The following is a 72,089-nucleotide window of genomic DNA, read 5'->3' as shown; positions in this document are numbered from 1 at the left end:
TTCCTGTGGGCAACTCTAGGGGAGAATTTCTTTCCTTACCATTTTTGCCTTTAGAGTCTGCCTGCTTCCTTTGCTCTTGACCTCTTTCCCTACCTTCAGGGTCAGTCACATAGTATCTTTGAATCACTTTCTCTCTGGCTCTGACCTCCTGAATCCTTCTTATAAAGACTCTTCTGATTACATTGACCCCACTGAGATAATACAGAATAATCTTTCCATCTCAAGATCATTAATTTAATCTGCTCTAAAAAATTCTTTTTTGGCTACATAAATTAACATATTCATAGGTTTTGGGGGTTAAAATGTGGACATCTTTGCAGGGGTGGAGATAAGGGTGTTATTCAGCCTACCACACCTGTAACACATAGATTAAAAAAAATCCAAACATTTAACCAAGCCAAATAGGAGATCATTGCTTCACTATAAAGAAAAACACAGAGATTTGTGGCAGAAATTTAAAGAAGAAACAGATAAAAGAAGTATTGGTTAGAGAATTTATGAATTTATTCAATTTGATGCTTAAATATCAAATGAAAATAACAAATTGTTAAATTCTGTCCTAAGTACATAGTTATGGTTATTGTCTTTGGATTGTTTGTTCATGTCCCTAAAAACAGTAAATTTAGGGCTTATCTTACCCTTTGATATGTGTAGAGACCTGGTCAGAAATAATTAGTTTTCTCCTAATAGTCATAATCCTCATCTTCATTGGTGACAAAACAGATTCTGAAAGTAACACTTCCAATTTGAATAAAGCTTTCATTTCTCATCTTCAGTTAGAAGTAGGTGTGACTATACTATTAAGTTCTGAATGTAATGGATGCAAAGCAGCCTAATGAGTGGCTATGGAGTTATCTGTAGGAACAGGAAGGCTCTTCCTCCTTGCTCTTGCTAGAACTGGGTGTTATGATGACAGGACTTCCGAGGTGCCATCTTGGATCATGAGGCACTATCTTAAATTGTAGAGCAATGAGACAAAAGACCCTGAGCTAATTTTCCTTCCAAAATGTCAACTTTTTTATTACCATGTTATGAAAAAAAATCAACTTCTATCTTTTCAACAACTGTTGGTTGGGTTATACATGCTGTATGCAATCAATCTAAGTCTAACTGACACAGGCCTTATAACAGATCAAACGTCCAACACCAATAAGTAAAAAAACTTAGCCCATTAAAGTAATCTTTCTGCATCAAGCAAACAGTGAAACTTGGTGGGTGGTTGCTAAGATTATTGGACAGTGCTTTCAATTGAGAGGACAGATGAAGAAATGAGTTTCTCTGCAAAACAGAATAATAATCTGATAAATGAATTTGTGTTGTAGTAGCTGTATATGTTCCTTACACTCCTAAAACCCGTTAGGTAGTGTATAAGAACTATAATCTAGCATCACTGTTTTTCTTTTCTAATTTTACATTATCTAATTTTATTGATTTTTTCTGTCATCCTAGAAATGGATGGTATCAGGAGAAGTAATTTGGAGTGTCACCAAACAGAGAATAAAAAAAATTGGTAAAAAAAAAAAAACAAGAATAACAGCAAAGATGAGTAAGTTTTGTGTTTGTTGAGGCCTTAACCAAGCTTCTATAATAGTATGTAGCCCAGAGTAGAAGACCTCTATACAATGAAGGTGTGGTGAACTTAATTTACTGGAGATCCCAGCCTTATCAGAGATGTCCATCCCCTATCTAAATATGGAAGGAGTAGAGCCACTGCAGCCAATAGAGTTTTGTGGTCTGGGATGAAAGGATTTCTCATGGGTAACTAACCAGTGTTGCCTGGTGAATGCTAAGAGTAGGGCTCAATTGCCTGTGCTGTTGAATCCATAGGTTAGTATGCAATTCTCATTTTGATAAGGACAGCCTATTCATGTGTTTCTACTATGAGAGTCTGTTTTTTTTTGCCCCTAAAATGAGAAAAAAATGAAATATTCTACTTAAGTTTGGAGGGCTATAATTTTAATCATCCACTCAAGCATGACAACAGGCAATTTGTTATTGGAATTATTCAAATTATCTATATGTAAGGTTACATTACCATTCACAGTTTTCTCTGTACATAATCTGTAGGACTTTTTGCTGGACCTGTCTCTGTGATTCTCGGTGTGCCATGGCTCTCCTCATGCAGTAGAATTCATCATTCACCACTGCTCACGCAGTTAATCCTAGAACAACTCTCCTGTTCATCTTCACATAAACAGAATTATGCTAAAAATTCAAGGAATTAGGCAAATATTTTATGAATAACTTTGGTTGAGAATATTCTAAAGTCTCTGGGATTGTAGTAAAATAATCCTGCAGAGGTTACTGAGTAGCTTTCAGTTTTTATTACATACACATGCTGCTGTATAGTCTGAACATAAGTGAAACTTGTAAATTCTGGGTATTTTTAAATGAAAAACCATATTGTCACATCGCAAATGATCAAATTTCACTCCAGATAGAAAGTACATAAAATTTCATGTGACATCTTCATGGGCAAATTATCTATTACCTTGAATTCTGTCTGTCTATCAAGTTGTCTGTCTACATCTATCTATCATCATCTAAATTTGTGTTTACTTTTCTACATATCACCATTTTACATGTTTATGTTTATTGTTATTTTTATTAACCACACATACAATTTATATTAATTTATCAAATTTACTTATATTTATATCATGGTTTCTGGCATTTTGTCATACTAAGTTCTTTTTTTATCCCATTGGCTTTGCCTGCTCAGGCTGACATAACAAAACACCATAAACTGGAGAACTTACAGAAATTAATTTCCCCCTAGTTCCAGTGGCTGGGAGTGTGACAACAGGGTACCAGCATGGTTGGGTTTTGGTGAGGCTTCTCTTCCTAACTTGCAGTGCCTTCTGGCTGTGTCCTCATAAGGCTGAGTGTGCTCTCTATTGCCTATTCTTATTAGGACACTAATATCATCAGGAGGTCCCACCTTCCTGACTTTAGTAACCTAATTACTTCCCAAAGTTCCTACCTCCAAATTCCTTCATACTGGGTGTGAGTGCTCAACACATGAATTTTAGAGAACACAATTCAGCACCCAGAACTGATGTTTATATAATCAACATAACACATTGACCTTTTTCTAAAATAATTTTTTAAATTACTTATGTATCTAATTTTTCTAGAATAATTTTGATGCAGATGGAAAGTTATGTTTTTTGATAACACATATGGAGAAATTCATTTCTGAACAAGCCCCACAGTATCTATCAGAAGCTTCTACACTTTTACCATGATTTCAATTTTAAAAGAAATAGCCAGTACTTTGGGACAAAGGTAAATTTTCAAAATTCCTCAAAATTTATTGAGGAAGTTTTTGTTCTTCCTAAAAAGTTTTTCTGAGCTCATTTTACTCCTATTTAAAAAAATACATGTCTCATTCAATTCTGAAATGTGAATTTTTTCCAAAAATTGCAGTTTCAAACTACACATCATCACTGTAAATGCCTCTCTACTTTGTGGCTGTTAATTTCAAACCCATCAGCTTGGGTGAGAGGGAAACTTCTAATTCCTATAGTTTGTTAAATTCCAATCATTTCTGTTAAAAAGCGTGCTCTCAGCTGAAGTCTAAACAAAGGGAAAAAATGATCTTGACTAGAAGAATGTGTGAGTACAAAGACCTGGGTAAATCTATGAAGTATAACCGGAATAAACTTCCAGTCCCATGCAGACCCATCTTAGCATTCAATAGAAAAATTTATCAATCAAAAGCAACTTAAAGGAATTCTGAAGATTCTAGTTTAATAAAAAGCTATATAGCAAAGGCCTTTATGGAAAATAATTTAACTTAGAATACCAGACTCTCCTATTTTTAAAGTATTCCTGAGCCATGCCCAGGAGCAGAGGCTCTGGGCTGCCGCCATGGTCCTTGAATTCATAAACTTCTACGTTTGTACTCTTGCATTATGATCACATGTTTTATTATACCCTTCTAGACCATAAGCTCTTTGAAAGCCAGTATTTTTTATTACTTAACAATGTTTTCTACAATGTCTAGCATATGCTAGTCACTTAGTAAGCACTCCTTTCATGAATAATACATGTAAAAATGATAGTCTACAGAACAGGAGCAGGGAATGGTAAGAGAGAGAGAGAAGCTAGGCAGAGAACAAGGTGACCAGATGAGATATAACTCTACTCTTGAAAGGCTCAAGTAAAGCTTTTTGGAAGATATATTTTGAGATGAAATAAACATTTTAAGATTTTTTTTCCTAACTGGAGTTAACGTTCAGGGCAATTGTTTTGGTGGTACTATGTGTTTCAGACAGAATAAAGTACATACAAATAGTTCAAAAATGGTTTAGAACTTAGGAAACTAATATGAATTCAGTTTACATAGGTCATGGAGATCACAATTGGAAATGAAGCTAGAAGTGGAATTAGAAACTATCTAAATTTTTAAAAGATTTTATTTATTTTTAGAGAGAGAGGAGGGAAGGAGAAAGAGAGAAACATTAATGTGTATTTGCCTCTCTGGTGCCCCTTGCTGGGAACTTGCCTGCAACCCAGGCATGTGTCCTGACTGGGAATCGAACCAGTGACCCTTTGGTCATTCCACTGAGAGCTATACCAGCCAGGGTGAAATTATGTAAATTTTATTCAGTTAGATAATTAATCTTAGAAAATATAGGAGAAAGTGCCCTGTCTAATAATGGAAACAGAATTCCTCTTTCAGAAGAAGAAATCCAGCCCTTTTTTCTCTGCAAAGTACCATGGGAATGGGAGGTGGTGTCTCTACCACAGGACTTTTATGGCCTCTTTCAATTCTATAAAAAAAAAATAAAAGAATTGACAGGAAACTATTTTTAGGGGCAGCTTCCAAAACAGAAGTACTGCAGTGGGTCACGACACAAATATTATAGATTACCTGCTGCTCTTGCCCAGATTTAGTAGGTTTTTTTTTAATTGAATGTTTCTTGCTTTGCTGTATGCATCTAAGAAAATTCTCAGAGATTTTAAGTGACTGTTTTTGTTTTGTTTTGTTTTTCTTTATAATTTTTACCAGATAAATGGTTATTGTGCTGGGGAGAACATCTGTTGTGCCTTGTAGACAACCTTTCTGGAGCTCCTGTATAAACTATAGTTTTAATATTTTTAAAACTCTGATTGTTACAAATGTAATAAAATGTTGCTTTAATTTGCTGATTAAGAACTCAGCACTCTTAGTGATCAATTTATGAAATATAAACCTGAAAATAGGAATAAAATAATAGATCTTGATTCTGAAAGACCTTGCGTTTCTTAAATTAAATTGAAGTTATGTGCGACATTAACTTATAATTAAATGTTAAGTAGTTCAATTATATAGCTTAGTTTTATTCACTAATACATTTAATTAGTGGCAATTATTTATGACTCAAGAAACAAATTTCTGCATGTATGTAAAATGACAATTGGATCCCAAGTCAAAAAAGTTGTTTTATAACTGATAGATTGCCAATGTTAATTTAAAAGGAATGCTATATAATTAATTTCCTTGATAATAGAACTTACATTCCTGTACCATGCAAGCACTATCCAGTAAAGCAAAGTGATCTGCTACAACTGTTATCTGTTTAAATATACTCTCCTTTGACATGGACACTGCCTGCAGTGTCTGAAGTCTTATGGATGAGATGAGACATTCACACAGACTACCAAGTCCTGTGGAGGAAAAGGCACAGCACGGCTACCCTTTTAAGGGGAGAGCGCCTCGGAGTGGCCTGGCCACTCTCTCAAAGGAGAGCTCCCTGACCCTTGCCTTGACAAGTTTTTATTGGGTTTCAATTTGCACAGGAATACAGGTAAAGTTCATTGATCATTGTCAGGCAGTAAGGATCAAACAATAGATAGCATACAAAGAACTGAGAGGGCCTATTCTGAGTCAGGGTCTGGTAGCTAAAGGGCTACAAAATTTTGGGAAGCGAACTCATTTCCTGCTCGGACCCTTATCATTTAATTGAGAACATTCTAAACAAAGTGGTTTTCACAGGATTTAACATATTCTTTCTCATGCCTGATTGCCCTAGGGAACCCACCCTTTCTAGCACAGGGCTGCACCATCCTCTGTCATTGTTTCAGGCTTCAGTCAGGCAGAAGTAAGGTAGCCAAGAGATTAGGAGACTTCTCCCAGACAGAATGAGGACTCAGGCCAGGTCAAAGGCGAGGGGCGAGGGTCTGTCACCCCTTTTTACTATAGCCCCCCAAATCCTTCCTTGAGGCCTCAACGGGATCGTGCCTGTCTTAGGTCATTCCCCCCTTGGGGAATCTTGCCCATCATTGTCTAACAGATCAAGCAATGGGGACCAGTTATGAAAAGAGGAGCAGAAGCAGCGTTCCTGCCAGGGAGATAAGCTTAGTCTCCTTAGTGGCTTATGGTCCGAAGGTCACTCACTCAGCCTTAGCCATGGGTGTGTGTGGTGGGCGGGGGGGGGGTTACAGCTTCTGAAACCAGGCAGGGTGGTTCCCAACACTCCTTCATAGAATTTATCTCTCTTAAATGTTTGTATGTTTTTATGCTTACACAATTAATTTGAAGAACATTATTTTTATTTATGGGTTTTATTAATAAAGCAGCCTAGGCAAAATAAAATGAAATCAAAACTATACTATAATCTTCCTTTTTATTAAATATGATCTTTTCTTAAACCTAAGATTTAGTTTTATTTTAAAATTTGTAAAGAATGGACTTTACTCTTTCTGAAATAAAATTATCCTCTGAGGAGCTCAGTTGGAATAAATTTAAGTGAGATGAATATAAACAAGCATAGGAGATACAGAAGCTGGAGTTGTAGAAATAAGTTTGAGAATGCCTTTTCTAGATTTTATTAGGAGACTTTACTTTTCCTCTTCATGTCAGAAACAGATATTTATGAGTTTTTAATCATATGAAATTCTGCAGATGTAGACATATGAATATGTATACATATTTTCATACATGCACGCATAAACTATATACTACTTTAGTGTTTCCCTAACTAATGTAAAATGACAATTAATGTTTAACTTTATTGAAAATCAGTGTGTCACTATTTTTTCACATTTTCCAAGTGACTTTCATTCACTTGTACTTCGAAAATCAGTTGTTACAAAAGCAAATCAATGATAGGTTTGGAAATCCAGGTAAAATAAGAATAAACTGGCTTGCCTGTACTCCTATAATATATATAGCTTGTATGAAAGTTCTTGTGAGGATGCAGTACTGTCCTAGTAGCTTTCAGTGTTTTGATTGCATGTTTGTGTGTATATGTGTGTATGTATACATATAGCTGTAAAATATGCTCCTGTAGTGGCTTTAGCCTGCACAAAATGTCTTGTGATAATCTAATGTATTATCTTGGTAGCTTGAATGTGATTCACCTTGACTTAATATTTATCTTCAGGCTTTCTGTCACTTAAATTTGCCAAATAGCATCTCCCAAATTTAATGACTCCTAACAACAGGCATTCCTTTAGCTCATTGAAGACTGGCAATTTGGGTTGGGCTCAATTATGTGGTTCTTTTGGCAACCACCCCAGTGGTAAGCTGTCAAGTTATTGGCTGGGGACAGCTGGCGTATGAAAGGCTTGGCTGAAAGTGCTAGGGACTAGGACCCTTCTTCATGTAATTGCTTGTTGTGCAGCAGGCTAGCATGCATTTATTCGCCTGCTTATGGGTTACGAGTGCATTAAGAGAACACACTAACTTGCAAGGACTTCTCAAGTCACTACTTGTGCTATATTTGTCATTTTTCCATTGTTCTGGTCACATGACTATGCCTAAACTCAAGGGAAAAAGAAAACTTCTCCTCTTGTCAGCACAAGCTGCAGGTCATCCTGCAAGGGAATGAGAAGGAATGGAAATTTTGTCACTATGTTTGCAAATAATCCTCCTTACTTGTTGATTTATTGCATATGAATAATGCAGAGGTAAAATTTTTAGCTTATTGTTCAAAATAGCAAAAAAACCTCTCATTCTAATTTTGTGATTACAAGTGGTATTTTAAAACTAAACTAATGCCTGTAAAGTTAGTTTTATTTGTAGTTCTTTTTGTTTTCTCTCTTTTTTGAAAGACCTTAAAAATTGACAAGTTGAACCTCAATATTGTACAAACTGCACCTTGAATAAATGTTTTAGTAATTCCTATCACCTTAACTCTCTTTCTGTTTAGTTATATTGTTTCATTTATTTATTTATTTATTTATTTATCTATCAAGCATAGTTGTCTTCATTTCCCCACCACCACTATCCCCCCACCCCACCCCTCCCTGCCTCTCACACTGGATCCTATCCCCTTTGGCTTTGTCCATGGGTTCTTTATACATGTTCCTTGATGACCCTTCCCTTATTTTCCCCCATTATTCCTCTCCCTGCTTCCCTCTGGTTACTGTCAGTTTGTTCTTAATTTCAGTGTCTCTGGTTATGTTTTGCTTGTTTGCTTGTTTTGTTGATTATGTTCCACTTATAGGTGAGATCATATGACATTTGCCTTTCACCACCATTATTTCACTTAGCATAATGCTCTCCAGATCCATCCATGCAAACTGGGGCAGCCACTGTGGAAAACAGGATGGAATTTCCTCAGAAAACTGAACATGGAATTGCCTTTTGACCCGGCAGTTCCATTGCTGGGATTAAGAATCCTGAAACACTAATTCAAAAGAAATTATGCATCCCAATGTTCATAGCAGCACAATTTGCAATAGCCAACTGTTATAAACAACCTAAGTGCCCATCAGTAAATGAAAGGATCAAAAATCTAAAAAAAAAATCTACTTTTGCATAATGGAATACTATGCAGCAGAAAGAAAAAAGGATTGTATACCCTTCATATTGTTTTTTTCTTTGTGACTGATACAATTTAACTAAAATAAATATACAATTAAAATAGGGTATTTTAGAAGTTAATACCCTATTAATAACCTATAAAGTATTTCACAAGTTAATGTATTATTATATTATATTATATTTCAGTTCAAAAACCACTTGTATTAAAACAGCCAAATATATATATGTATGCATGTTTAACATGTATGCATTTATAAATATAGAGTATAAGTAATATAGATACATGATATATAACAACAATATATACATATAAATTTGTAGGGAAAAAATGAATGTAAATTTTTTAAATTTTCCTAAAGGTACAATAATCATAAAGTTTAAGGTGGTTGTAAAAAAAGTGACAGTGCAGAAACGCTCTTCTTCCAAGAATTACATAACATCATGTCCTGCCTTATTTTTTCTAGATGAGGAAAACCAGGAAAACAGGGATCTTAAGTCAATTACAATATGTTTATGGCTAATAACGGTAGTATTTTCTTGCCTTTATTGGATTTCAGCTCTCAAAACAGGATTTACTAAGAGTTAATTCTTTAATTCAGAGATTCTAAGCCTTGGAATTGAGAAAAACTGCTCCATTTGATTTTGAATTATGTCACAAATAATTTGTAGCAATATTCTCAAACATATGTATATAGAGCAATGCCAATTTTAGCCCAATAATACTGTCATTTTCACTTGGTGGCGAAGCTTCCTAGAACAGGTTAGAACGAGGCAGCACCTGGTCACAAGGAAACCCACGGAAGTGTGGCACCTGGGAATGCCACTCTTCCCATCTTTTACGATGATGAGAAAAACAAAAGAGAAAAAATGCTACAATCTTTGTTTTATGTGAACTTAACTCTTATGGAAACATGACAGTGAATGATGTAGTATGATGCTACACTAATGAAAAATGACGCAGCCGCTGAGCTTGTCAACAAATTTCTCCCCATGTATTTCCCACAAATATTGTGAGACCTGGATTTGTTGTTACAAGGAGCAGGTGTTTAGAATGAAAGCTTTATTCAAAGCATCAGTGGAAGGTTATGGAGAGAGCACAGGGTGATATTTAAGAAAAGAGAGAAGAAAACAAATCTCATAAGCAGCCGACAGATGATGCTTGTGACTCCTGTTCTCTCGGTTTCCACTCTGACGGGAATAGTTCAGTAGTTCTTGAGACAGGCCACTGAGCAGGGACACCATCAAAAGTGACATGAAGTCCTTTAATAAGTCTCATCTGTGATTGTGCCTCTCCTCCAGAAAGGCTTCCACTGATTCCTATTCTCAGTGCTTTTGGGATCACACTGTTTTACTCCTATAAATGCCAGGGGGAGGAGGGATACAAATGGCAACATTTCCGTGAACTTTCTATTTGTGCACAGATCTATGCATTCCAAACCCCTGCTTCTTATTTCAGATCAATATTCCTGTTTCCAAATCATATGTTAGAAAATGTTATAACATTGTACAAATTTTCTATGAATATTGTATTTAATATCATCTCTTTTTCAGAGTAAACTTTTAACTCATTTTCTCAGATACAATTTCAATCAGAATTCTGTTACTTTTCTTGTTGTGACTGGTTTTCTTGTTTTATTATCTGTGTTTCCTGTTCTTTTCTTTATTAATGGAAAAAATACATTTATATTTTAATTTCTGACAGACAGAAAATAAATCTCCCTGAAATAGATTTTTAAACTAACACTAGTGTCTGCAGAAAACATGATAAATTAAGTGTCAGACATAGACTGTGGTTTTAAATTATTAGATTTGAAAAGAAACTCTTCACCAATAAATCGTTTATAAGGGGTTGGATGCCTGGTGGATAAGAGTATTTCTTAGGAGGTAGATTGAGTAGGTTTAATTGCTGTTTCTGAAATGTTAATTTAGAAATGCCAATTAACCTGTTGATTTCTCACTTTCTTTAGATGCAAATAACAATATGTAAATAGTACTGTTTTGATAATTTAATGAGTTAATAAGTGAAAAGAATTCATGATAGAATCTTGGTTCATGGTAACTATTCACTAAAAAAATGTATATTTTATATATATATATATATTCTCATGTGGGTGTTTGTGTGTTACATGCACATAAATAAGTTCAGTGGAATACCATAACATTTTAATTAAGCCAGATAGTTTGGAAATGTGATATATTAAAATACATTCTATATTTGTATACATTATAGAAAACATGTACATTTTCTTATATAAAGAGTTCTTTTAGGGCTTTGTATATGTTAATTTAAAGTCACCATTTTTGTTCCAAATTGCTTCGATGCGTATTTTCTATTTACAATGTCCTAACTGAAAAAGCAATAAATCTAAATCAGTCCTTGCCTTCAATAAATTGTGAGACACATAGTCGAACAGAGTTAAGATGTGTGAGATATACTTATTTCAGCAAATGAGAAAATCTGCTCTAGTATTTCAAAAAGAATGCACTTACTACAGGGACTCAATGGCACAGCCCCTGGAAGGGCTGTGGAAGAGGGGAGGAGAGAGGCCTCTGCTGGCTCGCAGGAAACTTGGAGGAAAGCTACTCTGATGACCCCTGGGGGCTGGCTGCATGTCACAAAGTAGATGATTCTCAGGACAACAGGCAGAGCTTCTGGAAAATGCCTATGATGCCCTGCTACCCTCTCAAGGCTTAGGTAAGTAAACTTCACACCTGTAGCTCATTAGCTTTAGAACAAGTTTCTCTTTATTTTCATCATGATATTAAGGAAATTAGACAAGGTTTCCTTTAAATACCTGACCTCTGAGTCTATAACTCTGCAAAATTTCAAACCCCATTGAAAAGGCAGATCAAAATTCACAGAAGTGCCTCAGTGTGCCACCTTTATATTGTTGTGGTGTCATTTTTCAAAAATCTTCAATTTAGACTCAAGACAAAATCCACCGTTTTTCCTTAACACCTGTGAGCAACTTCTCTTAGGTCACTGACATACCTGTGTTCTGACATGTGATGTATCTTCATGTTTTGTAAGACATGTCATTGTCAGAAAGTTAAAAAAAAAAGGAGAATGTGACATCTCTGGTGCCGCCATTACAAAAAAACACAAGTAATTATAATCAAGAGATACTTCCAATTATTGAAAAACCATATCCAAATTTGACTGTTTCATTAGAATTATGATGATATATCATGTGTTCAAGTACCGAAAAGGCTGATAGAGTTTTGAAATCTTTTACTGAAAAAGCTATGCTACGTTTAAAACACTTGGCTTAGCTACTTCTGAGGGAAGACCAGAGAGCAAATAAAATGGAGGCTATAAAAATGCCAAGCAATTCCTATGATTAATAATGATATTGATATAGATAAAACCTTCGGTGATTAATAAACAACTAGGCTTAGAAAATACAACAAAAAGTAATTAGATTGAACTGAGTTATAAACAATGAGCATGTAAAAAATACCCAAAATAACAGATTTTGATATTATGGTTGTATTGCTGAAAACATAAATGGTTGCATAAATGGAGGCACTGGTATGATTTAAGTACTTTTGAAGCAGAAAACTCATTTAGTTATTTTATGAGATAAAGACACTCATTGTAAATCATTCTTACATTTGTATGAGGGCAAAATAAATTGCCTTGATAAAATCAAACTGATTTAAAGTATACTTCTTTAATAGCACTAGATGAATTTAAAGTGTCATATCTTGGATCAAGGCTAAACCAAATTTCTCTCTCACACAAAAATAGACACACACACACACACACACTGGCATAATACTAACAACATTTCAGTATGAGCTAAAAAACTTTTTGTAAAAAAGACTTTCTATATAGTCATCTTTTCTATTAAAAGATGACTATATATAACCTATAATATGTAGTATAAAATAGTTCTTTATTACCACGAGAAACAAAAATAATTTTCTAAAATATTCACTTGTTATGGAACAATCCAAAGGCCTAATTGTTAAACAATCCCAACATGAACAAGGTGATTCCTCCTTAAAGACAAATTTGCATCCCCAGTTGCTGAAATATTTTACTGAAGACAGGTGTAACTTTACACTGATATTTTATTTCACATTATTTTGTAAGGATTTTACTTATTTATTTTATAGAGCGGGAAAGGAAGGGAGAAAGAGAGGGAGAGAAACATCCACCATTGCCTCTCACACACCCCCATCAAGGACCTGGCCCGCAAACCAGAATCAACCCGGTGACCTTGTGGTGTGTGAGACGCCGCCTAACCCGCTGAGCCACACCAGTCAGAGCTAGTTTCACATTTTAGTAAGATGTCTCACAATAACAGTACAAAAATTACGTTTGTTGAATTGCTTTTTTTGTGAGAGCAAAGGTCCACCTTCATTTTTTTTTCTAATTGGAAAACCATTTTTCCAACACCTTAGATTGAATAGATTACCTTTTATCAGATGCTAACAGTTCATCACAGAGCAAGTCGACTCTGCCTTTCCATTCTGTTCACCGAGACTACCGAGACTACCGAGCCACCGTAAACGCTTTCAGCAGCTTTCAGTGAAGGAGTGGCTTTAAAATGCCTTCAACTGTAAATCCTCCAGAATCATAAGGTGGGGCAGGATCCTAGTCCCCGCCCCCACCCCTCCCCCGTGCATCAGCGCAAGGCCCACACCAGGGCGTCAGTGTGACAGAAATAGACACGGGGACCGTCTCTCCGGGTGCATGCGGGGCATGCTCTGCACACACCCAGTGTGTGGGGGATGCCTTGGCATCTGACACGCCCCAGCTGTGGGCTTTCTGGAAGGCTATGCTTCCTCAAAAGGCACCCCGCTCCCAGGCAGAACGCACAAGTCTCAGGATCCCCTGGACAAAGCCGGCCCCAGCACATGTGCCTGGAACCCAGGGTGTGGGAGGCAGCATATAAGAGGCTCTCTGCTGCTCAAGGCTCAGGCTGAGGCCAGGGAGGCTTGTTCCACTTGGCAGCATCCCCAAAGGAGCCGGGGGCTGTGCCAGAACAGAGGGCCCAGGCAGGGGTGCCTAAGGGTGCAGCAGCTGCAGGCGCTGCCCAGGACAGAGTGAAGTGGGTGGAAAGCTCCAGAGAAGGGGACGCTCAGCTGTGAGTGCAGCAGTTGGTTTTTCATTAGGTGATTCTGAAATCAGGTTTTTATCTGCACCTCCAGTAGGCCCACCTTCTGGGCCAGCCTCCAGTGCTCCAGGGGACTTCGGTGCTGTGGTTCTGGGAGGAGCTCTCCAAGGTTCCCGAAGGCTGTGAGGATGTGGAGAGGCCTGTGCTCTTTTCCTCCTTGCTCAACCCAGCCGTGGACATTCCTGGCCCAGACATATTCCTGAGGCCTTCACCTCCTCCATGCCCATGGTCTGAGGGCATTTCCCTCTGCTGGACACCCTGGCTGAGGCAAAGAGGCTCCCCCCAGGGGACTCAGCAGCTCTGGAAGTGTGTCTGCTCTGAGAGAGCCGGTCCACAGAGCCAAAGCTGGAGGTCCGCTCTCGGCCGCTGGGCAGGCTGTACAAGGAAGGCGTGCCTGACGCTGGGGGACAGGCTCAGGGTCCTCTGCAGGGGCAGAAGCGGGGAGCAGGCAGCACCCTCAGGGCCGGGCTGCGCTGTGCTGGGCGCGGTCCACAGGGTTTGCCTCTGGTTTGTTGAAATTTTTATTTTATTTATTTAATTTATTTTTTATTTACAGAGAGGGAAGGGAGGGAGATAGAAAGAGAGAGAGAAACATCAATGTGCGGTTGCTAGGGGTCATGGCCTGCAACCCCCGCACGTACCCTGACTGGGAATCGAACCTGTAACACTTTGGTTCACAGCCCGTGCTCAGTCCACTGAGCTACTCCAGCCAGGGCCTGGTTTGTTGAAATTTTAATAGACATCTTAAAGAGCCCACATTTTATACCCATATTTTGATGAAGATTAAAATATTAAAAATTTTGTTTATACTTTAACAGGCTCTGCAGTTTCTAAAGTGAGTACCATCTCCTGTTTGAACTCTCAACACTTTGTAGGATATACAGAGCAGTAATTTATTATAGTAGGGAAATAAAGTTCAGAGATGTATCTAATTTTTCAAAAGCCACCCACCTAGCAAATGGCATAACTGGCAAACACATCCTCCTCTGAAGGCTCTAGGCTAGTGCGAATTGTCTTTCCCCTATTCAGGATCCTTGACAAGTTCAAGACAAAGTGAGAGTAAATATGGAAAATAAATCTTCTGGGTATATAAAAAGAATAAGCGATATTTTATTTTTTTTAACATATAATGTTTTCCTGTTGACCAAAAACTTCAGTGAATATGAACCATCCCAAGAGTTGAAGGGATTTTGTTATTATAACATGTTTTGTGTCATTTTTTCTGCAGTCCAACTCCATTATTAAGGTTAAGACTTGGAAATTTTGGTCAAAACTTCAAGTACTTTTATTTTTATAATGTTTCATTAATGTACGAAGCATATTTCTCAGAGTTCAAATGAGTGTATTTTTGTAATTTCATTTAATCAGAGGACCTGCTTGTCCTCATAATTTTTTCCTTGCCCTTTCTAGTCTCTTCGGTGTCTCAGAGCTTGAAATTTCTAGATACTTTCCCCAGCCTGCCGTGGCACCTGTACCTCTCCACCCCCAGCCCCCGCCCTAGGTTCTTCCCATGGCAAACGCTGGCCAGGGATTGAAGAGCTGCAGAAACAGACTATTTCTCTCCCTTTCGCTCTGTCTCAGGAGGCATTTCTGGGAGAGGTCCTGTCTCCTTCCAACCTGCTGCAACCAGACAAAAATGACATGATCCCAGCTTCTGTCAGGTGACCCTGGCCCCTGGTTCCGGCATCACCACTTCTTCTCTCTATCCTTGTTGTCCACGACGGTGGAAACTTCCTGAAGTTGCTAATTTCTGGTTTGCGTTGCTATCTCTTGTGCAGCATCTGAGCCCTTTTTCTATGGTTTACCCAGTACCTTGCATTACATTTCCTTCACTTTTCACACTGTCATTGTTTCTTTTTCATGCTTTGACCACCTGAAATGTTTTCTACCATATTTTACATTAACTAAATGGATATTAACTGAATCAGTTTGGGTCAACAGAGTCATTGTTTGTATAGATGGTATTAAACCCTGACTTTTGTGGTTCAGTTGTTTGGGAGTCATCTTGCAAAGTGAAAGGTTACCGATTTAACTCTCAGTCAGGGCACATGCCTGGGTTTCAGGTTTGGTCCCCATTTGTGGCATGTGCTAGAGTCACTGATTGATGCTTCTCTCTCACATCAATGTTCCTCTCCCTCTGTTTCTCCCTCCGTTTCCCTCTCTCTAATACATACATACATACATACATACATAACTGTGTAGATGGTATTAAACAGATAAGAATAAGTGGTATAGTTTTATGATACAACAAATTAATAGCATATAGAAAATGCCACTGACCAATAAATGAAACTATGCAATTCTTATTTCAAGGGCATAATTTCAACTGTAGAAATACAGGACAAGTTGCATTTTGCAATAACACTATGTATAGCAGTTTCCTCTTGACAAATATACATTTTACTAGAGTCTTCAAAACTATCTTCACATATAATTGTTGCAGTTATGTAAAGAAGATACATTTCATGATACAAATTATTAGGGATCAAAAAGCCCATAATCAAAAGTATAAATCTGTAATATTTAATGAATAAAAGCTTTCTGAAAACTAGATTTTTCAGTTGTTCTATATAGCTCTGTTGTGGCAGAGTCTGGTAAGCTAAACAATGCAAGCATCTGTAAGCATGGAAAAATGTATGAATACTTTTAGCCTGAATATGTATTACAAAACTTGGTTCACCAGGGATTCCTTGCATTCTAGGTCTGCTATATTTGGATGGATGCATCGCTTCTTTTATATCCAATAGGGAAACAAAAGCTCACTGCTTCTACACAATGAAGTAATGAACAACATAAATAGTTCATATAACTTCTACTTATGCATCACCTACACAATAACTGTCCACATAATATATGAAAAGTGTTATTAGTGTTTTTGAAATAAATGTTTATAGGGAGGCAATTATTTTCTGCTTCCATGTATTATGTGAAATTTTAATGCCTTCATATCTCAAATGTGCTTATTTTAATATTCAGTAATAATACCATACTTTGCAGCTTATACACATTTTATTTCTGAATCTCTATTATTCCTCTTTGTCTATACTATGTCTTTATTTAGGTGCTGTTTATTTTAATACTGTGTTCTGTTCTTGTTTGGAATAATTATTTCATTTAAAGTCTTTCTAATTTTGACATTAATTCTATAAAATTTGAAACGATACTTATCATGTTATACCCTAAACAGACTTGTGTTCAAATTTCTCTTTTAAAGTATTGATAACCATAATTCTACCAAAAATATTGGTGAAAAGTATTAATTTTTAATTTTTTTCTAAGAAGTATCAGCTAGAAAGCATAAGCATACTCTCTCCTGAAAAATCTCCTGTGCTCACGTTCTCCTCCATTTGCTTTTCTCTCTTCCAGAACTCTCCCCTCCTAATTTTTCCTCCACTATCAATACTGTATGCTAATACCATGGAATAGTTTTTCCTCATAATAGTAAAAGAAGATAATGCCACTATTGTCTCCCATTTGTTTACAATGGTTTTCATCTATCACTCTTCTTATTGAAATATTTTTTCTGTAATACCATTTGATTCCATTCCAACTTTCTCCAACATTCATCCTTAAACACTCAAGTTACCTTTTTTTATTTTTGAAGATAAGTTCTAATTTCATTAATTGGACCTTCAGAATTTTCCATAAACTGACCTTTGCATACATTTTTATTTTAATTACTACAAAACATTTGCTTTGGCTAAACTGTTTCCATGCAGGCTTCCTTAAATATGACAGGTGCATCTTCACGTCAACGGTTGGCGCACATGGTTTCCTTTAGAAAAAGTAGGGAGGGAAGGAGAAGGAACCAGGAAGAGGAAAGGAAGGAAGAGAGTAAAGGAATAAAAGGTTTTAACATTTTGTTGTACTTTCTAGCCATCAAGCACTCACATTTGGATTAAGATATGGATGAATCGAGTATTTTCAAAAGGAAATAATCTATAATTTAGAGGCTTTCTAAAATATCACTGGATGTTAAAGATCTGTGAAATTATAATTTGTTGCACAAAATGTATTTTGTCAAAATCTTTCTCAGGAAGTATATAGTACTTAGATGAAAGGAAAACTTAATGACTCTTGGGTTGGAGATGAAGCAACAGTACATGTGCATTAAGCCATATTAATGAGACAAAGCAGTGTTAATATCAGATCTTTTTCTGAAGTTGGGGTGGTGGCGGCCTGCAAATTGGATTCAGCAGTGAAAAGCTCTCTCTAATTGTGAAAGTTACAAGTGATCTTTCTTTTATAAATGCCAGCAGTAAACTTTCTTTTCTGTCTTCCTTCTATATAATCCTCACACTACTCTAAATAAACAACTGAGCAAATATTTAAGGAACATTAATTCTCAGAGGCACCAAATTACTATATGACAAAGGAGACCCACAGATATTAGTACATCCTTGTAGTTATTATATTAAATGCTTTAAAATACATTATACTTTAGAATATTTATAAAAATTCTAGGGAATTCAGTGTTAATGTTCCAAAATACACATGGGCATTCATAAGCTTTAAAAGTGATTAAGGCTATATTTCCAAGATCATTAAGAACAGAGTTTCAAGCCATGCCAAAATTTGTTCCATTTGTAATTATGCTTTACTGAATAAATACTTAACACTTATTATTTATTCATTAGGTACAACAATAGCTGAAACACATAGCTTATTTTTTTTTACAAGTCTGATTTGTTTATGTAGAACTATTATTTCTTAATTTTACCATGATTCCTCCTTTACCATCCCCGCTCCTTTACCTTCTTCTTTCCTGCACTGTGTGTGTGTATATATATTCACACACACACACACACACACACACACACACATTCAGATACTTTTCATTATACATGCAATAAAGTACATTTTGCTTTAAACACCAGAACAATATATTTATAACTGATAGATCATTATTCTATCTTTGGAGCAATTGGACATGAGTAAGGAGATTGCTCAGAACTACCGAATCATAAGAGTGCATGTATGCTAAAATAACTCAGGTAAGTGGTAGAACTTCACCTGTAAAAAAAAGATCACTAGAAAGACTATAAACTTAGTGAAACTTGCATTTCTGAAATGTGAGAAATAATTGGCAATTTATGTAAAGCATCCAACTTTCTCCTTTGAAAGAATTCTGTTTACAGAAGCCACTTCTAATCAGGAGGGGGCCATTCTGGGTTGTGGGACCAATTCAATAAAGGAATAAACACCCTGTTGGTGGAATGAAGACATTATTGAATTTTTTTTCATTACTGTACCAGAACAACCAAGGCAAAGGCAGTATGAGGCAAAGAGAATGAAATTTATCATGGCCATATTCCCCATGTGGAATTAGGGATTGAACAAATTCCTGTGGCAAATTGTGTGATTTATTTCCATGGCAAATTGTGTGGTTTATTTTGCCACAATTACTAAAACCACTCCTACTTATATTTTCACTTATGTGTCAGACTTAAGCTTTTTTATTCTCCTTTCAACATGTTTGTCCTCCTAGATACCTCTAGGAGGACAAACCTCTATAGATAGAACCCTACCTAGAATCTAAATTATCATCCTAGAATTCAATAGCAGAAAAATGATGATACAGATAGAGGAATCTTGTGGAATGATTTGAAGAAAGGTCTAATTAGCCAAGTTTAATTTGGTTCAATATAATGTTTGACTTTCAGAAGCTAAATTGTGAATCTGCTTACTATCTATTCTTAAGGAATGAGTATTCACATACTTTGACTAAAACTATTCCGTAAGACTGGAATATTATGTTAAGTGAAATACACCAGTCAGTGAAAGACAAATACCCATATGATCTCACCTATATAAGAGCAATCTAATGAACAAAATAAACTAACAAACAAAATAGAACCACAGGCATGGAAACATGGAACAGATCAAAAGTGATAAGAGGGATGGGGGAGGGGATAGTGGTGGAAAGAAGGGGAAGGGACTGCATAAAGAACATGTATGAATGATCCACAGACATCAACAACAGTGTGCAAATTCACTGTGGCAGTGGGGGATGGGATGGTCAGCAGAAGGCAAAGGGGGAAAATTGAGACAACTATAATAGAATAACAAAAATGATTTAATAAAAAAAAGAAATTATCAGTACTAGGCAGCACAAGACGGTAGTAAATGGAGGCTTTGGGTTACAAAGTATGGAGAAAATGAGTTTTCTTTTATGTCAGTAGACAATATACCCACACACTAGACTGTTATATTATAAGATGCTAGACCATCAAATCATTTATTCGATGATTCTGGGCAGCCCCGTGGCCACCACAGAGGTATAAAGAGTATCAGTGGGAGACAGCAGCCAAGGCTGACACAGTGAAGAGGAGACTTGGAAACAAAGAAAAAAAGAATGGGAAAATTCCAAGGAATTACTTACAGGACCATAAAAACACAAAAAATTAACAACATCCCCATCTAAATTTTCCAGAATAACTGGTAATCTAGTACAATCTCTGTTTATATGGCCCTGAATTCCTCTCAGGCTAATGTCACATTAAAGCCCTTGTATAATTTTAAACTTCTTCATGATAAATATTAACACTTTTTATTTAAAATTTTGGTCAAGATTTTCAGCAACAGAATGATCAAGATAAGAAACTGAGATTAGTCTTTGAAATAATTCAAAGGCTATATTCATTTATTATTGAATATATCCAAATATAGTACAAATTAATAAAACATTTACCAGATTTGACTTTAAACTGTTCTCAGATACAAGAGGAGATTGTAACTACTCTTTTTAAACCAATTAAATTTATGATATATATATATATATAGAATAGAAGAAGTACTAAAAAGTTATGTCATATAATGAAAAAAATCCTTAAGTGCAGAGTAAATCATGTTCATTTGAAGAAAATGAAACAAATTTTGAATCAAGCTATTAATGATTATTTTGTATATATGTGTAACATTAATATCAACAATAGCATACAAAATATATGTTTAGCTACTTCTGTCTTTAGAACAAAGATTATGTGAAAATCTTGACTATACCAATGAAATATATAACCATCAATACAAAAACAATAAAAATAAATATTATGAGACAAATGTACAATAATTTATTAAATAAATAAGGAGCACTTACCCTTCACAATAATTTGGATGGAACTGGAGAGCATTATGGTAAGTGAAATAAGCCAGGGGGCAAAAGACAAATACCATATGATCTCACCTATAAGTAGAACCTAATGAATGAAACAAACAAATGAACAAAATAGAACCAGAGACATGGAAATATCAAACAAACTGACAGTGACCAGAGGGGAAGAGAGAGATGGGTAATGGGAGGAAGAAGGGGAAGGGTCTAGTCTGGGGACATGTTTGAAGGACCCCTGGTAATGGAGAATAGGGTGGGGACTGACTGAGGAAGTGGGGGGTGGGGTGGGGCAAGAGAGAGAGAGCAATGGGGAAAAATTGGGACAACTGTAATTGAACAACAATTAAAAAAAGGAAAAATAATAATTTACTAAGTATTTAAATATAAGTTTTTACTCACTCCAAGTGACTGTTCCATTAATAGAAAATAGAAACATGCATAATCATATTAAAAGTGTTTTAGTCATACCTTTATACATAGTTTTAATTTTGACATTATACAATTATATATGTAAAAGTAGGAAAATAGAATATATTCTATTTAATACTACATTAGCTGGATTTAAATATTTTTAATATTTAGATATATAGTGTGTAAGCCTCTATTTCTACCTTTGTCACTCATAGGCCTGTATTTTCCCTTTCTTAAAGTGTCATAAAATGTCCTTTACAATCTTTAATCAGTATAGGTTACACTTTTCTAAGAATTAATCTATATCACCTTTCATTGTCATATATTTGAACAGAATACTTTCTTAATTTTTAAACCATGTTTTCTTGTAATTATCTCTCTAGTTTAATTTATTTTTTTAAATTGCTGTTCAAGTAGAGCTGTCTCTATTTCCCCCCCACCATGCCCCATTGCCCCACCCATCTCCACCTCCCACCTTCAAACCTACCCCCTTTGGCTTTGTCCGTGTGTCTTTCATGCAAGTTCCTTGATGGCCTTTCCCCTGTTTTCTCCATTATCCCTCTCCCCCCTCCTCTCTGGTTACTGTCAGTTTGTTCTTCATTTTAATGTCTCTGGTTGTATTTTGTTTACTTGTTTGTTTGGTTGATTAGGTTCCACTTATAGGTGAGATCATATGGTATTTGTCTTTCACTGCCCAGCTTATTTCACTTAGCATGCTTCCCAGTTCCATCCTGATATTATTGATGACTTCTTTATTTTTTCAAAGTTTTGCAATAGATTTCTTTCAGTTCTCCATATTGATTTTGTTTTGTTTTGTGGAGAGAGTGTATGCTAGGCAAAAAAAGTATTTAATTGGTATCCTGTTTTAAATCTCTATTTTCTATTTCAGTTATTTCAACTCTTAGCTATGTTATTTGATCCATTTTCCTTATATATATTTTGGTGTTCTAATTTTAAAGTTACATGTTTAGTTTATTAATATTGATTGCATTTTATTTAAACCTACCTATTTATGAGAAATGCCTCTCAAATTTGCTGTTGCATTATATATATTTACATTTAGCAACTAGCATGTATTCAGATACATATTGGTAGTTAAAATGGACATCTGTGAATATATGAAGAAGACCCAGTGAAATGTAATAAAAATGAATTTAGTGTGTAAATATGATATGGGGAATTGAAGGAAAGCCATTGATGAATAAGGTAGTACAGGCCTACATTTCTAATGCATTATTCTGAAACCAGAGAAATTACATCAATATATAAAAGCTAATGGTGATTGACAGTTTTATTTTTAAAGAAAGGTTTAATTATTTTGCTTACAACCAAACACCCAGATGAATATTCCTAAAAGACTCAAAATAAGCATTTTCAGTTGTCAAAAAGTAATCAAAATATATTCAAATAAAATTTAAATAAATTAATTCCTCAGTTTCAGAATGTAAATTAGCATGAAAATCAACTCGTAGGTGAGATAAAATCAGTTTTTTTCTGACAACATATCCAAGCACATGTTCAATATGTTACCAGCTGAGGCTAAAAATAGCAGAAGCTAATGAAAATGAATCAAACAATATTTATCAGATAGAAAGTTTCGCATTGCTCTTGGATCATCAAGCATTCTTTTTTCACCCAGGCCCTCAGCACACTCCCACTGGTAACCTTCAGTTGGCTCTTGGTATCCGTGAGTCTCTCCCTGTTATGTTTGTCCATTTCTGTGTTGTCTTTCTTAATGCTTCTGTTCTAACACAGCAGACTCATTTTATAATTAATTCCTTTTCTCTCCCTATGCTTACCTAACTCAACCATTCTATTCTGTTGTTGCACTCACTTACACTTCAGGACCCTGGAGAGAACCAACTGAAAAGAAACTTAAGTCTCTTGTCAGGTGCAATATTACAGCATGGTTCCAGGGATCTCTTCATATTTCCTGCTTCCCTCTCACAAAAGTAAATACTCAAGCTATGAAATAATAATCTTGGAATGTGTCCGCGAAAGTATATGGCTTCCTATATCAAGACAATACAATCCCCAGTCTAATTTGAATGAGGTGCAACTGGACCTGTGCCCTGCAAAATCGGGGGTTCTTCTAGACCCCAGTATACTGCAGGAGTGCCACACAGGGGGTCTTTGCCTGCTTCCTGAGACAGAACATCGGGCACACGGCTGTAGCCTCTGCTTATTGCTGTGTGATTTTATTCCATTTCAAGGCCTAAGAGATCTTGCTATGGTTCCGGAGGATAACTATGATTTCTTTTTCCTTGGAGAGGAGAGATGTTATAAAAACAAATTTACAAAATCATCTTGATTGAAATAGGGTTTGCTTTTTCTGTCTGTATGCTTGAAGAATTCGTTTTGTATCTTTGAAATTCTACATATTAAACAGTCAGTAATGATCTGTTTCAGTACTGCAAGTTCATTTGTTATGGAACGTGGTTCATTTTGAGGATTTGCTTCTTTCATTCCAGGGAAATGGTCCGTGTTGCAACTTTGAATAGTTACTATTTCTTTGATGCATTCAGTAGTTGACCAACACTGGCAGTCTTCTGTTAGTCTGTGTAGCCACCATCTACAATAATGATCTTTGTGCTTGTTTTGTTTCTGTAATAGCATTAGCATCATTTTGTCTTCTTTATTCACTGATGGTTTCAACCCATTTTCTATTTTAACAATGCAATTTTTACTGAGCATAAACCCTAAAATATGAGGCATTAATACACAATTTTTTTTCTTGTGAAGTTGATTTGGGGTCACCCTGACCTGGTGATTTAGGATTCCAGATCTGTCCTTCTATTTTATGACACCAATAGCACCTTAACAGCATATGACTTCTACAGTCATCACCCCATGAGCATCCACGTCACTTTCACTCACAATATATTGGCAAGAACTGATCACATGGCTTTCACCCATCCTCGAGGGTGGTTAGGAAATAAAAGAGAAGAACACGGAATGATTGGGGAGCATGTCATTCATTTGAACAGAGAAAATTGTGATAAATGAAAGCACTTGTTTTTCGTGAAAAAGCTAAGAGTTCTCTCAAAGAGATATGATGTGCTAACTAAAAGGGACTCCCACCGGCTGTTTTGGTAATTTAAGGCATTGAAATAAATTAGGTTTCTAATGAGTCAATTAGGAACAACTGAATCTGTTTGAAGAGCCAAGAGTCCATTATAACACACAAAAAATGGAAAGATACTAAAATGTGCTAAAACATAATTATGCATGCATAAATATCTACTATCCATAAAATGGCTAGATATTTATAAAAATCTTTATGAAATATCAATCTTAGAATTTTTTCAGTAACTATGCTGAAAAAATCCAAATGTTTTGTGAAGATAGGTATAGAATATGATTAACATAATTTTTCTATCTAGAGATAAACAATAAACTGATCATAAGAATAGACATGGAAACACAAAGGTTTAGTTTTTAATTGGTTAAAAAAGAAAATTAAAAATATATGTAAAATCAGGAACATGTTCATTGGTATTGACAAAAGTGGCGATTAATTAATTTGGAGGAGGGAAATATAGCTGGTTTAGTAATATTTTAAATCTGTCACCTCTGTAAAAGCCATAGAAGATGACCAATTACAAATATTTAGGAAAAACAATCAGTGTAACAAGGAAGAAACTCGATGGGCTGAGCATAATAATAGGCTGAATAAAAAATTCTTATGTTTACAATGCTAAACTTCATAGAAAAATAACAAATATATTACTCTGATTACAAAAGAAAGCAATACCTCTAAAAATCTATTAGAATTGCCAACAATTAAAATGGATTTTAAACCTATTAAAGCAGTTAAGTTGATGTTAAGTATTGCAAAAAGTCCTTCACAATTTTCTGCTACTTTATGTATCTTTAATTAAATATTTTATTGTTTTGTTACAGTTCTCCCAATTTTTCTCCCTTTGCTCTTCTCTGCACAGCCCACCCCTTGCTCCCACAGTCAATCCCCACCCTGTTGTCCATGTCTGTGGGTCATTCACACTTGTTCCCTGACCCTTCACCCTCTTTCCACCCTTATGCCTCTCCCTGCTCCCCTCTGGTCACTGTCAGTCTGTTTCTTGTTTCCATGCCTCAGGTTCTATTTTGCTCATTTGTTTGATCATTCATTAGGTTCCTCTTATAGGTGAGATCATATGATATTTGTCTTTCACCATCTGGCTTATTTCATTTAGCATAATGCTCTCCAGTTCCATCCATGCTATGGTAAAGGGTAGTAGCTCCTTCTTCCTTTCTGCTATGTAGTATTCCATCATATAAATGTTCCATAGCTTTTTGATCCACTCATTTACTGATGGGCACTTAGGCTGTTTCCAGCACTTGGCTGTTGTAAATTGTGCTGCTATGAACACAGGGATGCATAGGTTATTTTGAATTGGTGTTATAGGATTCTTAGGGTATAATTCCAGCAGTGGAATTGCTGGGTCAAAATGTAGTTCCATTTTTTTTTTCTTAGAAAATCCCACTGTTTTCCACAGTGTCTGCAACAGTCTGCATTCCCAGCCACAGTGCACTATGGTTCGCTTTTCTCCACAACCTTGCTAGCACTTGTTTGTTGATTAATTAATGATGATGACGCTGACCAGTATGAGGTGGTATCTCATTGTGATTTTAATTTGCATCTCTCTGATGGCTGGTGATGTTGAGCATCCTTTCACATGTCCATAGGCCATCAGTATGTCCTCCTTAGAGAAGTGTCTATTCAGATCCTTTGCCCATTTTATAATTGGATTGTTTGTCTTCCTGGGGTTGAGTTGTGTGGGTTCTTTATATATTTAGGAGATCAAACCCTTGTCCAAGGTATCATTGGCAAATATGTTTCCCCATACTCTCTTATCCATTTTTGTTTTGATGATGGTTTCTTTAGCCATGCAAAAGCTTTTTAATTTGATGTAGTTTCATTAGTTTACTTTTTTCATTTATTTCTCTTGCCGTAGGAAATATATTGTAAAAAATATTGTTGCACAGAATATCTGAGATTTTTATGCCTGTGTTCCCCTCTAGGACTTTTATGGTCTCACAATTTACATTTAAGTATTTTATCCAGTTTGAGTTTTCATTTGGTGTATGGTGTAAATTGGTGGTCTAGTTTCATTTTTTCATGTTTACCTGTCCAGATCTCCCAACACCATTTACTGAAGAGACTATTTTTACTCCATTCTATGCTCCTGCCCCCTTTGTCAAATCTTAATTGGCTGTAAAGACATGGGCTTATTTCTGGGCTCTCTATTCTGTTCCATTTATCTATGTGTCCATTCTTAATGGTTTTGAGAGGCTAGCGGGGGTAGAAATAGTAAGACTCCAGAATAGAAACAAGTCATAATCGGAGATAAAATAGAATTTAAAACAAAATTAAGAAGAGGAGGAAGAGGGTAAAGTGGAATAAGAGAAGAGAGGAACAAATATGAGATTTGAAATAAACAAAAATAAAAAAAGAATCTAGTGAAATAATAGTCATGCTCTTAAAGGAAAAGAAATGAATTCAGGAGAGAAAGTAACACAGATAATGAGGAAGACCATGATGGAATTCATCTCCACTGTCTTCTCTTTCTGAATCTGCCCCTGGTAACGTCAGACAGTGTCCTAGTCAGGCCCTACGCAGCCTGTTCCAGACTACAAGTGATCCACTGTCTGTGGCCATCTCCTTCATATTTGGCTGGTCCCCATGTTCTGCCCTGCTGGCTTTTCCTCACCCCAGGGCTCAGGAGTGGTTCATTTAATGAACCAGAGGGGACTGCCCATACCTTCTCCACATGTCTCCAACAAGGCCTCTGGTGCAATCAGCAGGGTGGGAACCTTAGCCTCACAGCGATACTGTAACACTGGGTGGTGGCAGGGTGCTCTGGCCACTCCCTCCAATGAGCCTCAGCCTAGGGGGTGCTGCTCCTACCACACTGTTTCTGTAGCAACCACCACCCCAGCCATCTCTGCCACTGGAGCTCATGGCTCCTAAGCCAAACTGCAGCCACCTTAGTCAGATTCTGTCCTGTTTGTAGTTCTCATGGTGCCCGCAGTCAGGCAGGTGACTGTCCCTTCCCCAGTAAGTACCACAGTCCCCAGACCCTGGCTCCCGGCAGTGGGGGCATGCACAGCCTTGCCAGGGCAGGGGGCACAGAGACATGTCTGGGTGCGAGGTAAGGGCACTCTGGAGGCTTCTTCCCAAGGAGGATATTTCAAAATCTTCGAAATGTTTCCCACCTCAAATCTGCACTGCCAGAGGTGCTGGGCTGGGCTCTCTGCCAGAAGAGCTAGGGCACCAAACTCCTGAGTGCCTTGTGGTGGGCAGGCTCTTGCCCACTCACATACATGCCGCATACATTTGTCCACACACACACTCTCCCTCAGCTGGATTTTCGAGTTGATTGCTCTGTGGGTTAGCAGCAAGACTAGTCTGGCCTGGGAGCAAGTACACGGAGCTTCCAGCTTTTCTGCACCATCTTGGATCCCCCTGCTACTTTACATATTAAAAAAAAAAATGTTGAGTTCCATACTCCTAAGCAGATCACATTTTCTATATACAAGAAATATAAGCTAAATACATATACAAATACACATATAGACATCATTATTGGTGAGTTTATAGCAATGTAATGGATTAAATAAAGAAAAGTATGGTATTCTCCTAACTAAAAATATGTACTTATACTGTGCCTTTAATAAGAGGGTTCATAGATATTCTATAAGTCTTTGTTTTCTGGAGATTTCAGAACACATATTGTAATCATAAATTATCACAAGTTGGTAATGTGTGATAAGTGCAGATTTTGCCCAAGGATCTCATGTTCTGAAAAACATTATGTTCTCAATGATTTTTTCATCGCTTTTCCTATACAGCTGAAGGCTAAGCCCCAGAATTATTCTCAAAGAGCCTTTCATGGTATTTAATTATTATTCTGGAAAATTTAATTTTGGACAGTAAAATTTCACTCATAATGCCTATTTATTGACTGCCATATGTCCTAGAAAATATTCCACTAACTAATTTTCTTAAAAGATTATTACTTAAGCAATCTTAAACTTTTACAATTAGTTCCTTTTTTAAAAAACATATATATTTTTAATTTTTATTTTTGTTGAATTACAGATGTCCCCATTTTTCCCCATTATGTTCCCCTGCTCTACCCATACCCCACCTCCCACATTCGATTCCCCGCCTCCGTTGTCTTTGTCCACGAGTCCTTTATACATGTTCCTTCACTTGACCCTTCATCTCTCAGCTCCTAACTACAGCTCATCCTCTAGCCATTCCTTTAGAAGAGAGCAGTTTGTTTCAACACAGTTTCTTACATGGTTTTTCCTAACAGTAATGCTAACCAAAGTGTCCACATTTTTTCCGTTGACAATCAAAATATTGATTTTATAGCTGCTTCTACTAATGTGACATATTCCTGCAAGAACCTTATTTGATTTATAAAAGATACTTTAACTTCCATTAAATCTGCTTTTTAGTGACCTTGAGTCCTGCCTTTTTTTTTTGTAAGAACATCAAAATTTTTAAATAAAGTGAGATAAAAATGTCTAAGGAGACCAAGTTATTATTTCATCTGAGTTACAGGAAGGGACATTTTTTTTCGTTGATTGAATGCACTACCTTTTGGAACAATGATTAATTTGTTATTTGGGATACTTTGTCCAGAATGTTACTGCCTGCAATACTTTTATTTATGATAAAGTCTTGACTTTATGTTTATCTGTTTATGTTTAAAACAGATAAAATATGACAATACACTTATTTTTAAAACTTAACTTTCGTGGAAGATTCCTAATGATTTTCTTCCTCCTCCTCCTTCTTGTTCTTCTCCCATCAATGAGTTTTACCATCAGGCTTTAAAAACCAGAATACCATCAATGTATTTACTGGAAAGCATATATTTGATTATTCCAGGTAGAGAATTCTAGATAAATTAAGACATAAAACTTACACCTTTTATGTTTGGTGATACATTCTAAAGAAAAGTAATAATCATAAAAAGTTCTCATGGAAAATTTTGTTCACTGAAAAATTATTTTGTTCGAAGTTAGTTCTTTAAGATCAAACACACCTGTGGTATTTCATTTATCACGTGTATGTTGAAAAGGGGTTTTGAGACTCTGTCTCATTCTGTCCATCTACTTTCTCTCTGAACTTGACTAACAGACTTTTTGGACTCCTGAGTAAAGAGCAGTATGACCAAGGCTGGAATAAATTAAATAATAATTCTGGAAAATATCTGTTCTAAGAGAACTGATATTTTTATAAAAATGTATCATTTTAATTATGTTTTTAAAACCATTTAAGGAGCAACTGCCCAGCTGCTAGTACTCCTGATCTACTTTACCCTGCTGTGATTTTTCCAAGACAACAATTTCTAAAATTGTATAAAATACATTTATTAATGAGTTTTGTTTATTGTGTGCTTACCTCCCTAGAATAAAAAAAACTTTATGAAAGAATTTTGTGAATAAGTAAATACATGAATGAATGAATAACTAATGAATGAATGAATGAATGAAAAAGCTGGTTTTTGCTTAGTTTAGGATGACCTTGTAATTTCAAATATGGTTGCTCTTATAATTCCACTTCATTTTACATGAGTAAATTAAGACAACTTGGTAGAATGTGAACATTTTAGTGTAAATTTAGTTAATAGAAATATTCTAAATTAACTGAGAAAATTTTTATAAGAAAAGAATATATTGGAATAAGTTTGCTGAAAATTTAAAAGTTATGACATAACATTTATTCATGAATAAAATGATGTTAAGTAATTTTATTAAAATTAAAATAAATGTATTAAATTGCTTAAGAATACTTTGAAATTAATATTTATAACCTCTTAATAATTGTAAACAATACTATTTATATGAACATTTAGCAATGCATGTTGAGTGTTTACTCTGTACTCTTATCACTCTACATACAATTATTTTCCAATAATGTCATAATAGCATTAATGCTAAAAGATGATAATTGATTAAGCATGAAATATTCCAAATAGAAAAATTTTAGATATTTATTTAAAAGGTATATTTTGTAATTTTGAAATGCTATATAAGGCAAGATCTCTTCTAGCTGGATCTCTAAGATCTGTAATGAAGTACCTACCCCAACACTTAGCACTTCATAAATATGCTTTTTCACACTTGATCCTCTTTCTTACCATGACTGAGTCCAAAGTAAAAGGAAAGCCTCAGATTCAAAGCCCATCAGGGAATCTTGTATTTTGTTTTACTCTATTTCCATACTTCATCTCCTTAAAATGACAATATGGTACATGTAAGATATTGGAAAGTTCTTCTTGCTAGTTAGGTATTACTAATTGTGTGTGTGTGCACACATGTGTGTATGTGTGTACAATATTAGAACTAAAATGGAGCTTATTTTAAGTTCCATTTTAGTCAAAGTTCCCCTCATTTATATTTGTAAGACAATATGTAAATAAAGGGAATTATTGATTACTAGATCTAATTAGTAAGACAAAGAACATCAGGAATGGTCTTTGCTAACATACAACTTATTGGTACTTTTGATTCGAAAGTCTTTGATTCTAAAGATTCTCATAATTTTTTTCATTTATTTTTTTATTTAGTGTTGTTCAGTTATAGTTGTCCTGCCTTTTCCCCCATGCTCACCCTCCCTCTGCCCTCCATTCCCTCAGTCAATCCTCCCCCATTGTCTGTGCTCATGAGTCTTCTATTCATGTTCCTTTGCTTGTCCCTTCTCCTTCTTTCCTCTGTTACCAACCCCCTGTCACTGTAATATTTTCAAAAAATAAAACTGTTCTCTGTTTCTACAAACATTTAGTTAAATATGCCATTTCTTCTTTCTCTGACCAAAATAATTTGGTGTATTTTCAGAACCTCTTATGACATTTAAAATTTATTGTGGACTTAATAAAGCCTAGCAAATAGTATTGGACATTCAGAAGACTGGTTTTCCCACAAACTAAGTGTTTCTAATACTACATTGATCAATACAATTATTCATAAATAAACATTTCACTCACTTATGAAACTATGTAAACCAGCCACATATATTAAATAATATTATATTAAAATCCTGAAATAATTTTGTCATATAATTCCTTAATTATGAACTCCTTTAACTTGACCTTATCTGGGAAGCACATTATCTGCCTTTCCATCCTAAACAATAGCTTTGCTGGATACAGTAATCTTGGATGTAGGTCCTTGCCTTTCACCAAGCCCTTACATAAAGTGTTAAAGGGACTTTTCTAAGAAAAAGAAGATAAAAAATACAAACAGTAAAATGACAACAAACTCACAACTATCAACAACCAAACCTAAACAAAGACAAAAATGTATTAAGCAAACAACTAGAACAGGAACAGATTCAGAGAAACAGAGATCATATGGAGGGTTATCATCGGGGAGATGGAGGAGAGAGAGTGGGGGAAAAGGTACAGGGAATAAGAAGCATAAATTGTAGATACAAAGTAGGCAGGGGGAAGTTAAGAATAGTATAGGAAATGGAGAAGCCAAAGAACTTATATGTATGACCCATTGACATGAACTAAGGTGGGGGAATGATGGTGGGAGGGGGGTTACAGGTCAAAGGGGAATAAAGGAGAAAGAAAATGAGACTTCTGTAATAGCATAATCAATAAAATATATTAAAATAAAAACATAAAAAATTCTTTAATTAACACTTTGACAAAATGATGATGGATATGTCAATGATTATTACCAATAGGAAGATATTTATGAATGATGTTGACCTAAGATTCATTATCTTGGGTGGCACTAGAAATGATATTTCAAAGTATTTAATAATCTTTAAGTCAAAAGCACTAACAAGTCTGAACTGATGCAGCACAATACTGGTGCTGATGGCGTAAAGAGTAGTGTTAAAATTGTCTTTTAGAATTCTTTCTTGAAACACACAAATTAAATTTCTGAAACATTTATGTAGGAACATACACATTTATCAATTGCACTCATTTCCTTTAAGTCTTTAGAGCAACCATAAGGCTGACATCATTTGACAAAATGAAGTGGAGAACATGAAGACAAAAATTTCTTTACAGGTCTAAATTTAAGAGAGATTTCAAAATACAAGTTAATTAAAATTTTTGCTACAAAATAATATCAAATTGCTTCATGGCTGATGTGCTATAAGGTGATGTCAAATTGAACAAAAGAAGTTATTATTACTAACTGAAAGTACAAAGTCTGAATACTAAATGTTTTTTCCATTAGATAACACTTTTATATGTGTGCAGTTTTCATAAAGCAAATTATTCACAGTTATTTTATCTATAATTATCTGAAAACTTTCTATGAACACATTTTATGATTGACATTTCCACTCAGACAACATAACTAAGACTTAGTGTAATTACCCTAAGGAAATAATAAAATAATATATAAGATTTGTTACATATTATAGCCACTATTTTCTTGGAAATAAAACAATAATCTCAAATTTAGCAAAATCTGACACAGTAAACATAGTTTACATGAAATATTTCCACATTAAAAATTCAAGTTTAGTGCTAAGAACAAATATTCACATAATGGCATTATTTTTCTCTCTTGATACCTTTATTTGAATTGTGCATCAGCTCTTATTTTTTTCTTTCTTCTTTTCTAATGAATGATGCTATTTTAAAATAAAGACCCTGTGTTTGAAATAAAAGTTAATTAAAAAACAAAAATAAGAAACACACATTTTAATAAAACCCCTGCTATATCACACTCCTGTTAATGTATGTGGGTGTTATAATTTCCATTTCTTCCCTTTTGGCTTCTCCTCAGCTAAGAATAACTAGGTGATTAGGAAGCAATTTCAGGTAAAGAAAGTAATTGCTTGCCTTTCTGTAATACTTCTATACTTTAAAAAGCAAGAATAACTAATTATCTTGCTAAGGAGAAAATTGATTATCCTTTTACTTAGAGAATATTGAGTCTCTCATCACTTGTAAAATAATTAAGTTGTACATAGGGTCTGCTAAAAGTTTACTCTTTGTATATAATTATTGTAAGAAACCTTTGATATCATTCCATGTTCTTCTTAAGCTTTTAGTAAAACACTTCTTTCTCGAAACCATTCAAATAACTGTTTTTTTTTAATGGGAATTAAGACTTGTTTGCATTTCTAGCTCATTTCCAGGGGTGTGTTCATTTTTCCATTTGTAATAACAAGGAATTAAACAATGATGAAAATCATTGAAAAAAGTAAAGATTTGTACATGTTAATAAATGTACTGTGACATATCAATAAGGATTCATTTTTAAATTCTGTTTAATGGAGGAGAACACGAGTGCATGTGATTTGTTATAACATATAAAGAAAAGTCACTTATATTTGGCTTCACATTGCAGTAGTATTTCAACCCATTTCTGCCTTTCCAATTGCTTCCCTCTAGTTAAAAGGAAGATGCGTGGCAAGTCCTTGAGCATATGTGGTCTGACTGTTGGAGGAGATGGCTAGAAGTAGTGTGGTTGGCAGAGTGAAGTCAGCCTTGGCTTTAGTGTTAATCAGCATGAATGGCATATGTATCAGAGAGGTAAATAGGCAGAAATGCTTTCATTTGAAGTAAAACCAAATATGAACATCTAGATTTACCAAAAATCAAATTGGCAAGATACTATTTTCTTTTTTGTTATACGTGATTTTATCACCATAGCTTTGCAATATCAACTTCTCCCCCTTTGTTGTATGAAAATGTACTTATGTTAAGAACAGTGTAATTTGCATTCAAATATTAAATCTCCCAAATGGGTTATTCTTAACTAACATAATTAGAATTATTTTCATTTTCCTTATGTAAAAGTTATTAGTCAAAATTTGTAAGTGCATTGAGATCAAAAATCTGAAAATGTCTACAATAATGTTGAAAAAAGTTTGATAAAATGTTTATTTCTTTATGTTTGTTAAAGTTTAAAAATTATTATAATGAAATAGAAAAACAGAAAAAATCTTATTTACAGATGAAAACTGAACTTTTGACATAATTAATTTCAATGATATGTGTGCATCTGGCCATGGTATTAGTTTTAGGTTAATATTTTATTTTATGCATTTTCCCTTTTATTTGATCTTAACCAGTTTGGTTGACAGAATTCCAAATTTGTCCCCAAAGACTCTCACCCTACCATGTACCCTTCCTGCAAATGCTTGGAATATTCTCCAAAGATGTGATGGACAGGCAACACCAGTGACTGGTTATATGGTACAGTGACTTTAAGAAAGTGAAATTACCCTGGTGCACCTGACCTATCTGGTTAGCCTTTAAAAAGAACTCCTTCTGAAGGACAGACCTAAAGCATGAGAGAGATTCTACAATACAGAGATTGATTTTTGCTGGCTTTGAAGATGAAGAGGTCATATGATAAGGAATGGGGCAGTCTGTGGCTGTAGATAATAGATCCCATTTATCTGTCAGCAAGTGAATGGATACCTTAATTCTACAACTGCAAGGCATTGAATTTGACCAATTATCTGAATGAATTTAGAGGAGAATGATTCCCATGTGTCTCCAGGAAGAAATGAAGCTCAATCAACTTGATTTGAACCTTGTAAGACCCTTGGCAAAGAACTCATACGTGCTTTGTCCCAGACTTCTGACTTGCAGAACTATGAACGCATAAATGGATACAGTTTTAAGCTACTAAGTTTGTGGTATTTTGTTACCTGGCAATAAAAACTAAATACAACTAGGAACTTCAATCCCACCTAAAATTTCATTATTTTATTATATGGAGGGAAGAAAGAAAATAATAAAAATGAAAGCATAAATTAATGAAATAAAAAACACAAATACACTAGCAATAACCATTCGGGGCAACAGTTGGTTCACAGAAAGATTCATAAAATCGGTGAACCCTGGATGATGTTGCCTGAGGAAATCAGGCTCTTCCATGTGATTGTGAGAAAAGCATTCCAAGGACCCAAGCACAGGAGATTGTGGTGTGGCAATAGGGTTTATTTGTATGGAAGGCAGCCCCGGGTCCCCTCTTCAACCATCCCACTGTGAAAAATGTCCAACTGTGTCTTTAGCAAGGCCAAAGCAAAAGCCAGTGTCCAGAGTTTCTGCTTCACATTAACATTCAGTCTTTTTGGAGCCCATGCCATCTGCTTGGAGCTCTGGCAGTGGCTACACCCACATGTTTGTGTGCTTTCAGGTGAGAGAAAAAGCATGAATGCATGGGGTGAGTGCAGGTCAGAGACAGAGAGAGATTGAGAGAGATTGAGAGAGAGAGAGAGAGAGAGAGAGAGAGAGAGAGAGAGAGAGAGAGAGAGAGGGAGTCTTCTTTGTTCCCATGGGATTATATAATTTTAGATTTGGGATGGACCAGGTGCTTTATCAAAATAATCAACTTCCCAAACATTCATGGACATTTTGATGGGTCCACCTCTTAGTGTAACTTCTATGATCCAGCTCCTCCTGGTACACCCCGAACAATCCAGTACCAGAGGGTGAAGGAGTGTTAATCCCCTTGCTGGAGCAATGCTGTGATCCCCTGGGGTGTGAGGCTGCAGCTTCCAGGTGAAGGAAACAGACTTAACATCCCCAGTTGATTAAGCTCAATGTCTAATTTCTTTTGCCTCCCTTTCTTATTAATAATTAGTTAACTACTTATGACAATAATGCGAATGATAATTACATAATGGTGCATCTTGAAAACTGGGCTTTTCAGATTATTGACCAATTTACTTTTGCCAATTGCCTAAAAATGTTTTTATTTTTTTATAGCCCAGTTCTCAACTATTTTTTGCTCATTTTTCATCTCATATCTTGTGTTGCTTTAATTTCAGGGGTAGATTAGTATGGAATTTAAAGCTTAACCCAAATTGTAACTAAACTTTGTTGAAATATGTATTGATAGTGTTGGATAATTTTGTACAGACATATTTTTTTCTTTACTTTTATTTTCTTTTAAAGCTTTTATGTATTTTTAGACAGAGGAGAAGGGAGAGAGAAAGAGAGGGAGGGAAACATCAAGCGGTTCCTTCTTGTATGCACCCTGACCAGGACCCAGGCCTACAACCCAGGTATGTGCCTTGACAGGGAATTGAACAGGTGATTTGTTTTGTGGGACAACACCTAACCAACTGAGCCAGACTGGTCAGGAACACATTTTTATCTTTGCTAAAAATATTTAAGTATTAGGAGAATCAACTCTGTGTTTGACATATCTAACTTTTGTCTCACATTTCAATTTTTGTTTTAGGATTATATATGATTTTAAATAGTATAGTTGGTATTCAATATTATTTTAGTTTCAGATGTACATACAGTATAGTAATTCAACATTTATATACTTTACAGTTTGATTACTACACTAAGTCTAGTAATCATCTGTCACTATGCAAACTTATCACAATATTGATTGTATTTCTCTTCACCTTTCTCATTCATTCCCCACCCATCCCTCTTCCCTCTGGCAACCATCAGTTTGGTCTCTGTACCTATAAGCCTGTTTTTGCTTTGTTTGGTCATTTGTTTGTTTGCTTGTTAGTCTCCTCATATAAGTGAAACCATATGGTATTTGTCTTTCTTATTTCACTAAGCAAAATACCCTCTAGGTCCATCCACATTGTACAAAGGACAAGATTTCATATTTTTTTACATTTTTGAGCAGCATTCCATAAAATTTTTATAACTTACAATGATTACATTTTTTATTTAAAATATTTAAGGTTTATTTATTTTTGACTTAGAAAAAAGAATAATCTCAAGATATTATCCAATAAAGTGAAGTTTATAATCCAAAATGTAGGTTAGAGATCTTGTGTTTTGTACAAAGCCTAAGGAATAGGTGGAAAAATGAAGTTCATAGAGGAGACCAAAACTAATATGTTTATTCATTCACTCATTAATTTTTATTAAATTTCCCACAGGTAATTTTATAGTATCTTTACATTTACATAAGATATGCTATTTGCTAAATTAATTCTGAAATTCTTCATGCATTTTATTGCAGTTAGAATCTTTTCTCATTTTATTTATTTTATTTTATTTATTTTAAGATTTTATTTATTTATTTTTGGAGAGGGAAGGGAGGGAGAGAGAGAGAGAAACATCAATGTGCAGTTGCTGGGGGTCATGGCCTGCAACCCAGGCATGTACCCTGACTGGGAATCGAACCTGTGACACTTTGGTTCGCAGCCTGTGCTCAATCCACTGAGCTACACTAGCCAGGGCTCATTTTATTTTTAAAGTGATTATTTTTTGGTATATGAGCAATTTGTTGCTCATATATGAGCAATATGAGCAATTTGTTGCTCATATTACTGAACCTTTTTATTAGTTGTATTATGGTTTATGTTAAATTTTAATAAGTATTCTTTTTAAGCATGGTACCATAATTGAAAAATATTATTTTATGACTTAAATTTTGTATTATAGAATAGTAAAACTTTTAGCAAACAGCTAATTTTGTTGCTAGATGTAGTATAAAGACTCTAGTATATTTATTTTTCCAAAGTACAACTTTTACCTGTTTCTTAAAGTTGGATCTTCTTTACCTGAATTTAATTTTAAATTTTATTATATGGTTATCATGTTATGAAAGTGATAATGTTGTTATATATCCTGGCAGATGTCATTTATTCTTGTTTTCAATTATTAACTTTTGCAATTAATATAACTAAATTAGTGAGAATTCACATAGTGTTTCTGACACATCCATTCACACAGTTGAATTAGCCACAAGTGAAGAACTGTTATTTTGATCTTGCGCTTATAGATTAACGTGTTTTATCAGAAATGAACATTTTATATATTAAAGCTCCACAGAAATTTCACTTCAGCACTTTTAGGTGACTTAAGCTTGTGTCTTTTTAGAAGAAAGGATTCATAAAGTAAGAATAAGAACTGTGAAAACTATTTCATGTCCACTTATAGGTTATATTAAAAAAAGTCTTTTGCAATGTGTATTTTGCTAATAGACTAAAATTATAGAATCATGGACACCTTTAGAATTTTACTTTATGAAAATGTATTTACTTATATTTTAATCAGGTATTATTTAATTAATTACAGCAGAACATATTTGCTAAATGAATGTATGCATAATTTTATAAGCATTAACCATTTTATACTGGAACAATTTTAGATGGCACTCTGAGTGCCTATGTCAAAATAAAAGAAACATTTGTAGAGTTTGCCATTTTTAAATATTATTGTGTTTTAGTGTTGTGAAGCTTTTAAAGAAGCTCTAATTAATGTTTTCTGTTATTCTTTTAAATAGCTATTGTGATTTAAACAGTTACATGGGAAAAGTTTCTCTTGAGAAATATTTATAGAAAATAGCTAGGTAGGCACTTGTTCAAGTAGGCACTCATTTTAAACAGTGGCATGTCAACAGTTTTTTGGAAAATTACTTTTTCAAACTTTGGAAACAATACCAACAGTGTGGATAAGGTTGCCAAGACACACTATATTGGAAAAGCTGTCAGGCATTCTTTGAAAGTTTTAAACTGCATAAATAAAGTAATTTATTGCTTGACATGTCTTTACAAGGAAACTTTTGTATTTTTTCTAATTTGTAAAAAACAAAGGCAATATAACCTCAATAGCATCTATAATTTTCTCAGTATAGGTGAGAATCAATAAAGTTTGTTGCTTGTGAATATCTACAAATAAGTTCTAGACCCTAAAATCACATATATAATTTAATTTATAATTAAAATAATTAGGTTTTGCTTCTGACTACCTTTTAATTCAGTGATAAATACCATTTAGAAATACTTTTATATTCATCCATACTTACTGAAGCATCTGGTGTTGTATTTTCTGGTTGTACTAAAATTCAGTCATTACTATTAGAATTCAACTCCAAAAAAACATCGTGCCATTCTATAACTGCCCTTTAATGTAAAGTGCCACAAGTAATGACCCTGTGTAGAACAATGAACTCAATCCTATAGCATATTATTTTTTCTAGAAAAGCCCTGCTCTAATAACATGTATTTACTTCCCAGTATGAATGAAAAATTAAGAAATGTTTGTTAAGTATAATAATTTTAAAAGTTTCAGATGTCTGTAAATAAATCTTAATTCCTGCCACAACAGGGAAGAAGTGGCTTTCTATGAAGTACTAAATAAAAACATATTTCCTGTTTGTGCGTAAAGAGAGAAATATTATTGTGACTTCAATTAATATATTGCTTATATTGCTTATTTTGTGAGAAGAAAAGAATGATACACTTATATAATAAAACAGAAATGAAGATTTAAAAGTAATCAAAAACTTTATTCACGTTTCTGGTCAAACATATAAAGAGTTTGGAAATCAGTACTTGATCCTAACAGCAAACAAAAAGATGAACAAACCAAAAAAAATCATCAACTCTTCTTAAAAATCTGTCAGAGAAGTGAAGTCACAGATAAAGTTGCTGCCTCCAAAATTAAAGAGACAGACAGGCAGATACAGAAAATCAAAACTTACCCAGGTGGAAATGCAGGAGCATAAAGCTCCATGGAAACCAGGGCTGTGGGGAGGGAAACTCATCTGTAATTGACTAGTTGCTGGAGGCTCACTGTGGACCAGTCTGAGAGGTAAAAAAACTGAGGAGGAACCCAGTCCTCCAAGGCCCTAACAGTTTCTGTTTTTCACCTCTAACAGCTTGACCAAATTATCATGGTAAATATTAGAGAAAAGTCTCCTTGGGCTTTCAGTTGGAAAAGTAATAATTTTGAAATACTCCAGTACATTCTCTTTTTAACAAGGCCTGTTCTCAAGAGAATTTTACCAGAGCCTAAACTAATTAGGTCATTTTCAGAGTCAAAATGATCTGGGTCCACCTCCATTCCATTTTTGATATCCTGTCCCCCCTAAGAGAGGCAGAAAACTGGAAACACTGGGGAAATCCATCATCCAGAGACCCCGTCTTTGTGAATTACACACCAAGACCAAGTGGGATATATCCCAGGTGTGCATGGTGGGTTCAACATGAAAAAAATGTAACTAATCATATGAACAGAATATGGGAAAGAAAACTGCATAACCATATAATTAGACCAGAAAAAAAGCATTTGATAAAATTTACCACCCATTCATGATTAAAAAAAGGCTCAGCAAAGGTAGAATAGAAACTGCCTCAACATGATAAAAATATCTCTCTCTCTCTCTCTCTCTCTCTCTCTCTCTATATATATATATATACAGCTAATATCATGCTTAATGGTGAGAAACTTGAGGTCAGATGTCTCTTCTCACCAAAATCTGAAAGGGCTGCATAGTGCATGATTCCAATTATATGAATTGTGGAAAAGGCAAAACTATGGAGATAGTACCAAAAGCAGTGTTTGTCAGAGGTAGCATGGAAAAGGCAGAGGAGAGAGGACTTTTTTAGCAGTGCAACTACTTGGTGTCAGTCTATAGCAGTGAATACATACCATTCATTGTAAGTTTGCCCAAACCCATTGAATGTACAACACCAAGAATGAGCCCTAATGTAAACCATGGATTCCGGGGGATAATGATGTGCCCATGTAAGTTCACCAATTGTAAGAGATGCACCAGTCTGTGGTGGGATCTTGAGAGTGGGGGGAGGATGGACATGTGTGGGAGCAGGGAGTAGCTGGGGAACCTCTACACCTTCCACTAAGTTTTGCTGTGAACCTGAAACTGTTCTAAAAAGATTAAAGTTAATTAAAACATTTTAAATAAATAATTTTCTCATGTTGCTTATTCTCTAGGCCAGAGGTACTCAACTTGGGGCAATTTTATCCCCTAACCATGGAATTTTGACAATACCTGGGGACATTTTTGATCATCACACTTCACCCAAAATAGTTTCCTGCCCAAAATTCAACAGTGTCAGAATGAGAAACAGCCTTGGAGCATTTAAACTGGACTCCTGCACAGTGCATATCTTGAAGTAAAAACAATTATTCTAAAATTCTTAAAATTGTGAAATATCTTATTAATTTTTTTCTCATTATCCATGGAAACATACTTTAATGTTTTCAGATAAAATCTGAAATTATATATGCCATTATAATTGTTGCACTGTGTGCAATGAATTATCATTACAGTCTACATAAAATTCATGAAAAATTAATTTGCCTGGCTCATTCTGCAAGTTCAAGGCCTCACTGAGGTCAAAATATCCCCAAACAAGTCTTTACATTTATCAGGTCTCATTCATATACCCGCATGCACCACCATCTGAAGTGTACCCTGGGGCTCCAGTTTCCCTGAGCACCTGTGTTCCTGTTGGACAGGGCAGTCTTCTTCCATATGCTGCCACTGACAGTCCTGTGCCTTCAGAGTGAGATACCTACACAGTAGAGAGAATCACAGGGGGTAAGAGCCAGGGATTTGTGACAGGAGTGTGAGTTGTGTTTAGACTTGTCACTGAAATGCCATAAGAGAGGTATCAGAAGTCTTAACAAGTCTTAAAAAGTCTTTAGGATTTAACTTTTCAAACTATATATAGACTATATATAGGCTCAGATTTTTAAAAAATTTCCATAGAATTCCTGTGATTATTCAATTGAGAACACAGGCATACCTCAAAGATATTTCAGGTTTGGTTCCAGACTGCCACAATAATGTGAATATCACAGTGAAGTGAGTCACACAATTTTTTTGGTTCCCCAGTGCACATAAATGTTATGTTTACACCATGCTCTAGTCTATTAACTCTGCTATAGTAATATGCCTAAAACAAGAACACATCCTTAATTAAAAACAGTTTATTGTCTAAAATGTAGCCCTCCTCTGACCTTTTGGAACACTGATTCTGATAGACTTGCTGGACACAGGGTTACTGCAACCTTCCATTTGTTAAAAAAAAAAAAAAAAGCCGTATCCATAAAGTGCAATAAAGTGAAGCAAAATAAAAAGAAGTATGCCTGTATAACAATGTCAGAGCATTCTGAAAATTACAGTTATGTGTGTAACTATTTTAGCACTTCGAAAGGATGTATCTTCCTTTCCCTCCCTCTCCTTATCTTGTTCTGCCTCTCAACGCCCTTGGAAAGAACAATAGCTAAGTGCACTTGGGCCATGGGCTTTTGGAGTGCAGCATCACTGTACTGGATTGCAAAAAAATATGGTATGTTTTTTTCTCACATATTACTTGAATATAGACTTTATGTATTGAATTTAAAAAGGTATTTATTGCTTTTGTTCTTCAAGAGTAATTATAAGCAAACTTTTATTTTTAAATAGATTTCCAGAACTGCTGTTGGAACTACATGGAAAGAGAAAAGGTTCAGTCCACTTTAGGAAAACAAAAAGACAACACTTGCCATGTAGCATTAGTTCAGAATGTGTGACTCATTTCCCATGAGAGCTCTGGCTGACTGGTGGTCAAACAGTATGCATTGTGCAACCTATTACATCTAAAGGGAAATCACACATTTTAAGTTAAGCTTGTCAAATTTATTATATCCATAGCTCAAATACACTTTTTGTTAAAAAAAGTGTGATGTGGAACCGAGCAAAGATAGATGTTTCGAGACCTGAAGCATAAGCACAGAGGTTTGGGTACTTGCAGAGAATGTTGGGTGGGTCTTTTATATTCCTGGGTGACAGAATTGGGATACTTTACTATTTCATGAACAGAAATTCCATACTGTGAGGAGGTCATAAGAATCTAACCATTGCGATGTAAATTTAATGTCCTATATTGTTTCTTTACCAATGTTTTATAATTATGAAGATGTAAAACAAAATTAGTCTAGTAGAATGGGTTCTTTGGAAAATTACAAAACTGAAAATCAGAGCATTGGCAAAGGAAGGACCTATAGGCAGGCACTGTAGATCTTCCAGAGAAACTGAGCCAATAAAAGATAAGATTACAGAAGCCAAGAAGGCCCTCAATCGGCTGTCTGCAGGCTGGAGAACCAGGAAAGGCAATGGTGTAATTCAAGTTGAGTGTAAATACTGAGAACCAAGGGAGACAGTGGTCTAAGTCCCAGTCCAAGTAGAAAGGTCCATCGATAAGCAGTGCCAATGTCTCAGCTCAGGCAGTGAGCAAATGCATCCTTCCTCTGCTTTTGGTTCTATTCAGGTCTTGAATGAATAGGGTGATGTCCGCATGCTTGGTGAGGGCTATTTTCTTTATTCTGTCTATTGATTCAGATGCTGCTGGAAACAACCCCCCAGACATTTCCAGAAATAATTATTTCTAGCCATATCAATATCCCTTATCTTAGTCAAGTTGACACATAACCATCACAGAAACCTTAAGAAGTCTCTACCTTGGAAATTCCCCATAAATGACTTTTTAGTTCATTCCTCTATAGAGTTGTCAGATATAGCAAAAGCAAGGACAAAATAATGCTCAGTTAAATTTGAATTTCAGGTAAAACACAAATAATTTTTTTTTACTATAAATATGTCCCATGCAACATCTGAGAAATACTTATTCCAAAACAGAAAATGGTGTGTTTGCCTGAAATTCAAACTTAACTGGGTGTCTTGTATTTTAACTGGCAACCTACCTTCTCTGACATTTTTGCTTGTGTTATTGCTAATGCATTTTATCTATTATCTCCCCCACATTAGCCTACATAAAGCCACATTTCTGTCTTTCAACAGCAATTTAAAATCTGGGAAAGAAATAGCACTTGGGGAGAAATCACAGGCAAGAACATTGTTTAGTGGGGCTTTCAGTGAAGCAGCTATGTAAAAGTGAAAACAAACATGTTTCTCTCTTGTGCTTAAGAATTTACTTGAAAATAATCAAATTCTAATTTTTTTTGAGTTGAGTTATATTGCTGTAAAATAATATTACTTGCTTTAGTGGAACTTAATGCCAAATGAAATGAACAATTAAAATGTTTCTGAAAATTTTAATTGCAAAATACATGTCTTGAACAAAGAAGACTACTTTGTGTTATTTAATTTTTAATATTAATTTTGTCCTTTGGAGAAAACAATGAAAAAAATCATATGCTAGAAAAGTTGTTTCTAGAAGAATATATTTATCCGACAAATATTGAATTGCTTGATTTAGCAATTCAATTTGAGTTTAGAACCATCATAGTGATTGCAAGATCAAATTAAAGTTATTTAAATTGTGTTAGTTGGTTTCCATAAGTGTTGAAGTGGTGTTAATTATTCATCCTTTTCTTTGCTTCTTACCAGTTAAGAATGGCTCCACTGGAGATACAGGTATTAGGTTTACAAATTACTCATGTGTGTTTATCCCCAATGAAATGTTTCTGCTGAAGTGAATCAGAAGATTTTGTTCAGGCCTAATGTTGAATGAAGTTTTCATTTTCCTCCCTGTTGAACTGAAGACAGCTGCACCCACAAAATCGACTTAGCATCAGGAAGCAGGGTAAAAAGATACCTTCTTGGGCTGCTTGAGGGCAGTTGTGAGTAATAGTAAAAAAGGCTGGCAGCTTTTAAACCTCCCTACAAGAGTGAGGGTGTTAGTAGAAATTTATTTAAGATAAATAATCAGAGGTGGGGTTGACATATGGCCTTTGATGCTCTGTCTTTCCTTCCAAGAACTCAACAAATATTTTTTGGCAAGGTATGAAACCCATTCCAGTCTGCCAAATATTGGGCTGCCTGGTGCTTAGACCAGTGGTCTGTGGGCATACTTGTTGAAAGGAAGACAGCCAGAGCCTTTCCATATTGTGTCAGTTATTGGAAGAATCCTAATCACACTGGTGCACAGAAACAAATGGAAACCTGAGAGGCTGGAATAATTCAGGACAAGGTCTTCTTGCTGAGTTCATTGTTCTTTTCCTCTAACCCATCATGCTGATGGGATTCATCTGCTGCAAAATGGTTTTGTTTTATATTCTCTGTGCTTGGTTCACAGTTTGCTAAATTAAACCTGGGATCAGAGGATTATTTAAGTCATCAGCTGGGATCTCATGCTAGGTAATCATTTGTAGATATTGTAAATTTGGGGAAGAATTTTCACTTGAGTCTCCTTTTAGTTCCTCTGCATATTAGTGCAGCTTCCCATCTTCTCGTTGTGGGATGAGACTAAATTCTATGTATTTATCAGTAGAGTTGATAAATAGTTCCTCTATTTTGATTTATTATCATAATCACCAGTTTTAAGTCATGTATTTTCACATATTACCATGTTTCAGGGTGGGTTGGGTCATAAAATCAAAAGCAGAACTGATTGTGTTGAATTTAATAGCAAGGGTTATTGTTTCATTTTTGGTGGCCATAGAACAATGTGGCATTTGTAATTGCTACCCTCTTATTCCTAAAGAAAGGCTGACAGTTTATATGAGGCAGGTTTCATTAACCATTGACATGTATCTTTTGCCAGTTTTATTGAATCCTTATTTTACAAAGTCCTCTGTAATTCTGTGTTTCCCTTAATTCTAATACTTTGCTTCTGGCACCATTTTGTGTGTTTATATATATATTTATCTATACTGTTATGGATGTTATTGGGTATTTGGAGATAAAAATGTTCAATTTAGCCTTGGCTGGTGTGGCTCGGTGGATTGAGCACTGGACTGCGAAGCAAAGGGTTGCTGCTTCGATTCCCAGTGAGGACACATGCCTGGGTTGTGGGCCAGGTTCCCAGTGTAGGGTGTATGAGAGGCAACCACACACTGATGTTTCTCTCCTTCTCTTTCTCCCTCCCTTCCCCTCTGTCTAAAAATAAATAAATAAAATACTTAAAAAGATCGTTAAAAATAAGAAATCCTCCATTTACCCACTTAAATAAAATAATCTTTAGTTCATGTCCCTTCCGATTGATTATCATACCTTAGAAAGAACATTAGAGGCATCTATTGAGCTTCTTTGCCTTGGAGGAGCCAGCGAAAGAGCCTGGAATATGTTTAGGCAGATTGTTTTTTTATGCAAAGTAATGACAAAATGCTACTCTTACTCTTCTTGACACTTCTAATTATTTTTCACACTCCAAAAGTAAGTAAATTAGTTGTTCCAAACTTTTAAAGATTGTCCAAATGTTGGAATACATGTTATCAAACTGTTGACATAAACGAAGATGTGTTGTCAAAATCTCAATCATCCTTCGGTAATCTTCCTAAAAGATAGCAACTAAATAACAAAAGCCTACTTTCTGGGTATTTATAATATGCATATTTGCACACTAGAAGTATAGTTGAGAAATTTGTTGTTTTTTAGTTAATTAATTCTACAACACTTGATTTCCATTGATTGTGCATAAACTATTAAGGTCAAAAATAAAATAAACTAATTAAATATCAATATCAATTATTAAACACCTAAGCAAAAGGACATTTTGAACAGCTTTATTTGATTTGAGGGTAAACTCATTAGGTATAGAAGGAGAGTGAATACAAGCTCTTAAAGAAAAAAACAATTTTACTTTTGTGTCTTTTTTTTTAAAGATTTTATTTATTTATTTTTAGAGAGAGAGAGAAACATCAATGTGCGGTTGCTGGGGGTCATGGCCTGCAAACCAGGCATGCACCCTGACTGGGAATCAAACCTGCGACACTTTGGTTCGCAGCCAACACTCAACCCACTGAGCTATGCCAGCCAGGGCACTTTTGTTTCTTAAAGATGACATTTTGGAACTTAATACTGAGTGCAATTGTGAAAATATCACAGAACCTGAATAACTGAAATAATGGATGAAATAAAGTACTCTTTGAAAATTATAAATTAAGCATTAATGCTTCTTTTTATTTACTAGAATTTTAAAAATATACATTTCAGTTTTTTGTACAAAATATTATCTCCAAGCTGGCATCCTATACTTTATGTATAAATGAGTTGAACAAAACATATCTACATAATTATAGGTAAAATGGCATTTATATACCATCAATGACTATCTACGGCCTTGTAAAGTGATATATTACCTAAGTTCTTCCCATTAGTAACTAATGCGAAATCCAGTTAAAAATGTAGACATCAATATATGTGAAATATATTTGAGTTTATTTTAATTATAATATATTTTAAAGATTTTCCCTCAATATGAATATGGCCTTCAAAGGAAAAAATGGTTTGAATGGAATTGATATGATTTCAATTATGTTTGAAAAATAGTTGAGCCATGAAGGGAGGCGGGGGGAAACCCTGCGTGTAGGCTATTAGCATCTCAGTGTGTTACCCATTATTCTAATGTGTACACCATTCAGAAACCTAAATAAAGGAGCAAATTTCTTTCTGTAAATTGGACACCATAAGCACACATAGAGCATGTAATTAATATAAAGATGGAAGGCTGTATTCATTAGGTATTTCTGTACTATAATAATGAGGGTTATTCTTGCTCAAAGAGATATTAATAGAAAACTAAGTTTAGCATAACTTTTTTTGCAGAAATAAAATACTAGCATTTAGAATTAATAAAAACACACAGTTTTGAAGTTACTACATTTTTTAAAATATGGAGCAACTGAATTTTAAAGGATTTCTTTCCCAAATTATTACCAAACTCTAGGCAATACAATAATATATAATTTAGTGTTTTTCATGAAAGTAAGTTATCCATATTCACAGATATCTATGTTTCATTTCTAAGGGTTATTTTGCAGACATATTAACTTGGCATGAATACTTGGTGTTCATCTAGCTGCTAACCGTGATGGGTGTCTATATATTTGCTCTGCTATGAGCAAACCACTGTGTCCTCCTACCTAAGAGTGGTTGTTGTATGAATACACTTTCATCCCTATTCTCATCAGCCAAACCAAAGCCTAGAATTGTGTGTGGCAGACATTACTATTCTTTACCTCTTCCTCTTGGCAAACTAAAGATATACTTGTGCTCCACTTCATTGGTCAAAGGAAATTACTTGGCCAGCACTCCATTTAAAATAAGTGCTCTTTGTCATTGCCAGACCATGTCTTAAAGCCTCTGATTTCACACGTCCCCTATTTCTGGTTAATTGTATTTCTATAAAATCTTAAAAGAAATGTGTAGATTTCCCCTTAAAATATATGGGAGTTTGATTGACATTGCATTGAGTCAACAGAATTACTTGAGGAGAAATAACAATTGTATAAAACAGACTTCTAATCCAGGTGCATGGCATAGACTTTCATTTCTCTAGGTATTGTCCAATGTGTTGTATCTCAAAGATTTATACATTTTTGTGTAGAGAACTTATACATCATTTAGTTGATTTATTTCCAGTATTTATTTTTGTTGCTATTGACCTGTTTTTAAAATAGCATTTTCTAAATTTGTGGTTAATACATAAAAATAAAATTGATTTTTGTTGATTGAGCTTGTGTTGACTGATGTTACTGAATTCACTTATTAATTCTAATGGTATGACAGAAGATTTTGGATTTGCTTTGCACATAATCAGATTATCTCCAAATATTCTTTATAAATATTTTAACCTGATTTTTCCTTGCTTTATCTTGGACTGAAAGAATGGGAAATAGTACCTATCTTATGTATTAGAATTCCACCTTAAATAAGAGATAGCACAAGCAGTGAGCACTGCTTTGATCTGGAGCTTATGGTTCATCTATAGATCAGGGCTGGCTGATTTTAGCTTTCTATTTTTCACTTTCAACAATCTATAATATAATGTTATTTAAAGAGATTTCTAAGTCTTCTCAGTTATAAAATTCCATTATTTTTACTCACAGGATCTTAAGTTTTATTTGCATAAAATATCTTAGTGTTACATTAATAACAAAATAAACTTAAATTCTAACTTTTAAATAGTGTTATTTCCTGAAGTCATTAGGAATTAAAGAAACCTAAAAAGAGCATGTTTATTTAAATCATCCTAAAAGATTCATTTTCAGGCTTATGAAAAGCACTCATGTACAGTCATACAAAATATTTTATATTGAAAATGTTGCAATGAATAATATTTTTTCTGTTCTTGGTAACATTGATCTGTCTCATGAACATTTTTTTACAGATGTACATATAATAATGTTCTGAATCCATGGAGACAAGCTTTAGAGTAGAGTGCTGCTGCCTTGAAATATTGAAACCTAAATGGACAACACTTACTGAAAATAAGACTGACTTCACCACCCCACTCTACACACCATATGTCACAGAATAGCCTCCACTCTCTGCCAAGATATAATTCAAATCAGTGACCTAGAAATAAAAGACTACATATCCCATTACCAATCAATCCCCTGAGCCATTCAGTCTCTACTCAGTAATATTTTAATAAATCATTTTCATTTATATTGAGGAGCTGTTAATGCAAATTGTAAGTAAAGGCACAGTTGACTTTTATTAGCAAAGCCATGAATATATGATATGCTACACCCGAGACTCCACGTTCAGTACTCAATATGATGCAGTATGACTCATTCGCTAGAAGTGAAGATAAAACACTAGTAACTTTACAGAATTTCATGAATTCCTACTTTTACTTCTCATTTAATGTCTTACAGTGTTTCTAAATAACTTGGCAGATAATATTAAATATAATTTGGGTTGTATTCTGTTGTTTTTTCATTTATGTGAATTAACAAGAGTTAGTTATGTAAACTCTTTACATCATTATAACTAGTCATTTGTTTATTTCATTTTTAAAATTTTTTTTTAAAGATTTTATTTATTTATTTTTTGGGGAGGGAAGGAAGGGGGAGAGAGAGAGGGAGAGAGAAAGAGAGAAACATCAATGTGCGGTTGCTGGGGGTTATGGCCTGTAACCCAGGAATGTACCCTAGCTGGGAATCGAACCTGGGACACTTTGGTTCCCAGCCCGTGCTCAATCCACTGAGCTACGCCAGCCAGGGCCATTTTTAAAATTTTTATTTATTATTTTTATGTTTTTTCAAGTACAGTTGTCTCCATTTTCCCACCATCACTTTCCTCTGCCCCACCCTCATTCCTTCTCCCCTGTGGCTTTGTCCATGGGTCCTTTATACATGTTCCTTGGTGACCCTTCCCCTTCTTTCCCCCATTATCCCTCTCCCCGCTCCCCTCTGGTTACTGTCAGTTTGTTCTTTATTTCCATGTCTCTGGTTCTATTTTGCTCGCTTGTTTGTTTTGTTGCTCCTCTTTAAATGTGGAGAAGAGAAACCTGCTCTGCCTCTGTCAGCTGTCAGGCTATCATCTATGTTGTGGCCAGCAGCATACAGAGAAATGGAACCATCAGGCCTCCAGTCTCAGAGTCGGTGGTGAAATAAGAAAAATTATTGATGAGGTATGTTTTAAAAAGTATATCCAGAGAACAGAGGCTGAGTAGACCCACTGCAGAGTGTAAGAGTTGTATGAATGCACTTGGCTGCAGTAGGAAGCGGTGCAAATTTGCTACTTGTCATTGTTTGGTGCTAAATCTATATTTAATATACTTCATTGTTCAGTAGTGATTATTTTTTATGGTAAATACTATCTCTTTACTTTGAGTAGATAAGATCAACTTGTGGACATAAAACAGAAGGCAATTTGTAAGCAACTGTCAAATCTTCTAAAGGGTTAACATTATGGGAAAAAGTTTTTATCATGTAATGAACATATGAACTACTTTCATTGGACACAGTGAGCTAAAAGGGACTGATTTAGACAACTTTGGGAACAAGCAGAGTTTGTAAAACGGAAGGCAAAAGGAACTGCAAATAAGCCTGTGCTCTAGTAGGTTGTTTCCCCCGGGGACAGGTTAACAATTATGAAAGAATATCCTTGCTAACTCAATATATTTAAAGTGAAAAATATACATTTGAATTTGGTAAGATTTATACATAATTCATCATTTCATCCAAACAAACTGTGATATTCTACCAATTGAAATAGAAAGTGTCATTGAGAAAAGTTCAAAAGATTATGTGTGTGATTTTTTATATAAACATGGCAAGTTACCTTTCTTCTAATTAAGTCAATAGTAAATGTAAACATAAATTTTTCATTATGTTATTCTTGATTGAGATAATAAATACTGAAGTAACCCATTTCATATAGCAGAATACTGTTATGAAAGTCTGTTATGAAAATACTGTTATTATGTTTTATTTTTAGATTCCTTTTTTTTTTATCTTGGAAGCTTGTTTATAGTTAACTCTCCCAGTGAGTTAAAAATTCAAATATTTAAAAATAGCAGATTTGGAGTTTAACTTACCCATACTGGTAATTTGGTCTTAATTGTTTCAATTTCAATTAAAATTAATAGCTGTTTGTAACTTGATTTTTGACTGACCATGCCACTTCTTTAAATTATTCTTGAAACATAACTCCCATTAAACTTCATACTTAGCCCTTCTTCAACTTAAGCCCCTCTCACAGAGCCTACCACCAAATCAGGAGGGTAATCTCCCTGAAATGGCTAAACATCAGATAGATAAGATGAATAAACATGCTAGGTAAGAAGGATGGTGTTTTAACACAGTGATGTGCTGATAACAGGCAATCAGTAAATGCTCATAGAATGAATGAAGAAACTGAAGAAGTATTTTCTTAAATAATAGGGGTGCCAGTGCATTTCAAGACACATAGTAGCTTTCAACAGCAAATGTGTTCCTTGTAGACACATTTTGATTTTGATCTGCATAAAATCACCCTGCAACACTTTATGTGGCTAATGTAACATTTATTATCTTTCCTTATGGTTATTTACTTGGCTTACTTTCTTGTCACTTTTCTGGTTAATAAAAGCATAAAAAACACCATTTCTAGTAAGCTTTGATGTTTACTTCTTTTGTATGCTGCATTTTTAACTAGGCTCTACACTACAGAGACACTCATATTTCAAGTATTTCTAATGGAGTTATCATAAGTAGAGTTGTTTCCCTCTTGAGGATTATAACACTATTTGATTTAATTAAATGGATCAGAAGTAAAGCAAATGGTTGTATAACCCCTAGAGTAATGTATATTCCAATTATTGAAACTGCCACAAGAGTGCAATAGTGCTCACATACTATATTTGAAATGTTTTCAGATTTTACTTTCTAACAGAGTTTTCAGTTATTCCAAATAAAATAGATGCTGACAATTATAGAAGTTTTAGTTACCTGAAAATGCATATCCTTAATACTCAACATATCCTTAATACTCAACAAATTAATTTATAGTTGTTGTTTTATTGCCCTGAGTTATGATTGCATTTTACAGTTGAATAGTTAACTGCATAGATGTATTCAAAAGTTGAGAATGAATTAAAGTGTAGAAGATGATGTATTTCCTTCAATTTCAAATACACTGTGAAGGCACATCCGTGCTTACGAGCTAAGAAATTATTAAATGTGATGGGAGCGAATGTGTAGATCTTGTGATACAATGTATTGTAATGATAAAATAATTGATATGCTTCAACAATACTAAACATATTAAGACTTTGACGCTCTTCACTGTCCCCAAATTTTTACAAATCTAAATTAATGCAGATGTTATTATTCTGCTCAATATTTATTTTCATTTTTTAATGTATTTGAGTGTTCGAGGAAACCCACACGATCTTTCCAGTTATAACTCTCTCCTCTGTAGTAGGTATCTACATAAGCTGCAGTATTAACTTTGTTCATAAATATAAACCATCTATGTTAAACTGGATTTCTACATTATGTAGTCATCTACTTATATTGTAAACACTATTAAGTACATAAGTTATAAACAGTATAAATATGATTTATAATACTCTTATAACTTAGAAAAATTGTACTGCATTGCCGGTACAGAAACTGAGTTTTACAGCTTAGATTCAACTACTAATTGACTGTATCATCTAGGAAATGTCACCCCCAATTGTCTTTGTATATTGAACAATGGGGGAAAGGGCAGGGAGAATGTATGGAGAAACTGTTAAAGGTGCTGCCATTGACCACCATACATCCTAGAAAATGACCAGAGGAAGAAAATAACTAATTGTAAATTAAATATCTACATTTTGCCAGAGTACTGCAATGGATTTTTATATTGATGAAGATATAGTTATTAACTTTTTATATTATTTACAAAACATTTATATTCATTTCTACAATGTTCTCATAGCTGTCTGATATCACCAAAGTAGAAATTTATTCTTTTTTTAAAGATTTTATTTATTTTTATTTTTTTAGAGAGGGAAGGGAGGGAGATAGAGAGAGAGAGAGAGAAACATCAATGTAAGGTTGCTGGGGGTTGTGGCCTGCAACCCAGGCATGTACCCTGGCTGGGAATCGAACCTGCGACACTTTGGTTTGCAGCCTGTGCTCAATCCACTGAGCTACATCAGCCAGGGCGAAATTTATTCTTTTCATTTTAGAAAGGAGGCTATATGTTAGTTAAGGAAAGAAACTCTGCATTAAGTGTCAAGCTAGAGACGGGAGCTGGATTTCTATAGCACGAAAGTTGCTTGCATGGCTCTTTCACATCATCCAGTTGATTCACAATAATCGAGAACCTGTCTGGTTTATCCATAAAAGCAGAGGAGAGTCTTACTCTGTTTGCATGGATAAAGCTCTTGACCATGCCTATTATGCAGGTTCCAAATGAGTCTTTTGATACTCTGGAATGACAAATGCATAATAAGGTAACCCTACCTATAGCAGAGGTAAGAAAAGGCTTCTGGGGCAGCCAGTGACTATCACCTTAATACCTTCCAAACTGGAGCAACGAAGGGCCATGTTCAGTCTAGGAAGAAAAAAAGTATCAAAAGCAGTAAGTAGATCAAAAGTTAAGGGAGAAGTAGAAGGCTTGGAAAGCACAAGAAAATTATAAAGCTGCTATGGTGAGGATAGCAAAAAGGGGAAAAAGGAAGGAGATATGAGTGCTGGCAAATAATGGGCTATTGACCTTTTAAGGTTCAGAAATGACCACGGTATGATTCTGGCCACACCCATTCTATAGCTACAGTCCTCACTATGCCCCATGCTACAAGAAAAATTATGGATGATGTGTTTTGTTTTGCTTTTAAGTATGTGTGTGGAAGGGTATGCCTGTGTCTTGGTTGCAGGTGGTACAATCTTAAGTTATATATAAAAGCTGTGTGAAAGCAGATTTACATGGAATTGGTAAATGTATTTTGGGAGACCAGATTAGTCAGAAACTGAAACTGGTGATTAGCAACACCATCCACTATCAAGTTAGCAGGTCAAAATAAAAATCTCCCCTTTCCAGTTAATCAACAGCCAAGTCTTCTGGATTTTAATTTCTAAACATTCCTAACATCTGTATACCATTCTAGAGCAAAACACCATTATCTCTCACTTAGACCACTAAGTCCTTTTCAGTCAGGTGTACCTGCTCCTAAACTGTCTTCCATTTACTTACTCCATATGCCATGAGTGCTTTCATAAAAAAAAAATGAGAGAGCAATTTGGCATAACCCCTTACTGTTTTAAAGCTCTTCTTATTTACTCATTGCCCTTAGTGTGAAAGCACACACTCATTCACATGGAGGTACAAGGTCCTGTATACTCAGCTTGCTTTGCTATCTTCCTCCCAACTATTCTCCTCCTCACATTCTCCGCTGGACTACAAACCTCCTGGCCTGCTCTTGCTTTTTCTTTTGTGTGAATTACTTTTTATATTGTGTTTTCTGTCAACCTTACAATACCTGAACATCTTCATAGAAATTTTCAATTAATGCTGGACTAACTTGATTAAACTGGTATAGTCTCCCACTGGGCACTGTACATGTGCGTGTATTCCTTTCAGTACCCACATCAGACCTTTGGGTGATGAAGTCATACTTAATATCTAACTTGTTCCTGAAGCTCTAGGAGGGTTGCACATGCACTGTGTGTGAAAAGTGGTGATTTATTTTTTATTGGAGATATTTGTAGTGTGTATTTATGTGATCATCCATATAGGTATTAGAGTATTTAAGAAATGCAGTTGTAAAACTTTAAAAAAGAATAACAATGTCATAATAATAGTAATGGGTCAGATCATCAGTATAGAAATCTGGCAAAAAAGATAAATATTCACATAGTAGTGATAAAGAAACTGAAACAAAAAGAACTTAAGTATCTTGCTCATGATTACATAAGTAGTCATTAGTAGAATGAGGGTTCAAACAAACACTGTCTGTGAAATTCTATGCTGTGTGTTAGTGTCCTAGAGAAATGCTGAGACTGAAGAAAATGTAGGTTATTGTTAGACACAGCAGTAGATGCTGGAGTATTCAGATGATATGCGACTCTAATGGAAAGAAGATTTGTACTTAGATGGAAAAGCATCATCTTGGGAACTTCTCCCAAATCAGAGATATAGTCAGTGTAGGAGATGAGAAGTTATACAGAAAACTTTCAGTGGAGAGACATGTTTTATTAAAGCAAAGGTAAGGAGGCAATATTTTCAGAAGTGTTAAGAATTTGAAAGAACTTCCATATTATGTTAAATATAGACAAGTTTCCTCTAGATATTTAAACAACTAAGAAAAGTCCATGGAATGGCCAGATGAGAGTCAGCTTGCAAGAAAGCTAGAGCCTCTGAAAGTACAATATAAAAGAAGAGTAGGTCAAGATAAACAACTTTATGAAATGAAAATTTCTTTACATTAAAGAGATAATTTCATTTAAATATAGTTTATACTGTTGAAAAACAGTTATTGTTGTTCCCCAGGCAATCTTCAATAGACAAATTATTAAAAAAATCAACTCCTATGTACACTTACATGTGAAGCGTTAAGATTTTTACTGATTTTAGAGACTGCCTCTAGCTAAGCAGTCCATGGTTATAACTTCAGTTTTCTTATATTAGAATCATGGTATTTCTCATCACAGCTGTAAAATACATTTGAAACATATATTTGTATGGCTAATTTCTTCACTACCTTTTAATAAATCTTCTAATTTTGTGTGTTTTAAATCCTTTATAAGAGTTTTGAATAATTTTTTACATTTCAGCAAAAATTATATTTAAACATTGCTTGAATTATATAAAATCTAAATGTATCTATATATAAATAAATGTACCATCTTGAGGAAATCTTCAAGCATCACCTATTCTAAATCTAAATCATGTTTCTTTATTTACTCATAATCTTTTATATTACTATATAGCTGATCTGTGTATAGTACTATGGGTTTGCCCATTTCTTATGAAAGGGAATCAAAGTTAATAAAATGGAATAGGAACATTAATCCAAAATATAAATTGGCTTTTATGAAATAAATATTTATCTTGGTTATTAAAGATATATATATATAGTAAATATTTTATGTACATTTTATACAGCCTTTTAAATTTTAATTATTATTAAATTATATATTAATATTAAATTAATTTAAAATGTTAATAAATATATCACCTTAATACATAGATAATTTTGATTTTCATTTTAATACATTTATAAAAATTATTTAAATAAATGCTTATACCATTCATCTTTGACTTAATTCTGATCTCCATTGGCATGTTTTGTGTTGCACCAGTAAAGAGAATGTTTTTATTTGTTTAGAGTCTCTTCAGTCTCTTATTTGGTCTCTTCATTAAATAACATTTAACATATGACTTTTTATTACTTTCAAAGTAATCATGTATGTATATTTTAATATTATCTCTTGAGGTAAAAAGTATATTAATGGATATTTTGATATAGTATGCATCATATTGAATTATTCTTTTAGTGTACAGTTTTTTCAAATACATTGTTAATTTTTGCATATTTAAGTAATAAACTCTTTTGTATTTTTTGTTATCTTCATCAAGTTGTCACATAGGAATTTCACTGTCTTCATAAATGTATTGTTTTAAGCTCTGGAAAAAGCATAAAACTATCTAATGAATGTTTTGCCCCAAACTAGCAAAACAACTGGAATATTACATTTTCTGAGCTCAATGAGACTGATATTTATTAATAGTTTACTGTTTGTAAGAACAACAATGGGTCTTTTAGCATATTTATTTCATTTTCTTCCACATTTTATGCAAGAAAAAACTGAGTCTCAGAAAGGCTTCATAATCTCCACAGGATTCATACACTAGTGAGCCATTGAACTGAAATTCACACTAATGTTTATATGTCTTGATAAACAATGTTTTTTTAAATTATAACATGTTGTTTTCCAACTCACAACAATAAACGGGAACTCATTGTCAGTCCTAAGGAGGGATGAACTCTACATGTTGTAAGAACTCACACCTTACTTGTGAAGCTCTTGTAATGAATATAGTTCTCTTACTTACATGTCTCTCTTCTAGGTTTTGTGGTATTTTAAGCATTCCTTTTTCTTTTCAGTTGTTTTAAGAAATTTAAATAAAAAATAAATTTCTCCAAAATATCTTGAAAAACAATATAATTAATAAAATTTTGAATGAGTTAAGTTTTTAGAACTGTGCATTCCTGTGACATCCTGTCGAAACACCCAGTTAAAAGATAATTAGGATAAATGTTGGTGAGAAGGGAGATGACCACAGGTCTCCACCTGCAGACCATCATGCTTCACATAGAACTTACAAGGCCAGTCTTCCCCCTTCTGTACAACAACAGGGACTAAATATAATGATAAGAGTTATTTTTAAATGTATCACTTTAAAATTAATGTGAAGAGAAATATAATTTCATGTACATTTTGAAGTACTCATAGCTCATTCATTCATTCATTCACCTGTTTTTATATTCAAATATTCATTCTTAAGACACTGATTGTCAGCTCTGCATCATGGCAGAGTCAAGGTCTATGTAGACTATATATATGCATGTATATGCATATATATGCAGTTTGTCTGTAATTAAAATATTTGTATTAAACTTTTTCCCACATTTCAAAACTTTAGTAATAAAAGTTTACTGTAAAAATTAATTACTTAATTATAACTGCCATGAGAGACACACATTATTTAGAAGTGTTATATATAACTTTAAAAATCCTTAATTGCCTAAACTTCTAAATAAAACTAAAATTATAAATTTCATTTACTAAAAGTATTGCAAAGACATTTTCAAATTGCTAAAATAAGGAAAATTTTATATTCAGGTGGCAGATGATATTGGTATTTACAAATTTTCAGATAAATCCAAGGGAAACACATATACATGAATATTATCAATTGTAAATATGTATATGTGTGCAGGTGTGTGTTTGGTGAGTGTGTGTGAGTGTTCATAGTTAATAGATAATAATGGAGCAAGATTACTGTGATCAAATTTTGACTATTTTCCTTAATATCTTTGTGATTTTATACGTCTTTTTTTACTCAGCCTCATTTTTCTTATATTAAAATTAAAAATAATACTGATTTTTATCTGAAAGAGTCATTGTAAGTATTAAATGAATACATATCTGAAAATAATTAGCAAAGTGTCTGGCATGCAATAAACACTTAACAAATACTGGTTATTGCATTGTTTGTATTCTGCTATGGTTGGACTTATGATCATGCCCAAGAGTGGCAGAGAGATAAAGAATAATCATTTGGGCCTGAAATTCTGAAGCCTTTGTGATGCAGAGAGACAAATACATCAAGATACACTGGAATTTCTGCCTCAACTTATTGAATAAACCTCACACGTCCTAAATAACATTTGTTTCCAAAAGTGGTCACAATCCACATAAAAAAAATGAAGAGGATGTGGTTATGGTTCCCAAAACATTTCACATAATATAATTTTGTATTTGTAACTTGAGTAATATGTATATGTATTTTCTAAATAGCATATCCTTTTAAAATCTCCCAGAGACCCTTGTGCATAGAAAAGAGAAGAGGCATGGTGTGTCATCTCAAGAGGAGCTTTACAGAAAATGGTGGGAGTCCATGGATATCAGGGTGAGTAATGCTTTGATCCTGATGGCTCATGTTTATGCATAAGAGAGAGAAATCAAATAATGATGACATTATTGGATCTTATTTCCCCAATAGTATCCTATGTCAGGATGAATTTGTGACACTCTACCTAGCTAGGCTGGTACTTGGGTGGTTCAGTGTTAAGTCAACCTTGTATTTAGTGTAGACTGTTGCCTGATTCTTGAAAGCATATTTCTAACATTTATTTCTTTTCCAGAAACACATTCTACTTCTTTATAAACTGCCTATAAGCCCCATCCTTTCAAAAATGGTCCCTCTCTAGCTCTCCCTAAGGCCAAGCAATTACTGACTTCAATCAGCCCATAAGTAGGCAATTAATAACCTTATTATACACAATTCTTGTCTGTCCGAGGTTTCAAATTGAGTTCTGCTACTACTTGCCCTTCATCTCCCACTTTCATGATCTTTTCTATTGGTTGAAAAACCCTTTCTTGTAATTAAACTTTTAAAATAACCTTTAGGGAGCTGTAATCAATCAATCAATCAATCAATTCTTCAATGAAATTCTAAGGGCAGAACTTCTCTTTGTCTTCTAATAGCTGAACTCATTATCTTCCACTGTTATAGAATTTTTAGCTAAGTATATGGCCATCCATAATTAATATTATTTTCCTAACTTTCCTTGTATCTAGAAATAACCATATAGTGTGGGGAAAAAGCAGGTTTACCACTGTGAGTTTGCAAAAAACACATTTATTAATTATTGTATCATTTTCCATATGAACACTATAAGCCTACCTTTGCCGGACCCTTCATATCTAAGCTCAGGCCAATGATATGGAAATGGTCATCTGTCATTTGGCCATGTGGCAGCATTTGAGAAATAAAGTAATGTGCGAGATGAGATATGCTCACAGTTCTTTTCATCTCTGCCTCCTCCTTGCTTAAAGAAAGACTGCTATGAGAGCTGTTGACAAGAACTCTGAGGCAGAGGGCCCACAAAGCGAGTAATGGAGTGATGTGTTCTACCAGCTGTAAAATGGAAATAAAATGAAAAAGCATCATGCATTAAAATTTAAGATACTGGAAAAGATAAAAGAATGCAGAAATGTGTAAGTCTTGTAAAGAATAGATTGGGGTTCTTAAGTATCATTAGATGTCAATAGAAGGAATTTTGAAACACTGGCAAAAGAGTAGCTGAAAGATTAAGCCATGAGATTTACTTCATCAGGAGGGCACAAAGACAAAGGAACTATGTCCTTCATTTCTCTCTCTCTCCCTTTATATGTAGAGTTAAACTGCAGGTGTCAAGAAAATGAATGTATAAACAGGTCAAAGTACAGGTTATTTTCAGAGATTGGAAGGTCTGAACTAATGGCTTCAGTAACTTCCATTCTCAAGATATAGTGATATCCAGGGTTTGTGTCCAGAATGGAGAATGTGGCTGAAGTGGAGCTCAAGAATTGGAGTGAGGAAGTTACCAGGTGACGGAGGAAGCCAAGAAAATAAGAGGTGGCTCTGTAGGCTGGATATTGGGCATTAAGATGATAAACACTGTCTTTAAAGAAGGTAACTGACATAAACAATAAAGATCTGTTAGAATAAGTAAATAGAAAAAAAAAGATGGACCTTCTGCAAAGTCTTTGAGGTTGATGTGAAAAACAATATACAAAAGATATATAAAAAGAGCAGCTTTTTAAAAAACAGAAAACAGAATGGAATCCTGATAACTGTCTCATATTCTGAAGGAAATTACAAACCATGGAGGTGTATGAAACAAGACATCAATAATAAACTATTAGAAAAGGATAGTGAGATATAAAGAAAAATTGTGGATACAGCCAAAACCCATTTAGGATAAAAACACCATACTAAAAAGATAAGCAGAATTATCATGGCAGAAAGGTAGCCACTGACATAAATAAAATATTGATAATACCTACAATAACATTAAGACACAACCATCATTTCCACTTAATAAAATAAGAAGCCAGTCAAGGGCTAAACATGAACAGCAATATGCTCTGTACTGAACAGCAAATAGTCTCAAGCCTTACTTCTCACCAGGCTAAGTATTCTTTAAAATCTACCTACATGGCCATAACCTTTACTGGTGAAGGACACATTTTGATATTCAGACTCTAGCATTGATCGATGACATTCTCTGGGGAGAAAAGTGAGAATGCAAGGATTTAAAATATGTTAAGTAGCCCTGGCTGGTGTAGCTCAGTGGACTGAGTGTGGGCCTGTGAAACAAAGGGTTGCCAGTTCAATTCCCAGTTGGGGCACATGCCTGGGTTGTGGGCCAAGTCCCCAGTCGGGGGTGCATGAGAGGCAACTACACATTGATGTGTTTCTCCCTCTTTCTCCTTCCCTTCCCCTCTCTCTAAAATTAAATAAATAAAATATTAAAAAATAAAATATGTAAAGCAATTAAAGAGTGTCTCATGCAGCACTCAGTAATAAAGGATAGCTGACACTGTGCTAATTATCATTGCCATTATCTATACTAATCCTATTATCAGTGAGAATATGTGCGAATGATTTTATTGCTTTGAAACCCAGTTCCATCATTAATAAAATGAACTAACATGCCCATTTTTGTGAATGAAGGAATAAGCTCTACCTCAAAAAATATGGTAAAGATTAAGTGGGATAGTAGATGAAAACGTTATGAAAAAGCATTTGACTTGCGATGTTAAGGTTGTTTAAGTAAAATCTTTTCAATCTTGTAGAGTTAAGTATATGCTTAACTCCAATATTTCTGGTTCCTTGACTATCATAGTTTACATCCTTATTTATTATTGTAAAATGCAACTCCAAGATTTAATACAATATTTTAGAGTCTGCCTGACACTGCCATTCTTTGCACTGATCTTAACTGTATCTATTTCCTAGTGCATATTTATACCACATTTACAGCTACATCACACTACCATTTCATGGCGAATGAGTACTCAATTAACGTTACCCAAACCATTTTTTGTTCATGAACTTCTTAAATCTTGACCTGATATTACTTAGACTGTTACAAAGGAAATTATACAGAAACTTGTATTGAAGCAGACTACACAGATTATCTTTATCTCAGAAAGTAAACTCATACTTGTGAGGTCTGCACTTGTCTTTGATGAGAGTTAACACTGAATTATGATGTAAACTATGCTTATCTTCGGCATGTCGGCCCTGTATCCATTCTTAATCACTCCATGAATAAATCAAATTCACCTGTCACTCTTAGTAGATAAAATTATGTGGTTTCTTGTGATTCCTTTGGGATATACCTTACCAGTCAGTGGAAGTGACACCTCATATTAAATAGTATGTTTAAAGGCAGTATAAAAGAAACTGTACATTTAAAAGCACCTTGTGAATGGTAAGAATACATTTTTAAAAATGGCTCAAGGACTTCTGGTCAAGATGGTGGTGTAGACAGGTGTGGCTTGCCTCTTCTCACAACCACATTAAAATTAACAACTAAAATATAGAACATCAATCACTCAGAACTGTTAGGAATTGAGTTGAATGGAAGTCTGACTATGGAATTAAAGAGACTACATCCATCCAGAGTAGTGGGTGGGGCACAGACATATGGTGGATAAAAATTCGGGGGGGGGGGCATTCAGGAGCAAGGAGTCCCAGCTACACATAAGGAACCCCACTGCAGGGTTCCAGTTCCAGGAAGACAAGCCCTTACAACTTCTGGCTTCAAAAACTAGTGAGGATTGAGTCAGTTGAAAAACTTCTGAAGTCCCAAGCAGTTCTGCTTAAAGAACTCACACAGACTCACCTACTCAGACTCACTTCCTCTGAGCTCTAGTACTGAGGTAACAGCTTGAAAGGCACCAGTTGCATAAATGGAGGAACTGAAGTGTCTGGCATTAAGGTGAGCAGAGACCATTGTCCCTTTTCTAAACCTTCACCCAAAAGAGCTGGCAAACTGGTACCATATCTGAGACTCCATCAACCTGGCTAACACTGTTTGACTTGCCTTGGAGATCTCCAGAGACTCTGCCCCACCCAACTTACAGGCCCACCCTAGCTGCTTTTCCATATGAATGACTGGTTTTGGCTCAGGCTTCACAACTTCCTAAATCCTATCAAATAGCAACAGTTGGCCTTAGTGAGCTCCAGCCTGGCACTAACAGCAGGTAGCTGGTTAGTTTCACAAGCTTAGATTTGCAGCTTGGCTTCACCTGGGAATCCCCAAACCCAGCATAAGTAGCAGCCATCTCAGACTGCTTTATAGCTCAGGCAGTGTGGCCCTGGGCAAAATACGGGTGGGGGCTGACCTTGGCACCACCTGGAAAACCCCAGGGTCATGCCCAGTGGACAGCCACAGACCACCATCTTATCCCTCCACAGCTGATCCTCCATGGACGGTGGAAATTGGTGGTCAGTGGCCACAGCTAGTCATTGCAGCTGATTAGTCTGAGTAAATCGCTCCCATTGATCTACTAACAGCAACTGAGTCTCAAGTACAAGAGTAGGAGGTACTCAGCCCACATGAAGGGTACACATCAAATACCCAGTTTGGGTGAGAGGGGAGGCTGTACCACTGGACCCTACAGAACATCTACTACATTAAGTCATATTACCAGGACATGGAGTCAAAGCAGCTCTTTGTAATGCATAGGAACAAACACAGGGAGGATGCCAAAATGAGGAGACTAAGAAACATTATCCAGATGAAAGAACAGGTCAAAACTCCAGAAAAAGAGCTAAATGAAATGGAGATGAGCAATCTATCAGATGCAGAGTTCAAAACACTGGTTATAAGGATGGTTCAAGAACTTAGTGAAGACCTCGACAGCACAAAAAGATCTAGTCAACAATGAAGGATACAATAATTGAAATAAAAAACATAACTTACAGGTAAACAACAGTAGAGTGGATGAGGCTGAGAATCTATCAATGATTTGGAACATAAAGAAAAAAAACAACCAGTCAGAACAAGAAGGAGAAAAAATATCCAGAGAAATGAGGGCAGTATAAGCAGCTTCTGGAACACCTTCAACAGATCTAACATTTGCATCATAGGGGTGCCAGAAAAGAAAGAGCAAGAAATTGGAAATCTATTTGCAAAAATAATGAAAAAAAAACTTCCCTAATTTGGTGAAGGAAATAGAAATGCCAGTCCAGGAAATTAAATTGTTTAATTTTTCTAAAAAACATGTCAATGATAACTTTTAGATAAAAACAATAGATGAGATGAAAGTTTGTTTTCTTTCTTTTCTCTACTCACTCATAACATCGAACAAATGTGTTGATTTGGTGGAAATCCACAAAGCTATGTGCTAAATATGTGTGGACTTTTTAATAAATATATTATACTTCAATAAAAAAATTTACTTAAAGGTAAAAGAACAATATAAGAAATGAGCTTCATACCAGTGTATACTTTGCATCTCACACCAATTTCTTGGCTGGGAAAAGGCAATCCACCTAATTAATTGTATTTCAGCAGCCAGCCTCCAGTAGGGAAGAGGTCATTTACCCAAGAAAAATTACAGTGTTGTTAAAAAGAACTTCATTATTTGGCATCAATAAAATGAACAAAAACAAACAAAAGTAAATAATCACTATGGGAATAGAGCCATTCATAGGCATTCAACATTTACTACTAAAAATGCCATGTATGCCTTTTTTTAAAAAAAATATTACTGTTAAAGCAAAGATGAATCAAAGTTAATAACTAAAAAGAGAATATAAGACCTTCTGAAACCATTTAGACTAGTTAAATATTAGCTAAGTATTGCTAATTGTGTTTGAGAAAAATAATTTTGGATTGTCTTTAATGATAGAGTGCAGATAATAGGAACTGAAGAATGTACTAAAGTTCAAATATTCCATAGGGACATTTAATAGACATCACTAAGTTCCTGTTTTAATAAGCATAAAAGTAAAGATAGAAAGTATGTTGGCTAAAATAAAACATTCTAATGAAAGATTTTGGATGATTCCTTAAAGTTTTCCACACAAATTGTAAAATATTGCAAGATTTTTCATAAGAGAAAGAAAAAACAGAATTATTCTAGCTCTCTAAATAATATATGTATAGTTATATATATAGTTTGTTTTATAAATATATATATTTCTCTCAAAATAGAAAGAACCAAGGAAAGAGAGGAAAAAATTAAGTAAATTATTAATTTTTAAAAATACGACAATGAAAAGAAGTCATGTTTTCAACCAAAATGTCCCAATGAGTCCCAATCCGGGTTTGTTGCTCAGAGCATTTTCCTTTTGAGATGACTTTCTTGCAACTTCTGTCTACTGCTAGTACCTGTGACCTGCTGGAGTCTGGGCAGGGTGTCTCAGACAGCCCAGACCCAGATTCATGTGTACCCTGAACCCCGAATAAAATACTCTCGGACCCTCTTCTCAGCCCCAGGCTCACCGGGACATGTAAGATTGACTGGATGTCTTGAGGAGCTCTGTGACTTGTGTCTATAAGGTTGATCCAGAGCTAAGTCTGGAGAACAGCTCACTCCTAGTGTGGCTAGCATGGCCAGCAATGTATCCCTTCAATAGGACCAAATGACATTGGATTATGGGAATGACACTGACACGGTGATTTGGCATGACCATCGCCCACGTCACAATCCAAAGAAGTTCAGGATTCAGGACTATTTAGTCATTCACCAGTAACCGTGGACTTGAGCCATGTGTGCAAACTATGATTTAGCTATGGTCCTTCAGTGTCCCAACCACATGGCTGCCTCTGTTCTATAGCACCAGAGGTTTGCAGGTGTAGCTAAACACATCCTTCACCTTGCACTTGCCTCCAGTTGCCACTGGAACCCAGGGAAGTCACGCTAAACTTTGGTCCAGGCCTCTGGTTCATTTGAGGCCTCCCTTTAGGGATGTCTGGCCTTATCTTTTCTCGGCAACATTAACTGAAGCTTTCAATCGATGTCCTTTCTTGCCTGTGATTCATGGGGTATTGAGGTGACATCATGACTACTGAGTAAATATTAATCCATGCTGAACAATGGATGTACAGTCATTGTGCAAATGGATCTACTCTACTGGATCTGGCAATGGGCCCTCACCAATCTTTTCTGGGTGTTGCTTGGCATTGAAAGATCACACTCTTGGAATGCAGTGGTCAGTTGAGATTCAAGAACAGGCATGGCTGGAAAACATGCTGTTTAGGTGGATGCTACACATTCTAAGTGATAAGGTTAATATAACCAGAAAACAAACTGTTACTCACCTTTCCCGCATATTCTGGGTGAGACTTGCTTTTGTGCCAAACACAGTGACAGCCTTTGATGGAGTCACGGGGGTCCTTAATTAATGGATGGCGTAGATGACGAAGTGTGTAATAACAGAGCTAACATGAAGTAAATGGTGTTAGGGCAAGAAAGTCCATATTGCTTGGCAGGAGGGGCTGATGCTGACTAAAATTAATAAAACAAAAGAACCACAGAATTAGAGGAGACCTTTGAAGAAGGCAGAAGAAACGGGTTGCAACAAAGAGAAAATTTCAACTATTCACCTCCAATATTCGACTAGTGATCCAAATAGGAAAAGAAGAAAGATTTCTCCATTGTGTTAAAAGAGAAAGCAAAGGGCAGTAACAAATACTCATCCAATTGTAGGTTTCATGGAAGGGGGTTATAGGACATCTTCTTTCATGGCCTTTATTACTCTTTTGTGAAGTAGAGATAAAAGTATCTATTTCTAGGTTGTGGGAGAAAAGAACATGATCTCCAAGGAGACTTTCAAAACTAAAGTTTTGCTTTATGATTTGATTGTTATTTAACACAATGAATAATACATTTATGAAATACATTATCTACTAGGAACTTGGGCTGGCAGGGAATGTGATTATATAAAAGTGAATTTGAAGAAATAAACAAATGATGGTGTCATAGTTACCTATTTGATTTGGGCCAACTAGAATGAGTATTTGAACTAAAAGTATATACCAATTGAAGAGGTGATCTCTTAGAAGTAGGATTAGGATGGAGCAGGTAGGATAAGAAGAGCTTTTTGAAGTCATGTGGGTGTCTTTTCATATGCAAGTAGTATATGAAAAAAATTATATAAAATGAAACAGAAAATAAAATAAGGACAAGCCTTTGTATTTTATTGCACTCTTAATTCATTTAACATTATTTTAATCAAAATACATACTATATTTGTAGGCAGTAAAGAAGGAATACATTAACTAGAAAAGTTTGTTTATACTTAGAAATGATCCTAAATATGTCCAGGTTTACATGGAAAAGTATGGTCCAATCAGTTCTTATGGTACATATCCTAGGGCAGGATTGGATATGTGTGACCAGATAAGAAAAAATAAATACTAGATAAGAACAAGGAAATTTGTGATTTTCCCCCCCCCGCCACAGGAACTGTGCTAAACATGGAGAGAAATATTTATGGAGGAAAATAAAAGTTTCATGTTTGCTGAACAAAATTTCAGTTCTCAAGAGTCTATACCATTGATGTTGCATAACTCAAAGTATAAATACAAAATGCCTTTAATGTATGGAAAATTTAACTGATATAAATGATTTAACATTAATATCTATGCAAAAAGGTAGTTCAGATTATCCTATGTGTGTGGAGGTCTCCTCTATCTGTTGTTAGGTAATAATGCCCTGATAGAGTGTAAGGGGGACTTTTTTATTGATTTTCAGAGATCCTGAACTTAAAGTCATGTACTGCAAAACAGCAATCTGTTCAACTATGGAACACATATATGATGAGGGTCACATAAGATTATAATGGAGCTGAAAAAATTCTATTGCCTAGTGACATCAGGACTGTCCTAATGTCTTGATGCAACATATTACATTTGCCTACAGTATTCAGCAGAGTAACAGGCTGTACAGGTTTATAGCCTAGTGGCAACATGCTACATAATTTAGCCTAGGTGTGTAGTAAGCTACACCATCGAGGTTTGCATAAGTGCACTCTCTGATGCTCCTACTACATAATCACCTAATGATATATTTATCAGAATTTGTCTCCATTGTTAAGTGAAGCGAGACTGTACTGACATCTCAGTAGACTTCTTTGTAAAAGTGCATATTCCCAGTAATACACATTGTCATATACACCCTGAGTATCTATAATCAGCAAAAACTAGTTCTTTGAAAACAAAATTTCTCATACACATCATCTCTTTCTTAAAACAGCAGTTTTCAGATCAACTTTGGGATTAAATGGCATCCCTGAATTTTTTATTTTTCATACAACTAACTTCTCAAAGGGTTTCAACTTTATTGAATATGTAACTGGTAGTAACTCAGAGACTCCTGGGATAAAGCATATGGAATTTAATGCAAAAGGTGCAAAAGGAAAACTCTATAAATTGTTAGTTTAGAAGTTTTTAAAGTGTCAGAAGTTATTCTTTTGCACTTAAAAAAAGAAAGACAAAAAAAGAAACAACACCAGTTACTTCTTCAATGTCTAATCACGGGGAACATATATTGCTAGTTTCCATAGCAACTAAATCCTGTGTATTCTTTATTCATTTATTTTTCTACCATAATCCACCTCATTGTGGTGGAAAGAGATTCAGTGTCATGTATATAAAGACACTAATATTTATAGACCCAAATACATTTTTTTTCTGTCTAGGGTGACTAAGTAAAGATGCTGAAATCCAGCATAAGCTTGAACAAGAAAACTTAATTTAAATGTGAGAAGAACTGAATTTCCTCTTGAATTTTACTTATGTATGCAACATCCATTATTTGGGCATCAGAGAGAGATGTTTTTTCATCAACACTGACAGGCTCAGCTCTTTGAAGGGTTTATTTTACTCCCTCTAGTCAGAAGTTGATTTCAGTGGTATTTCTGGAACAAACTTAAAAGTCAAAATACAAGACAACTAGCATATTTATTTTTGTCTGGCAATAAGATTTATTCCATGTCATATAAAAACAGCTGACAAACTATCTACTTGATATTAAATGTTCAAAATACTTTTGTTGTATATTTTCTAGTGAGAAAATGTGTTAACATAATTGAATATTGAATTTTCTATAATTACTTATAAAATATATATTTCAATTACAGCTATGTTACATAATTTGACAATAATACCATATTGGTCAATCCATTGGTAGATTTCTTGCTCACAACTAGCAAAGAAACTATTTTATTTAGAAGTGCAATTTTAATTTCTTTAGCTTTGTCATGCACTAAGTTATGCATTTGTGTGTGATTTTGACACGTGTTTTTGACTTTGTCACATTTGTGAGAATATCTCACGTTATGCACTTTTTCCATTTCACTGATGTATTTCCATTGGACCCTCTGCATTTTTCTGCATCACTACTTTAACAAGTCTTTTCTGTATTTGTTGATCTACTATCTATAATCCTCAGAACAATCTAAGTTTCAGTAGGGAACATGTCTCTCTCTTTACCTCTGTCTTTCTCTGTCTTTGAGTGGCATATCCTAGTACCTGGCACAGGTTCTGGCACACAGAAAACCTCAATCAATATTTGATGGATGGAAGGATTCTTAGCCACAAATTACTTTTCTATTAATTTTTGTTATTTTGTAACCAAATTCCAATGATTGTATCAGTATGATTGCCTTTATGTTCGGACTTTATAGGCACTGCAACTTGTGTAAAGTCACCAGGAAGTGGGTATAAATGGCTAAAAAAATTCATCCATCAAGTTCATGACTTGCTATTTTTTACAGATAAAACACAACACAAAACATACTCCACAATTTTCTGATTAAAATAAAAATTGGGACGTATCTTGAAATTAACAGCATATTCAGGAAAAAAGATTTGTTTGGTTGGTCAAACAGTTCTTTTGGTTTTTCCATAAGATGGCTCTAGTAGCACTTAGTTGTCTTTAACTTCATTTGAAACAATTTTATTAGATTGTATTGTGACAGTTGTCATCTCAGGGTGCATTCAAAAAATTCAAAATTGGTAAATTTTTGTGTAGCCATTTTAATATTGAAGATGGAAGAAGATATGCAAAATTTTTGGTGTATTATGCTTATTATTTCAAGAAAGGTAAAAATGCAACTGACATGCAAAAAAAAGATTTGTATAATGTATGGATATGGTACTGTTGAGTGATCGAACATGTCAAAAGTGGTTTGTGAAATTTCATGCTGGAAATTTCTCACCGGATGATGCTCCACATCATCAATTCAACTTTAATTGGGGAAACCAATTGAAGTTGATAGCAATCAAATTGAGGCATTAATTAAGAATAATCAATGTTATATCAATACAGGAGATAGATGACATACTAAAATATTAAAATCAATAAAATTATTGGTGAAAATAAAGAATGCATCTGTTATTTTATGGAAAAATGTAAATAACCTTTTGGTGAACGCAATAGAAAGAAGAAACAAAAGTAAGAGAAAAATAAAGATCAGAAGTATCTCTATCTTTTCTTTCCATTTCCTTTTATGAAGGATAGTGATTTTCAGCAAATTTAATAATGAACTTTGGAGACTAGCACTTAGGGAAAGAGATCATCATAGATACAGAGTTTGCATGGTGTGGGGAGACTTCATTTATTCACTATAGAGTATGAATCAAAGTGATGGACATTTTTCTAGTTACTCTGTTTATAGGAGTAAACAATCACATTCTCAAGGTTATACTTTAGTGGAATTACAGAAGATGCATTTTTAAAATATATAAAGAAAAATATGGGATAATACGGCTAACACAGAATAACTGAAATACAAAATTACTTTACAAAAAGTCATTAAAAAGCATCATTGATAAGATGTCATTTGAATGGAGAACTCGAGAAACAAAGAACTGAGACAGGCACCTATGCAAAGAAAGAGTTCTAGGAAGTGGGAATAACAAGTAGAATTGTGTGAAATGAAAGGATGCTTAGCACATTCAAGAACTAGTGATGGAGCCCAAGAGCCTGCGAAGCTTGGATGTGGGGGTGCAAAGGGAAGAGTATTGACATGATTTAACAGGAATTTAAGCCATGGCTGGAAATTCAGGCTTTACATTGAGTGAGATGGAGACAGTGACTAGTTCTGAGCAGAAAGGTGATGTGTTCCATGGACAATTTAACAGGATCTTCCCGCCTGCTCCTTGGAGAGTAGGCTTTATGTGGGCAAGGGTGGAAGAAGGGATTCTCTCTGGGAGGCTATAGTAATAATCCAGTTGAGAGATTATTGTGCTTGGGCCAGGGTAGTTGTGATAGAGAGGATGGACATGAATTGGACCAAATGGACCTTCCAATATGCTGCATATGCTCTATAAGAGGAAAAAAAGGAAGAGAAAAGAATAAGCCATTGTTCTGGCTCTGAACAATTAAAAGATAAAGTTTCTATTAATGGAGAAGGGAAAAGAAGCAAATGTGAGGGAGGTGGTATATATTATCGCTTTGTTTTTTTGTTATTCCTAACTTTGAGCTGTTTGTAGTCTACCCAAGGAGAAATGTTAAATAAGAATTTCATGTTTTATCAGAATCTGCAAGGAACTTGAATACAGGAAGGCAAATCTCTGAAATTGAGTGGATTTTGAATATTGGAGCCTGCATGTTGGGAAGTATACTTAAGATGAGTTCAGTTTGTAATTATAAGTTCATTTTTTCACTTTTTGTAAGTCTTCAAAAAATCATTTCCTTCAGTTACTAAAATTTACTCATATTTTCTTTTCTTTAATCTCTCTGCTTAAAATATGCACTCTCTGAACTGATTCCCCCCACCTCAGCTTATTTCAATCCTTTCTTCTTTTCTCTTTGTTTTTGTTTCCCTTTGTGTTCTAATTTTCTGTGGAATATATGGCCAAATGACTCCAATTAAATGATAACAACATATAAATACAAATACGCCATAAACACTTCATCATGTCAGATAGTTTTTTTTTGTTATAACAAGTCCAGGGTACTTATTTATTCTTTGCAGAATATTTTTAAAATCAAACTATGGGAGTCTAATTTTACATATAATAATACAGTGTACATACCTGTTTTACAACGAAGTGAGCTGAGATAAATGTGTATATGCTCATGTAACAAAACATTTCAATATATCAAACATGCTTATCTCCTCTTCCCAGTCCCTCTCTCTCTCTTACCCACACCCCTAGCATCAAGAAAGCACAAATCTACTGCCAGTCTCTAGTGTTAGATATATTAAACCTGTCTTTTTTTAGAGTTTCAAGAATGAAATTATATAGCATGTATGATTTGTGTCTTTTAAA

This window comes from Phyllostomus hastatus, unplaced genomic scaffold (assembly GCF_019186645.2).
Source record: "Phyllostomus hastatus isolate PE091 unplaced genomic scaffold, TTU_PhHast_1.1 phas_contig_86, whole genome shotgun sequence".
Taxonomy (NCBI): Eukaryota; Metazoa; Chordata; class Mammalia; order Chiroptera; family Phyllostomidae; genus Phyllostomus; species Phyllostomus hastatus.
The sequence above is the reverse complement of the archived record's forward strand: the minus strand, read 5'-3'. Positions refer to the sequence as shown.